At 37.2% G+C, this 72,089-nt stretch overlaps 2 protein-coding genes across 3 annotated transcripts; one reads left to right on the top strand and one right to left on the bottom strand.

The window, feature by feature from the left end:
• The first annotated feature begins 24,529 nt into the window (after window positions 1–24,529).
• LOC145066356 (Major facilitator superfamily protein) lies at window positions 24,530–29,967 on the top strand. Of its 2 annotated transcripts, none has more exons than XM_079013587.1 (4): window positions 24,530–24,728; window positions 28,077–28,294; window positions 28,380–28,924; window positions 28,990–29,967. In XM_079013587.1, exons 1-4 carry the CDS (start codon window positions 24,593–24,595, stop codon window positions 29,861–29,863), a joined length of 1,773 nt encoding a protein of 590 aa, XP_078869713.1. In that variant the 5' UTR covers window positions 24,530–24,592; the 3' UTR covers window positions 29,864–29,967. The 2 variants fall into 2 exon arrangements, with proteins under 2 accessions (XP_078869713.1, XP_078869714.1); XM_079013588.1 differs by lacking the exon at window positions 24,530–24,728 and adding an exon at window positions 27,287–27,743.
• Window positions 29,968–30,597: 630 nt separating this feature from the next.
• LOC145068871 (uncharacterized) lies at window positions 30,598–34,720 on the bottom strand. The gene is made up of 7 exons (XM_079015840.1): window positions 34,318–34,720; window positions 33,409–33,585; window positions 33,155–33,304; window positions 32,407–32,508; window positions 31,405–31,475; window positions 31,224–31,291; window positions 30,598–31,119 (listed from the first exon to the last, which is right to left on the bottom strand). The coding sequence occupies exons 1-7, from the start codon at window positions 34,552–34,554 to the stop codon at window positions 30,884–30,886; spliced, it is 1,041 nt and encodes a 346-aa protein (XP_078871966.1). The 5' UTR covers window positions 34,555–34,720; the 3' UTR covers window positions 30,598–30,883.
• Window positions 34,721–72,089: the final 37,369 nt, after the last annotated feature.

The following is a 72,089-nucleotide window of genomic DNA, read 5'->3' as shown; positions in this document are numbered from 1 at the left end:
AAGATCAAATAAGCTCCAGATCTAAAAAAAATTATTGATACAACCTAGCTCTGATACTAATTGTAAGTCCCCAAAAATGCATGTGTATCAATCAGATCCGTTTGATGGTGCGGAATCCCAATCAAACAGATGATGTCAGATAAAATAGAAGAGAAGGAGAAGAAGAAGATGATGAATCTTGTATGTATTGATATGAATGAAGATCCAGATACAAGATTCACACACACTAACACACACTCTCTTTTCTCTCTCTCTACAACACCTTCAAATGCACACATTTAAGCTCCTTTGTGTTCATCACTCTTTTCCTCACTCCCCTCACCCTTATATATATATATATATATATATATATATATATATATATATATATACACACACACACGGGAAACATGGGCCGTTATATGGGTTTACGGTCGGGCCGTAAACAGGGTTTACGGCCGTTAACCTGTTTACGGCTGTAAACACTCACCTGACCGTATACTCATAACATATTACAGAAAAACACCATTGCCCAGAAAAGCAAAGTATAAACCATATTTTCGACCCAACATTGTTTTGGGTCATATTCACCTTGCATGCACGTAAAGTTTGCAACTTTACCTGATAAAAATGCCCTAGGAGCTTGGATCTATAATATGGAACCTTGGCATGGCTTAAAAAGCATCTGTATGGATGAAGGATTGAATGGATTCGGCGAGTCGGATGAACAACTCGGCGAATCCGATGAAGATTGCCTTGGGCTCGGCGAGTCAGTCGATGACTCGGCGAGTCAGCTAGGGTTTTCTCAACCTTTAGACACGTATGAACGCGGCGAGTTGTAAGGGGAAAACTCGCCGAGTTGGCCATGGAGTTACGGCCACTGACACTAGGAACTCGACGAGTCACTCAAGTGACTCGGCGAGTTGATGAGTAAGGAAATCGGCGAGTGGCTGGATGTACTCGACGAGTTGAGGTCGGCATAGACCATTAACCTTGGCAGATGACTTTGACTTTGACCAAGGGTTGACCATTGGAATTCTGGGGCATTTTGGGAAATTGGAAATTTACAAGCATGGTCCCATCATTCATTTAGGTGGTGGACTTGTTCCGGCAATCCAAGAGCTTGGGTTTATCTTTGAGTCGACAGTACGAGGTGAGTTATCCTCACCATACCAATGGGTCTAAGGCACCAAGGTCGGCCCTTTATATATCTGTATCTGGATTATGGAATGATATGTTTATCGATTACATCCTGGTAGTTAGGATGGTGGTATGCTTATGCTTAACGGCCTGGTTAGGTCAGTGTCTTGGTTATAGGATGATGCTATGTTAGTGATCGGTTAGGTTTGTATCCCGGTTTTTGGGATGTTGCTATGATTAGTGACTGTTAGATCGGTTTGATTGTTTTGTGATATGAGCTAGCGTATGATATTTATATGCACATGTTTGTTTGATTGTCGGTTGGGTTGAGGCGGTCTTGCTTTGTGTTGTAGGCCAACATACCCGATGAGCGGTCCGGATAGGCTGTAGGCCCTGCGAGGCAGTCCAGTCATGCCGAAGGCTCTGGAGCGGTCCAGATAGGCTGTAGGACCTGCAAGGCAGTCCAGTCAGGCTGAAGGCTCAATATGCATGATGTTCTGTAATTGTTATATGGTGTGGTTATATTTGTATGGCGTTGGTATTTTGAGGAAACTCACTAAGCTTTCGGGCTTACAGTTTCTGTTTATTGTTTCAGGTACATCAGTGGATCACGGCAAGGCGAAGGCATGATCGTACAGTTCCTTATGATTTGTTTATGTTTCTCGGGAAACTATGATATTAGATATTTTGGAAACAACCTTTGTAATGATGAACGGTTTTAAATGGTTTGAAAAAGTTTTAAATTGGCATGAAATTTTTGTGTGCTACATGAGCTTTGCCCCTTTAGATAAGTCCTCTTTTTCTTCTTCTTCTTCATTAATCAGCTTTTCTTTTTCCTTTTGATACCGAAGCTTCATTACCCTTTGTATTATTTAATTTGGGCTTGTGTTCATACTCTCGTGATTCATCAGCAGGTTTCTTGGGCTCTTCTTCATATGACTTTTTAGCTTCTCCCTCTTGTTTCAGAAAATTGCCAGCTTCTGAAACACCCTCGATACAGTTGAGCATAGAGAATATTGGTTTGAGTTTGTCAACAAGATGTTGGCGAACCGAGACCATTAGCAACAAATCATGAGTCTCGACTAGATTTTTCAAGAATAGATTAACATCCGTGACACAGCTTTTGATTACAGCATTTTCAGATTTTAAGGTATCAAGCTGCTAGTTTGCATTCGCAAGATGGATAGAAAGAACCTTTGCTTTTTCAATCTTAACAGCAAGTTTATCCATGATCTTATTTTCCATAGCCAGATCATCTTGAAGCTTTTCAATCTTTGAAGTAATAGAGGCACTCAACTCTGCGTTATCCTTTTGGAGTTCTGCACGAACATTGGATAAAGTTTCTTTCTCAGTTTGGAGCGTGTTCCTGAGATTGGTAATCAACGTGTTTGCTGCTATTGTGTTGTTGCTAGAGGAACTCCGAAAGTCCTCCATGAACCGAGTGATATTTGCAAGTAGTTTTAATTTTCGAATTTTTTGGTTGTTTCACGAACAGTCTTTTTAGAGTTTTCAACAGCTTTGGTCGAAGCATCAAGACTCTTGGCATGTTCCTTGGTGAGAGTCTCAATTAAAGCTTTGACAGACTCATAGGAGTATTTGTTGCTTGACGATGTTTTGGAAGACTCAAGTAGAGTATCCAACTTTTCATTGAGGGCCTTGAACTGCCCTTTCGTCACTGGTGCATCATCATCACTTTCCTCGTGCACAGTAAATGGACTGTAGTGGACATCTTGAAGGTCATCCTGATCGTCACCAAATATCGTATATGGATCATCAGTCCTTAGGGGTGAGATCGGGGTAGAATCCTGACCAATATTAACACCAAAAGTACATGCCCACGTATCAGATACATTGATAGTCACTGGAGGTGAAGTCGTGGTAGTGGTTGTTGTAGCATTAGATTTGGTGTATAGGGGAGTGGTTTTAGCAACTGAAATCTGTGGTTCTGAAACACTAACAGATTCATTGGGACAAGGAGCGATTGTGATTACTGTGGAAATGGGCTCAGAAGTAGCAGTAGGAGATGTTAGAGGAGAAGGAACGTGAAATGTTTCATTTGGTGAAGGAACTGAAGTAGGAATCAAAGAAGATACCTTCACAGTGAACTGAGTGGGAGTGGGCTTCGAGACCATAGTGTCACACCCCAAAACCAAGAACGGCGGAAACGTTCTGGGGTGGAGGACGTCATGTAAAGTGTCACAACACAGTATAATAGTAAATAAGCAAACAACATCATCCATTGCATTAAATATATAATTTTAATACAAGTGTTCTAAACAGTTATAGACACCAAAAAGTAAATCAAAATAATAAGATGAGTCTTGGATGTGCTCCATCTTCTCAAAAGCTGGCCTCGGTACCTGTCTACTGTCGACCTGAGAATACAAGTTATTTTGAAAGAGTTTATCAGCATTAAGCTGGTGAGTTCATAAGTATTTTAGTGTCGGTGTTTGTATCAAAACGTTTGAAGGTGGTTTTAAACATGAGTTTGTAAACATTGGTGATAAAAGTATGTGAATGTTTGTAAGTGTTTGTAAAAGTTTGAATCTCTCAGAAAAACCTATATTTTCTATTAAAAGTAGCCTTCTACCAAGGCGTAACTGTTTTGTATGTTCGTTTATCGTAAAAGTGTGTAATTTTCCCAAGTGTAACAATCATTAACAAAATATAGTTTGTACATTAATGTTTAAGTGAAATGATCACTAAATGTATGTAAAGGGTAAATTATTGTAGTACTGTGGTGTTGTATTATAGGAACTACTGCTGTACTAACTACCTTAAACCGGATTTATATTAAGGTATCATGTGATTAATTGTACCATACTATCGACTAGGTAACAACGACAAATGTAGGTCGTAAAAAGGTATGACGTTTGGCACCCGCAGACCTGTAGGTCCGGCTGTAGCTAGCAGCAAGGTGTAGGATAGTCAATCCAATATAGATCTATACGCAAACTCACGCTCTCCCTCCAAGAGACTTTGGCTACAACTCGGGCCATGACATTTAAGGCATGCTCCGATACAGTGGATCACAATTTTGTCAACGTATTTATGTATATGTAGTGTATTGTTACTCGTTCTAGTATCATTGTATATGTTCTCTCCCTAGTATAGTTGTATATGTTCTTCCTCTAGTATAGTTGTATACATTCTTCTTCTAGTATAGTTGTATATGTTCTCATTGTAATGTAATGTATATGTTCTCATAGTAATGTAATGTATATGTTCTCATAGTAATAAGTATTGACTCATGAATGAACTGACTCATTGATCTAGCAATAGTATAAGAATGATCCTGTGCTACCCCGATGGTAACTTACTAATGATGTAACTAGTACGCATGAATATGGAAGCACTTTTATGTCTATATATGTACACATGATATATAATTAGTATTGAAACGACTTTCGGACGGCTACCCGATATCCCACCATACCACATCCAAATCGAGGAAAAGGAAACAGGGCGGACGGCCTTCTTAATCCTTTTAAACATTGCTTATATAACTATACATATACGGGCATGCAATTTATAATAAGTATAACAAAGTTTAAGTAAAAGTATTTGATAAGTAAAAGAGTTTGTAAAGCAGTTTGAAGTAAAACAGTTTGAACAGTAATAAAATCATTGGTTTTATAGTTATTAATCACATGTGATTGATGTAATAACTATAAGTATTCAACTTGTATTCCCCCCCCCCCCATTAAAGCATTTAAAATATTTAAAAATATTTCAAAGGTTAGTTAAGGGGTATGAACTCACTTGCGGTGAATGAATTGGATTGAAGTGTCGGGTACGGTGCTAGGTGACAAATGAAGACTTGAACACACGCACGAGCCTAGTTATCATATAATGAACATATATATAACTAATTAGCCAAATTATAACTAATAAAATAATTTGGGACACTCTAGAACATGAAAACACTTTGTTTCAAGTGTTAGAGATCACAAGGATTGCATCCAAGTGTTGGTAGGGCAAAGCTAGGGTGTTTAGGGTTCAAGGGTAAACTCCCTTGTAGTTTACGGTTTTGATGGCCATAACCCAAGGAGTTTACGGTAGTAAACTCTAGAGTTTACGGTTGTAAACTCTAGTCCTAATGACCAAGTGTTGTTTTGTGGTTTAACAAGTCCTTTGAAGCATTTCTACTAAGTGGTTTGGTCTTTGGAAGGAACTAGGGCAACAAAACACCTCCTTTGAGGAGTTTACGGCCTCATGGCATTTCCCTTTGGGTTTACTACCATAAACCCTCATGGGGAAGGTTATTGCCATGTTTTCAAGTCCTTAACACAAAAAGGTAATTATCTAAGCTAGTTTTTAAGCCTAAGGAAGGAAAATAACCCATTTTGACACACTTTAGGGTGTTTACGGTTTTAGGAGATCCCCAAACCGTAAACATCTATAAATGTTGGATTTTGGTGTTTTTCAAGGCTTAAACACATCAAGGGAAGGTTTAAACATATCAAGGAAGGCTTAAACATCAAACTAGGGCTTAGATAAGGACTTAGGCACACTTTGGTGCTCTTTATGGTGTTTACGGCCCAAGCATCTCCTTGGACCGTGAACACCTCTAGCCTTGTGTTCTTGGCATAATTTCTTGATGTTTGAATGTAATACTAGCTTAATAACACTAAAGGATGGAAGTACTTACTATAATGAATCTTGATTTGAGCTAAAAGGCCAAGAACACTTAGTGTGTGTTCTTGGTGTTTTGGAAAATCTAGACAAAATACATAAATGAATGGATGAATAGATGCACAAACACTAGATTAAGTGTTTTACTAACTTGAAATGGTTAGAGCACTTACAACTTTGAAGATTTGGAATTAAATCTAGGATGATACTTGAGAGAGTTTTTGGAGTTTACTCTTTTGTGAACTTGGGGAGTAAACACAAATGACTAACTTTTGGGGAGTAAACTCATACATAGGTATGAGTTCACGGTTTTTGGGTGATTTTTCAACCCAAACATAAAAGTTTGGTCGGGAATTTCTAAGACGCGAAGTCTTTGCGGTTTTTAAAATTCAAAACCCGAGACGGCACTTTCTTTCACCCGTTCGTTTAAAAATAATAATAAAATAATCAAACAAACTTTATATTTCTTAAAAATAAGAAATAATGACATTAATTTATGATACGAAGTGGTTGACTTTTAGGGTTTGACCGAATGGAAATTTTGGGTTGTCACACATAGGTAGCGAACTGAATCTTGTATCTTCATTATCATTCCAAGCCGGAATATCTTCCGAAATGGTTCGGGAATCTGAATCCTCCTGAGCGACTGGTGACGGGGATCTCGGCTTGCGAGCAACCCTCTCGGGTTTCTTCGTGGGAGTGGCAGTAGGTTCAGAAGGACCGGCCTTGCCTTTTGCTTACCACCCTTTTTAGGCTTGTTCGCTTCCACCAAAGCCTATCGTGTCTCAGGTGTGATAGGATGAGGTCCAGATGTAGGTTTCTTTCGATACTCATTAATAAGCTCATTGTCTGTAGGAACATAGTTAAGCATAGCCTCCCGAATATGTAACATCATGTTCCAGATTGTTTTGTGATTTAAGGCTCGTGGGCCTTAATCCAAGTATGAGAAGGTTTTGAGGCTTTGAAGGAGAAAGGTTTAGGAATTTTGGGTTATGGGTAAGGTAGGTTGTGTGATAAAAGAGTCTGGTTTGTGCTTTAGAGCCCAAATGTATTGTTAAAGGATCCGGTGCGGGCTTTTCATGAATTTTGGATCTAAGTTCGAGTGGGCTTCAGGAGGAATAAAGTTGATAGAAGTGTAGGGATTTTCTTTACCTTTTCGTGGATATAAGGATCGCCAGAAACGGATTTATAACGAAGAAGTTATGGCCTTTAGAAGTTTTAAGGTTTGTAGGCTTAGCCGAGTATGCTTGGCGTACACAAAGCGTACATTGGGCATACTGACCAAGGGTGGTCTTGAATGTTCTTAAGAGTACGATGGGCGTATTATATAAACGTTGGGCATACGCCAATCAGACCTAAACACTATTTTAGGGTCTGGGACCCTATTTAAGCTCCTTATATCATAACCTAACCCTAATATCTTCAGCCTCCATCCCTCTAAACCCTAGAAATCGACCCTAAGCCTCCATTTGAGTGATTCTTGAGAATTTTGGTGATTTGGTGAGTTTCTGGTGGATATTGTGGAAGAAGGAGTTCCTTTAGGAAGCATTGCTTGGCTTGGAGCTTGTGGATCCAAGCCCTAATCATGTTGATCTAACTCCAGAAAGAATAAAGTTTGAATCTTGGTGGCTTTCTCATGTGGATCTAGTGGGGTGATCACTTGTTGTGTTTGCCTTTTGAAGAAGAAGGAGCTTTGAAAGAGAATAACTTGAGCACCTAGCTTTTGGATCTATGTTCTTCTCTTGTTGGTGTATCTTCTAGAGGTATCAAGTTTTGAACTTGCTTATTGTTGTGCTAGTTTTTTGTTTTGGGTCCATTTTAGGGTTTTTGGTCCCAAAGCTTGAATCTTTATGAGTTGTTGAACTCCAAAGCATAATATATGTCCCTTTGAGTATATTTAGTGGTGTTATGTCATAAAAATCCAATTTTGGTTGTTGCAATCAAGCCATGCATGAGACAGGAGGTTTTTGAGATAAGGAAGTGAGAGTTTTGGGTGTTTGTGACCTTTCCAGCCAAGCAAAGGCTTAAAGTCACTGACTTTATGGAGTAAGTGCCATTAGGAAGTCCAGACTTAATTGTATAAGACCAAATGAGTAGAAAGAGTAAATCTGGGGAGTACGTTGAGCGTAATTCCTGTACGCCCCGCGTACTGCCCCAGTGTCCCCGATGGCCAATATGGATTCGTGAGTACGCTGAGTGTACCAAGAGGGGTACGCATCGCATAACCTCACTGTAGACTTTTGGGCTTAGTCTCATTTTGGGCCGTGAGTGTTGGACCTGGAGTTTGGACTTGTTTCAATAGAGTCTTGGAGCAGAGGATTATATATATATATATATATATATATATATGTGTGTGTGTGTGTGTGTGTGTGTGTGTGCTTTGGGCCCTTGAGTTGGGCCTGCCATTAGATGTGAGAGAGTTGGGCCTCAAGAGAGCCCATTTATTATTGGGTTTTGGTAGGCCCAATGGGTTTTAGGTCATTGATGGGCTGGTTAGTGGACTACCTTTATACCTAATGAGCGAGAGTTGAGAATTAGTTCCTAATTGGGATAATTGCGGGTTTGGCATAGAGTTAGAGGCTGATGCGTGGCAGCAACATTTATAGGGACTGTTCATCATCCGAGGTGAGTCTTCTCACTATACTTTACCTAGAGTGGTAATTATGTGTAACCAGAGGGTCTTATGTGCTTGCATGAGCTATGCAATTTATGTGTGAGATGTGTTGTGTGCTATATGATGTGATATTTAGACCGGACCGGAGGGTCCAACAAACGGTGCTATATTATGAACGGACCGGAGGGTCAACGAGCTATGAGACCGGAGGGTCCTCACTTAGATCGGACCGGAGGGTCCAACGAGTAGTGAGACCAGAGGGTTCTCACCCAGACCGGACCAGAGGGTCCAACAAGTCATGGGACTGGAGGGTCCTACTGAGACACATCAGACCGGAGGGTCCTACAGAGTTATAGCCTCAGGTGGCTAATATGTGTATGTGGTATTTTGGGGAACTCATTAAGCTTCGTGCTTACCATGTTATGTGTTATGTGTTTCAGGTTCTTATCAGGATCGCAGGAAGGCAGCGGCTCGATTGTACACACAAGAGAAAAGAGTCATGAATGAGGATCCTTGATTTTGACAATTACTTTTGAAAACTATTTTGAAATATGTTATGACATCGACACATGAGATTTTGAGAATTTTTATATATGATGTTGGTAATTTAAAATTAAAGAATTTTTTTGAAAATTTACGGTGTTACAGAATATATCCAATAAAGGTGAACTTCGTAAGATCAGACACGATGAAGTTTGAAGTGTGAAATATCGGACTAGCTGCTATTATAGACCCTTCTACCACCAAAACATTGATTCGAGTGATGGCCCTTTGGACGATGATAAACCAGAATCAAGCACAAGAAATCTCCAAGTGTTGTGTTGTGGAAAGAGTGCTCTGAACTAGTTGTGCCCAAAGGATGGAACCATAATCGAGGTTGATTCCATGGTATAAGTCGTAGATGATGGTACATAAAAGCTTACTTGCATGATCTAAGCTCGTGACTCGCACTGAGAAGCTTTTGAAGAGAATGGTGAAAAGCCCATTCCACATTGGAGGAAGGTTGGGCTTCTTGAACTTTGATAAAATTGCGAGATTTCCCACGTAACCCATCTGGTAAAACATCTCCAGAATTGCAGAGGAAGAGATTGAATCCGGATCAACCAGACCCCTACTTGAGAAAACCCTAGCAATCGGCTGAATCGGGACTTGGAGATTGAGGTTTTATGAGATTCAATCTCAAAAGTAATCAGAAACTCATGTTCTTGGTAACTTACAATGGAGAATCCCTTAGATAGATGAACCAAGGGGACATTCTCTGTCATGGTAAAAGATGGAGCTAAAGGAGAGTGACGAAGGCACTCAATCATCGGGTGGAGAATGACAACGTATTTGAATGATTTGAGATCCAAGATGAGATTTTTGTTGGCTTTGATGTTTAGTGGCCCCGGTGAAGCGGTTTGGTTAGCCACAGATGGAGTTTCAGAAGAAGCGTCCATGGATGCAGATGGAGAAGATGAACAGTATTTGAGAGAAAAAGGGTTTTCTTGCCGATGAGATTGAAAGCTTTGAAAGTGATAAACGAAAATCAAGCGTCGTTTCCTTTTTATACGTCATTACTGGTGAGAGAAATTCGGCGTTTGGCGCTTCTAAATCCCTGAAAAGGCGCCTGAAAAGACGTGATAGATAGACGTGTGTCAAGTGGCGTAACTGACGTCCGTGATGTCAGGGTTTGCAAAAATTCTCGCGCCTGATTTGAAAGCTTATCCCTTGGAAATTGTCATTTCAGTTTTGCACGTTTGTAATTCAGCCTTAGTCACCATAACCTTTTATCGAAATTGAAAGTAACCATTCAGAAGTTAGAACCTGATAAGTGGAAAATCATGAAGATTTTCGTGCAAGAGTGTTCCAAAGATAAAGAAATAAATCAAAATATATATATGTGGGAATCTGTGATGTAAAAATAGACATAAAAGCATATGGATCCCGGGCAACGATCTCTTCCTTCTAAGTTTAGAGAGACTCATAAGTGCTTTCATGGCTTCCCGTTGAATTACGATCATCTATTTGTTGAGAAATAGTTAAAGGCTTCTTTTCATTCAGCTTTAATGGGTGGCTTTGCTTCAACCAAACTACAAAACTCAACATAAGTCTGAATGTATAGAAGAAGTACTTGTCTGACCAGTGTAGCCATAATAACAAGTATGCTTTGGATTCCTTTAAGTGGCTAGACAAAATAAAAATCTCAAAAAATAAAATAAAAAACTCGATTTATTGGGAAGATATTTCTTAGATCGAGAGCATTCCATTAAGACCTCGCACAAATAAAAATAATGAGATTTCAAGGTACAAACCAAGAGGGTTGAATGTTGTCAATTCCATGGTGAAAAATCTAGAACGTATTAAATGTTCACCATCAATACATAAATAGGATTCGGATTTTGGGTTCACTCAAATCAAGGTGAAAACAATTTAAAGATCATTAACATAGAATTTGTGTAACCATAAACCCCAGTGGTAATTTCTGAGAGTCTCAGGGGTTACGAATGTGAAAGTGAAGGTGATCGTAATTCAATATGAGAAGAGTATGGTATCTCAATGGCTTGTGTGAATATTAGCCTGATTGGGAAGAAACACTCGGAGTGAAAGTTTCATTAAGGCTTCAACATAGAGTCTTAGAGGCTTTGGTCGACATGCATCATAATGCTTCTAGGGACACTTAGCTAGTACATATAATCGAAGTCATATACTTGCCCCATCATTCTGAATTGAGGGGACAAAATAGTACCTAAGATAAAGAGAAAACACAAATAAACAAAACAAAAAAATATTTTTGTAAGTCCCCAAAAATGCCTGTGCATCAATCAGATCCGTTTGATGGTGCGGAATCCCAATCAAACGGATGATGTCAGATCAAATAGAAGAGAAGGAGAAAAAGATGATGATGAATCTTGTATGTATTGATACGAATGAAGATCCGGATACAAGATTTACACACACTAACACACACACTCTCTTTTCTCTCTCTCTAGAACACCTTCAAATGCACACACTTAAGCTCCTCTGTGTTCATCACTCTTTTCCTCACCCCCCTCACCCCTATATATACACACGGGAAACATGGGCCGTTATATGGGTTTACGGTCGGGCCGTAAACATGGTTTATGGCCGTAAACCTGTTTACGGCTGTAAACACTCACCTGACCGTAAACACATAACATATTACATAAAAACACCATTGCCCAGAAAAGCAAAGTATAAACCATATTTTTGACCCAAAAATCTCCCCCTTGGTTTATAACTTTCTTTTCTTAATTGACCCAACAAGCTCCCCCTAAAAAGTAGCTGGCTTTTCTTGTTAATCTTCATTGGGAACTTGGCATCAGCATTAATCTTCAAATTCATCACAGCTTCAAGATGAACTTAATGAATCTTCAATGAATGACTTCATATTGAGCGGTTGGGCTTTTCTTTAGTGTCTGGATTTGAACGCACATCGGGTGAGGAGGCTTGACGTATTGATTCTTGAAAGATAGCACTTTCAGCTTGAGAATCTTCAGAGAGAACATCAGAGAGACCTGAACTTCTAGATCACTTCAGCAAGTACAAAGATAGCAGCAGACTAATTGAGGAGGCTTCAATGCAATCTGTCACATAATCTTCAAGTGCGGCTTCACCTTGCTTCTGGGGTTGAAATATTAAATGTCGAAAGGATAATCTTCATTTCTTGCTCCTTCGAATGCAAATTCTTCGATGCTCACAGATGAAGCCTTGGCTCAGAAATCTTCGACACAAACTTCATGAGTCTTATCTTCACCCATATAACGGCCCATGTCTTCAATTCTCTCGTAAACTTCAAAAACTATTAAAAACACAACTAGAAGTAAAACTTAAATTTAAAAAATGCCCTTTGACTATAAACCTCAAAAGTCAACCTTAAAAGTCAAATTTAAAAAGTCAAACTTGAAAAGTCAAACTGAAAAGCTAAATTTGAAAATTTAAAAGTCAAACGAGAAAGTCAAAGGTTAAATATTAAAATTCAATAATAAAAATCAAAATTTAAAAACTATATTTTTTTTGGTTGAAAATGGAGCTTAAAAATAAAAGAAATTGATTTTTGGGCGAAAAGTGTAAAATTTGTGAAACTTGGAAGTGACAAGGAGTGGTTAAGTTTAAAATTTGGGAGGGAAGGAACAAAGTCGTTGCTGGTGGAATTGGTAAAGCGTCGGGTTGATGAATCAAAGGTCGTGGGTTCGATTATCGGCTCCTCCAAAGCGCGTCTGATTTTTTTTAATTTGTGAAGACGAAGACTGTAGCTTGCTGAATGAGATGCGAGACCGACGCTCCTGAGCGAGGCGAGGTGCGATGTGCTGATGCGAAGCTTGGCTTGCTGCTGTTGAGAAGTGTATAAAGTTTAAACAATCAAACGGTTTAACAAAATCCCTTGTAGCTCAACTGGTTAAGGCGCGTGGTTTGAAGTGTTGGAGGTCTCGAGTTCGAACCTCAGCACCTCTAAATCCCCTATCTTTTTATAATAAAGAGTTGTTGATGCAAGGACGAGGCCGCAAACTCCGGACCGTGAACACATTTCCGGCCGTAAACTCCGACGACCGTGAACACGTTTACGGCCGTAAACTCAGGACCGTAAACCCTTCAAAGACCATAAACTCTCTTTCAAAGACCGTAAACTCTCCAGAAATCGCTGTTCTTAACGAAAAACGGCGTTTTTTCACCTTTTTTGCTCCAAAACTCGATCAAAAACTCGTTTTTAGGAAAAACGCGAAGAACAAACTCCCCTTATTTTTCAGAGATCTATCCAAAAACGCAAAAAAACTCTTCAAAATAAGATCAACTAAGCTCCAGGTCTGAAAAAAAAATTGATTGATACAACCTGGCTCTGATACCAATTGTAAGTCCCCAAAAATGCATGTGTATCAATCAAATCCGTTTGATGGTGCGGAATCCCAATCAAACGGATGATGTCATATCAAATAGAAGAGAAGGAGAAGAAGAAGATGATGAATCTTGTATGTATTGATATGAATGAAGATCTGGATACAAGATTAACACACACTAACACACACTCTCTTTTCTCTCTCTCTAGAACACCTTCAAATGCACACACTTAAGCTCCTCTGTGTTCATCACTCTTTTCCTCACTCCCCTCACCCCTATATATATATATATATATATATATATATATATACACACGGGAAACATGGGCCGTTATATGGGTTTATGGTCGGGCCATAAACAGGGTTTACGGTCTGGCCGTAAACAGGGTTTACGGCCATAAACTTGTTTACAGCTGTAAACACTCACCTGACCGTAAACTCATAACATATTACAGAAAAACACCATTGCCCAGAAAAGCAAAGTGTAAACCATATTTTTGACCCAACAATTTTTGGAGTTTTTGATTTTCTGAAAAGATAAAACATAAACAAGAAAGAAAATATTTTTATATTTTGAAATTTTTCTGAAAAATAAATAAAAACAGAACATAAAAGACCGAACATACATAATATACAAAGGATACATGATGTTTCGAATCCCAAATGAACAGTAGACTCTAAAGCGTTACGAGCGCTCAAACCCGTTCGGAGTGTGAACAGTTACATACGAGTACCTCTGAGGGGTCCGACCGGTTTGAAACTTACGAGATGCATTCCGATTATAGTATGGTTTTGGAACAGATTCTGTTTCTATCATTCCTAAGCCTAGTAGAATTCGATTGAGGATTGTTTCAGGTAAGTCTTTTGTGAAGATATCAGCATGTTGATCAGCGGATCTTACAAAATGTACTTCGAGGTTCCCATCTTCTACGTGATCCTTTATGAAATGATACATCAGTGCAATATGTTTAATCTTTAAATGTTGCACTAGGTTGTGAAAATTCTGAATAGCACTTTCTGAATCACCATAGAGTGGAATCATCTTCATGTTTATGCCATAGTCTCGAAGTTGGCTTTGTATCCAGACGACTTTCGAAGTGTATGATGCAGTTGCGATGTATTCATCTTCTGCAGTAGATAAGGATACACAATTTTGTTTCTTTGATTTCCAAGTTACTAGTTTTCCATCTAAAACACACATCCCCCAGAAGTGATTTTACGATCAAGAACGCATCCACCTAGATCAGCATCCGAAAATGCTTGCACAAAGAATCCGTAGTTTGAAGGATACCATATTCCGAGAGAAGATGATCTCTTGAGATATCTCAGAATTCCTTCACAGTTGTCATGTGTGGTTCACGAGGATTTTCCTGAAACCTAGCACAATAACATACATAAAACATTATGTCTGGTCGACTGGATGTTAGATACATCAAAGAACCAATCATTTGTCGATAGAGAGCATTATCCGCTGCAAGCTTATCTAAGGACGGTGTTAGCCTCGTTCCGAATGACATCGGTACCTTGACTCGTGAATCTCTTACCATTCCGAATTTCATAAGTAATGACTTGGTGTAGGCTTCCTGGTTAATGAAAATCCCCTGCAAACTCTGTCTAATATTTAAACCAAGGAAAAAATTAATAGGACCCATTGAGCTCATCTCAAATTTAGTCTCCATCAACTTTCGAAATTCAACGGTCAATCTAAGATTGGTTGATCTGAAAATGATATCATCAACATAGATTTGTACGATCATCAGATGGTCACCATCTTTCTTACGAAAGAAGGTTGGGTCGATCGAGCCTTGTTTCAACTTTGATTGTTTTAAGAATCGGGTAAGGGTTTCATACCATGCTCGAGGACCCTGTTTTAAACCGTACACAACCTTATCCAAAATGTAGTAATGGTTTGGAGATTTATCGTTTACGAAACCTGGTGTTGCTCTACGTAGACCGTTTCTTCTAACTCGCCATTCAGAAAAGCACAATTTACATCCATCTAATAGAGTTCAAAGTTCTTGTGAGCTGCATAGGCGAGGAAAATGCAAACAGATTCGAGCCTTGCAACTGGTGCAAATGTCTCTTTTTAGTCTATGCCTTTTTCCTAGCAGTATCCTTTCACAACCAACCTATCTTTGTTCTGGATAACATTTCCTTCCTTGTCAAGCTTGTTCCGAAACACCCATTTTAAACCGACCACAGAAGCATCCTTCGGAGTTGGAATCAATCTCCATACTTTGTTGTGTTCGAACTCATTAAGCTTTTCCTGCATAGCTTGCACCCAATTAGAGTGATCAAGAGTGACCTTTACAGTCTTGGACTCAATTTTGGAGATAAACAAATTAAACATGCAAAATTCCATTGTTGAAAATAATGTAGTTTGATTCGCTTTTTGTTGAGCTCTCGTGAGAACTCCTGTAGTTGGTGCTCCGATGACTTGAGTTTTGGGATGATCTTTGGTCCATTTTATTAATGGTCGGTAGTTTAGATCATAAATTGGGTCTAATTTGGCATTGACATCTTCAAATTTTGATTGAACGTCTTTGAAGTCATTATTTTCATTGTCATTCTCCCCCTGGATCAGAACATCAGTACTGAGTACTGAATTTAGGGTTTGAATTCTCCCCCTCAACAGATGTATTACATATGGAGGTTGAAGTGGAACCCTCCCCCTGGAATGTAGTAGAAGTAGGTTGTGTTTGGGGTGGAACTTCAGACGTCTTCGGAATATCAGTGTTAACTTTTGGATCCAAACGAACACCCTTACATGCATATACAAATTTCATATAACACTTTCAATTCATATACTAATTTCATATAACAAATTCATATACAAATTTCATATATAATTCACATAAAGACATTTAGTTCATATAAAAATTTCATACACAATCCATAAACAATTCATATAACACTTTCAATTCATATACATTTTTTATATACAAATTTCTAACATACATAATACATTATATATACCAATTAGATACAAACAATATACCTATACAAATTTCTAACAATTTCATATACAATTTTCTAACAATTTCATATGCGAACTTCATATAACAATTTCATATGTGTAACAAAGACACATAATACATATAAGTAACAGAATTCAACAAATAAGAAGAGATGTCGGAAAAACGCACTTGTAGCCGGAAAAAGTAGAAATGCGGTGTTGTAGGGGTGGTGGTCGTCGAAAAAATCAACGGTGGTTGTTGTGGTGATTTAAAACCAAAAAATTCAACAAATTAGAAGAGAAATTGAGGTCAAAAGAGAAAGAGAAAGAGAAAGGAGGAAGATGAGTGCATATCGTCACCGCAAATCGAAGTCGAAGAAGTTGTTGTCATTGGGTGTGAAAGAAATCTAGCGAAAGGGTTGAAACTATTCCGGCGAGTTGGTGGTGGAGGCCGGTCAGTGGTGACTGTCGCTGAAAATCGTCGTTGGTCGAAGGTGAGAATCGTGTTCGGTCGTCGGAGGCTTGAAGAGAGAAAGCAATGCAATGAGTAGCAGAATTGGGACAATGTTCGATCAAAAGAGGGACACCATTTGCAGCAACGCTAATAGTAGTGACCTAAGGCTATTAGCGACACATTGGAGGGAATTACCCGCGTCTTTTCTGGTGATTTTTGGCCATTGGTGTAAGTCCCTAATCTTCTTGTGTATCAATCAGATCCGTTTGATGGTGTGGAATCCCAATCAAACGGATGATGTCAGATCAAATAGAAGAGAAGAATAAGAATAATAATATGAATCTTCAATGTATTGAATAGATTGGAATGATGCTCCTTTACATGAGATTCACACACACATAAGCTCCTATGTTTTCTTCTGTTCATCAATCTCTACTCCTCACCCCTAACACCTATATATATATATATATATATATATATATACACAAAAGGAACATGGGCCAGAGAACATGGGCCGTAAATGGGTTTACGGTCGGGCCATAAACAGGGTTTATGGCCGTAAACATGTTTACGGCCGTAAACACCCACCTAGCCATAAACCTGACCATAAACTCATAAAATATTACAGAAAAATACAATTTCCTAGAAAAGCAAAGTATAAACCATAATATTGACCCAACAATCTCCCCCTTGGTTTATTACTTTCTTTTCTTAATTGACCCAACAAGCTCCCCCTTAAAAGTAGTTGGCTTTTCTTGTCAATCTTCATCGAGAGCTTGGCTTCAGCATTAATCTTCAAATTCTTCACAACTTCAAGATGAACTTGATGAATCTTCAATGAATGACTTCATCTTGAGCAGTTGGGCTTTTCTTCAAGTTTTGGCACTGAACGCACATTGGGTGAGGAGGCTTGACGTACTGATTCTTGAAAGATAGCGCTTTCAGCTTGAGAATCTTCAGAGAGAACAGATTTTCTAGATCACTTTAGCAGGTTCATGATAGCAACAAACTGATCGAGGAGTCTTCAATTCAATCTGTCAAATAATCTTCAATTCCAGCTTCACCTTGCTTCTGGGGTTGAAGGATTGAATGTCGAAAGAATAATATTCATTTCTTGCTCCTTCGAATGAGAATTCTTCGATGTTCACGGACGAAGCCTTGGCTCAGAAATCTTCGACACAAACTCCATGAGTTTCATCTTCACCTGAATTCACTTTTCAAGACAAAACAAAACTAAAAGAAAATTTAGCACACAATATTTTTGGGTTTTTCATTTTCTTGAACAGAATACTACACTTTTTTATTTTGAATTTTCTGATTTTTGTTTGTTTTTTTAATTCTCCCCCTAAATTTGTGCATAGAGGAAAATTATGAACAAATTTAACAAAAAGAAAAATATTTGGGATCAAAGTTGTGAGACAGTCTTGTTTATCAGTACATTCACCTTCATGAATAGATCTGGTCAATTGTCAATATTGTGGTCCACTTAAACACGAAGAATATTGAAAAACTTTTCTAAATAAACCATTTAGCTGACGACGACCACGGGTATTGTTGTCCACTTAAATTAAGCAGCGAGATCTACAGACAACCTCTAATTGGTTCGATTTTAGTTGCACTAGAACATGGTCCCCACTTCCTGATATACCCTGGTTATCAAGAACTTCCAAAGAACTCCTTACTTTAGGTGAGTAAACAATTATTAAGGAGGAAGTCAGATTTAGAAATGGGTGCATATGTTGTGTCCCAGCTCGGATATATTTCAGTCGCGCAGAGGGGAAAAAATATGGCTAACTAGGATAGAGAGATTGAGAAGTAGAATTTTGCATATGTTGTATCCCAGGTCGGATCTTCCGATCACGCAGAGGGGACAGCATATGACTAACAGATAGAGATAGTTTCATAGATAAGAAGGTGTGTAGAAATAGAGTTGCATATGTTGCAATCCAAGTCAAATCTTCCGATCACGCAGAGGAAGCAACATATGACTGACAGATAGAAAGCAAGAAAATAATTTCCTACAGACCTACTTTATCAGAACCCCCCAGTCGCCCTATCAGAACCAGAATTAAGGACATAAGTCCATACATCAAGGAAAAGTTGAACCACTGTTCTAGATGCATATTAATTTAGTGTATCCCGTGGGTTCCCGTGTTTATCTCACTGCCCAATCTACCCGAGCGTCGTATGGTCAGTCCAAAAAATCTTATCCAAATCCACACTATCAAATCCTTCGTGCCTACCAGCACATTGAACATAGAGTCTAGACAATTCAGATTCAATCCCTTACACATGTTTTAGACTGCCCGTTATCACATTCTTGATATCACTTCCCAATAATAACTACTAACGAAAAACTATTAAGAAAATGAAAAATTGTCTTTAAAATGAATCAGAGTAAGATAAACTCAGGAGTATAGAGAAGAAAACGCAAACTGCAATTCACCGATTGAATTTGCATCCAGAAGGTCTGAGAACAGCACGCATAATCTAAGAACAGATCCGAAAATTCTTCATGTCATTAAGCACTAACCCCATTTGTGATCTCTTCCTTTCCCGCAAAGGACACATACTCTCAAACAAAAGTCTTAATGTTGTACAGTTGAGAGATGTCCCCTATCATGTGCCTGGAACAGCCACTACCAACAAACCAAAGTCTGATGATATGCCTCCATAGCTGCTCTGACACAGAGCGGGATTAGTTGGTCTTTGGAACCCAGTCCATTTTGAAATTGGGTCGACCTTTGTCATCAATGCAGGGTACTCTCTCCCATGACATATCTTGATTATCACAAACAAAAGATGTAGAAATATTATAGTCATTAGTTGATTTGGGAGATTGAGCCTTCAGAACCCATTTGTAGTTGGGTTTAAACCATTTCTTTTTCGATCTGATGGGTGGCTCGGTGCTTTCTTTTGATCTTGATGTCAGCCGTTGAGATGACTTTGACTTAACCAGTCTTTGTTTCACTGGAGCATCTCTTGGATTGGGCTTGTTGGCTAATATTTCCTTCTTGCCCTTGGGATTCAGATTCTTGGCCTTGTGGGTTTGATTCTTAGCCTTCTGCGCATTCCAGTCAATTGTCTGAACGTGACCTTGAGGGGTTTCTATTGGAGTATCTCCCTCTTGGCGCGTTCTGCCAACCTTGTGCATAGTAGGGGACGTATGTGCGATTAGGACAATTTTTGGCAATATGTCCAGGTGTTCCACAGTGAAAACATGTCTTTTTCTTCACTGTGAAGTTGTTTCTTCCTGCCCCTGGTGGCGTATCCTTGCCTTGTCTCTTATTGTTCCCACAAGCAAAATTGTAACAAGCACTCTATTGCGCTGGAATTGGTGGCTTGTATTTCTCAATGGCATGTTTGTTAGAAGTAAAAGAATTCTAAGTAACAGATTCTGAGTTCAAGGAGTCATTAGTATGTTCAGTAGTGTTCTCCTTGTTCTCATCTTGTGCTACTTTACCTGCACATGAAGTAGAAACATTAGAATCTTCAACCTGAATACCTCTTGAAACAAATCCCGATGGTTTGCCATATTGAAGATGTGCCCCCCTGTCAATTTCTTCTTGTGTCATAGGGATGTATGTGTAGTATTCAAAGGTGGAGGAACACTATCATACCCTAGACCCTTGTTTTGATTATCTTTGAATTTTAATTGGGTTTTAAATAAGGACTCGACTGCCTGACTTGACGCAGTATAATTTTTGAAACTAACATCTGTTTTTCCACACTTAATTTTCAAAGTGTCAAGTTCTTCAGTTACAGCAGCAAGTTGTCTCTTAATATAGTCATAATTTTCACACTTGTTGTTATACTCTTCCTGAAGCTTCCTAAAGTCTTTGGTTTTTTCTTCTAATTCAGTCTTCAGGGGTTTCTGTCCTTTCCTGAGTTGATATCCTTCGTATTTTAGGTCTTCGACTTCCCTTTTTAGCAAATCATTATGTTCACGAAGAATTTTAATCGTATCTTCACAAGATGGAGTACATGAAACTTCATTGGCCGGGATGTTTGTGGAACTCATTGTTTTTCCACATTTCAAAGCATCAAGCTCTTCAATTACATTCGCAATACTAAGACGATTGAGATCTTTTGTCTTCTTGATGACAGCTATGTTCATATCCCATGATTTCGGAAGTGAATTTAGTAGCTTTTTGTTTATCTCAGATTTGGTCAAGAAGATCCCAACTATATTCATCTTAGTAGTGAGTGTGGTAAATCGCTACATCTGAGCCTCAATGGTTTCTCCGGGAATGTAGTTGAACATGTTGAAATTTTGTCTTAACGTATCCTGACGATTCTCTTTCATGTCTTCAATTCCCTTGTTGACCTTAAAAGCCATTAAAAGCACAACTCGAAACTAAAATAAAACTTAAAAGTCAAACCCTTTAACTACACACATCAAAAGTCAACCTTAAAAGTCAAACTCAAAAATCAAACTTGAAAAGTCAAACCGAAAAGCTAAATTTGAAATTTTAAAAGTTAAATGAGAAAGTCAAAGTTTAAAGTCAAAGGTAAAAATTAAAAGTCAAAGTCAAAATTTTAAGAAAAAAGTCAAAATTAAAAACTAAAATTTGTATTATTATTATTTTTTATTTTTTATTTTATTTTTTTATTTTTAAATTATTATTATTATTATTATTATTGGTTGAAAATTGAATTTAAAATTAAAAGAAATTTGAATTTTGGGCTAAAAGTGTAAAAAATGCGAAATTAGGAACGAAAGGGAGTGCTTTTGAATTAAAATTGGGAGGGAAGGAACAAAGGCGTTGTTGGAGGAGTTGGTAAAGTGCTTGGTTTATGAACCAGAGGTCACGGGTTCGATCCCAGGCACCCCAAATTCGTTTCCCCTTTCTTTTAGATGTGATGCAAGGTGAGGAAGCAGCTGCGAGGGCTCCTGCTGGCCGCGAACTTCGGACTCGCTGAACACGGCTCGAACACTCAGGACCGCAAGCTCAGACCGTACACGTGCGAGGACCATAAACCGAAGGGCCGTAATCTCGGACCGCAAGCTCTGAGGACCGCAAACTCGGGCAGTAAACTCCGGAAACCCTAGCTACTGGCCGCAAATGTCGCCACCCCCTCGCTGATTACGACCAAAAACAACGATTTTTCGACTTTGAAGCTCAAAAACCTTTTTTGTGAAAAACATGAAGAACAAACCCCCCTTATTTTTCAGAGATCTATCCAAAAACGCAAAAATCTTTCGAAAATAAGATCAAATAAGCTCCAAATCTGACAAAATTGACAAATACAATCGAAGCTCTGATACCAATTGTAAGTCCCTAATCTGCTTGTGTATCAATCAGATCCGTTTGATTGTGCGGAATTTCAATCAAACGGATGATGTCAGATCAAATAGAAGAGAAGAAGAAGAAGAATATGAATCTTCAGTGTATTGAATAGATTAGAATGATGCTCATTTACATGAGATTCGCACACACACACATAAGCTCCTATGTTCTCTTCTGTTCATCAATCTCTACTCCTCACCCCTAACACCTATATATATACAAGGGGAACATGGGTCGTAAATGGGTTTACGACCGTAAACCTGATTACGGTCGGGCCGTAAACAGGGTTTACGGCCGTAAACCTGACCGTAAACTCATAAAATATTACAGAAAAATACAATTTCCTAGAAAAACAAAGTATAAACCATAATATTGACCCAATAATTGGATCATGTAAGAATCTTAGGGCCAAGATTGCTTCTAATGTAGGTCACAAGGATCAACACCAATAGCGGCGACATGTCGTCGTTAAAGGTGTGGTCGTTATTGCCCTCCACAAGAGTGAACCCTATCTGTTGGATCATGTTCCAAACCAAGGGCCAAGATTGAAAGCTGCGAGTCTCCTACGGATCATCAGTCTATACATTTATCGAGGACATTGACTTTTAGCGGCGACAACAAACGTTTCGTCTGATGTCGTCGCTAAAAGAGTCATCCCTAATACTCTGTTTTCTTGTCGTGTATCTCAAAATAGGTTAAAAATGGATTTATAAGTAAGCTTTTTACCTATCGATGATGAATTTTGTTGTGATTGTTATTAAGGAGTATGAAAACGATTATTTGATCCATAAAAGATATAAACATTATTATATTAAGTGGTTGTTGTTAAAGGGCAAAATGACCTTTTAACCGAAGAAAAAAAATGAAAGATATAACACGGATCAAAAAAAAAAGGCAAAAGGGTTATTTTTGGATAAATAAAGATGATTGGAAATTTGTTTAGGTGCGGATTTTGATGGGATCTTCCCGAAAAACTAAAACTTGCTAATAGGAGGTGGAGTGTGGGGATAATCAAACGGCAGGGCTGTCTTCTTTTCAACAATTATAAAAGGTATGGCTTAAAAGATTTTATATGGAAAATAGGTTATTGATACCCTTTGTGCAGGGATAAAAGAAAAGGCACAAAGGTCATGTGGTTTTTAATACAAATAAAAGGAAAAATGTGTCAATTTAATTTGTTATTGTTTAGTGATTTATATATAAAGGGTTTCTAGTTTAATGGTACTAGTTTTTTTTTTTTAGGTCCAAGGTTCAAATGATGTAGTAGATATAGATGAAATTAGGCATTAGCTTTAGAAATAGATTAGATTTGTGATTAAAAAATTAAGAAAAATAAAAAATAAAAAACTAACTTTTCGTATAATGCAGCAACCATTATTTTAGTCACTAGTAGATTTTATAATATTAAAAATAATATTTAGTGGACTATCAGTGACTATCACCATATTATCGGTCATTAAATTTGTAGCATTATCAACATCTAGGGACAACTTAATATAGATTATATGATGACTATATATGATGCTATTTTGTTTACCAGATTTTAAGTGTCACCAAAAACTGGTCTTAAAAAGAACTTTTCTTGTAGAGTAAAAGACAACTTTGTAACAAGTGTGCTTTGTATTACTCAAATCCCCTCAAACTAACTAGGGTATCTCGTTATGTACGTGAGTGATACTTCACCTAAGTTTAACAGACTTCTCAAGTTCTCATCCTGTTCATTGATCATATGAGACCAAACCATAACCTCCCTAATTAACCCATTTATTATCCATATCGACCTTGACCTATTCTGATATGGTTGCCATGCTAGTGAATTCGATCTACACTCTCCAAATATACAAGTTGCCGTCTTGAAAATCTTCCACATGCACCACTTTCCACCGTCTTCTTAATTGAATGAATGAAGTAGTAGACCAAGCTCTCGTAGAGGAATTCTTTCAACACCGAGCCAAATATTCTGCTCCGATACAATTATAAAATGCAAGTTATGCTCTTACTTATTCATAAACATGCTGAATAGCTATGTAATATGCTCCATGCCAATTGCCAAATATAAACAATCCGTTCGTTTGAAATTGGGTCGTTGTTCTTCATAATATTTACTTTATAACATTATCTAACGTATCTATCTAAAAAAACATATAAACATTAAGTATACAAAATTTATACATGCATCAATTCATCAAACAAGTGTCAAAGATAAAAGCTAGCATTAACTTGATAGTATTTAGTACTTTTTGTCGGTCATTTAAGACCTCATAAGTTGCTCACCAAAAGAAAAGGTCGATTATTTCTAATGCAAATATGACAAACAGATAGAATTATTGCTGTATTTTTATCTTTTCAATTATTTATTAGTATATAAATCAAGGTTAACTAGTTATTATTCATACTCTTAGACGATATTAATTAATCGTATCATTTTTGTTTGAATTCTAATCAACCAACCACTTAACTAAGAGTAATCACGTAATTCTATTGTTACAAAAACATCTAAATACATACATATATACATAACTATAATGATTAGTTTAACATTTTTTCATACTTGAATTACCAACCCACTAAAAAGGGGAGATAAGGCAGAATCTGTGACTATATAAACAACACAAAAGCTTCCCATTAAAAACACATCTTCTTCATCAATATTCCAAACTTAAATTACACTTTGCAGGTGAGAGATTTATGGAGCATCTTGAGAAAGGTCAACAAGTAGAAATTGATGAAAAAAAATGGGTTTACGACTCCTCGTTTGATCATAGAGGACAAACACCTCTTCGTTCTTCGACTGGTGCTTGGAAAGCATCATTGTTCATTATCGGTAATTAATCAACCACCCTGATTTTGTTTGTTTTTCTTCAATTTCTAGCTAGTTGCTTTTAAAAAAAAATCTTACAGTACATTTTGGTTTTAAAACTTAATTATTGGTTTTTAAGAACTTTTATATTGATGACAAATGAGTCTTTTTGCAACATTCACTCGTATTTTGACGTTTTCTTGCTGTATATTTTAAGTTTGAACTGTTTAAGAGTATAATTAATCAACAGTTCTATTAAATATACGTAATGTTATTTATCATATTTATTTTGAAATGTATATTAGCTTCTTGTTCCCTAAAACACCAAATTGATGATCGAGGATCCATCCAAGTAACATGATTCATGTGACATCGGGAAAAAAGCATGCTTTATCTTTTTTAGTATAAAATATAATACTTTTCAAAGATTTCAGTTTAAATTTGTATATTAGTTCATTAATATTAACTAACATATAGTAATATTCGTTTGGGGTTTTTTAATTTTGATTTATTAAAATGTCGGTTATTACTCTTAATAAAATATATATATATATATATATATATATATATATATATATATATATATATATATATATATATATATACTAAAATATTGCATCATATTTTACTAAGGATAGTGTGTTGTATAGTACGTTATAATTATACACTGTTAGTCTAATGGTATCCAGTGTTGTACTCTCATATTAAGGTTCAGGGTTCAAGTTTATATATATATATATATATATATATATATATATATATATATATATATATATATATATATATATATAGAGAGAGAGAGAGAGAGAGAGAGAGAGAGAGAGTATAGAGAAAAAGAAATATGGTTTGGTGATGTTGAGCTCGGGTCATGCCACACCCTATGGACGGGGTATGTGTTTGTGTCCATCGTGCCAGGTGGACCCCCATACTACGACCGCACCTTATTGCTTTAAGAGCATTTTTAATGAGAGATTTTTTATAGCCAAGTATTATCATTACTTTTTTATTAACCATACAATGCTATACTGAGCATATAACGATTTTGTTTTATTGTTTTTGATCATTTATTATATATTGAATGCTTAATTTAATTATATGTCATTTTACCCATTTAGTTATATTTACTTTTAAATATTTTGTATGTACTCTATTAGAATGCTTTGATATCTTTCGATAATGAGCATTTGACCTTATATAAATAGAAATATAAAATCAGCTCTAGATCTAGCATAAACGTTAATGGGTATTAGCCTAATCATAGTCACTATATCTCCCTAGGGTTTGATTGTTACGAGGCAATTAAGCTAAAAAAAATAAATAATAATAATAATAAAAGAACAAAAATAAAAATATGGATGAAAACAGTGGCATCGACGGTGAAAGAGCTCTTACGATGGCGGCTATAGTGACTATTTGTCGGAAAAGAAGAGAGAAGAAGCGACGGCCAGAGGTGGGTCTGTTGTAGAAGAAGAGAGAGTTGTCGGCAGCGGTGACTATCATGGAGTCGGCGATAGAAGAGTCCAAAGAAAGGCAACGAGAAAGAAAGAAGGCTTGAATTGTGGTGGATGGAGTCAATTTCGATGAGAATCGGCGATTATATATATATATATATATATATATATATATATATATATATATATATATATATATATATAGAGAGAGAGAGAGAGAGAGAGAGAGAGAGAGAGAATTATAGATCAGAGACTTCCGGCAGAGAAGGTGTCATCGGAAGGAGGCAACAATGACATTAGAAGAGGCTAACTCGAAAAAGAATCCAGCGAAGAAGAGGCCAGTCAAGGAGAGGGTCCATCCAAGGAGGACAGAAGACCCGAAGGTAGGAACCATCCAAGGAGGAGACAAAAGGCTGGAAGGCAGGCAGGTGTCATCTAAGGAGGAGGCAAAAGCAGATGATGTAGTAGAACAAGCCTATGAAGGAGATCGATTTTGGTGTCGGCAGTTGTATTATTATTTAGGAGAAGAAAAAAGAAAATAAAAATTATTGAACGTAATAAGACACCTCCAACAACTATTAAAGAATGTCGTCGGATGTAAATGGTAATGGATGTGGTTGTTGTCAGCAGTAGCTTTGATATTATTTTATATTATAGGATGCTTTACTACCGTCCGAGAATGAGCATTTAACATAGGAATACAAAATGAGATATTTGTCTAACTTACCCTAATGGGTATTAACCTAATCTTAATCATTAACATTATCCCTTTACTAACTAATTATTTATATTAAATATTTAGTGACATTTAATTTATGAAATATAAATTTTATAACGAGTGTTCAACTTTTTTTTAATTTTTATAAATATAAAGTTATTACCTTTTTTTTCGTATTTTGTATATGTAAATAGACTTGATATAGTTTTGTTTATATTTTTGTATTAAAATATGATTTGTATTTAAAATGATTAATTAAACCAGGGTGTTATAAAACATGTCAAATAGATAATGATAAAATAGTAAAATAAACAACATAAAAAAATTATTAATAATAATAATAATAATAATTAGAAAAGATTAATCATTGGAAAGGTAGATGTTAAAATTATAAGGTGACAATAATTTTAGTCATAACTTAAGCATTTGAGATAGGGATTTTATATTAAAGGATAGATATAGAGTGGAGTTGTTTCTTTTCAAAAACTTTGTTAGTCACAAAAGAGGCACTAGGGTCTAGGGTCTAGGGTCATATGTAATTGGGTGTTGGGAGTGGATGAGAGTAACAGAGAAAATTTGGGAGTAAATTGTTTACTTGTTGGTCCCTCTTATAAATAAGGCATTTATAATGTTGGTGAAGAGACACATATGGTTGTGTTCGTATATATAGTATTGAGTCCTTTTCCGATAAATATCTGGAATGGAGTTATGGGAGACACACATCTGGTGGCAGAGTCGTGAATATCAGGTTTGTGGCGGGATGTTTTAACGTCTTTCCAGAGCTCCGGAGATGGGATTATCGGTGACGGGGTGATTGTTGAAGGTCTTATTGGCATGACCCAATGCTACACCCAAAAGCAAAGTTAAAAAGTAAAAGTTGTATTTTAATTGGCTATTTGGTTAATCTATCAACTATGCAAAAGACTTGATTCCTATGATCTCATGTATAATGAAAAAAAAAAGTTACATCTTTTAAAAAAATTTCATCTTTTAAAAAGATTTAATACAAATCCATATCTAATTGATTTTGACATTCGAGACGCTCTAATGATTCTGTTTCACTTACATTTTGATATCGTTTCAAGTTACGTATGCCGTGACGTCACTTGTGCCTAATAATGAGTTTGATACAGTTTTAGGGTTTTGGTTTGCAGGATATAATCATTAGTAGTAATATCGTTTACAATGTTTGTGTGATTGTAGCCATCGAGTTTGCAGAGAGGCTATGTTACTTTGGGATCGCGACAAGTTTGATTATATACCTCACTAAAGTCCTTCATCAAGATGTAAAAACATCGGCTAAGAGCGCTAATCAATGGGCCGGAGTAACGACTCTAATGCCACTTGTCGGAGGATTTCTAGCCGACAGTTACTTGGGACGTTTTCGAACAGTTCTTTTATCATCAATTATCTATCTAATGGTCAGTTGTAACCTAGTCTCCTTTAACTCCGCAAGTGTTATCAAACGACATTACTTTCAAGTTTTAACGTATTTCTTATTTACAGGGTTTGATTCTGTTGACAATGTCTAGTATGATTCCGAGTTTAAAACCTTGTGCAAACCACGAGCATTGTGTAGAACCTAGAAAGATCCATGTAGTTGTGTTCTTCATTGCAATATATTTGGTATCCGTGGGCACGGGTGGACACAAACCTTCGTTAGAAAGCTTCGGAGCTGATCAATTCGATGATGATCATCCAGAAGAACGCAAGAAAAAGATGTCATTCTTCAATTGGTGGAGTGTAGCCCTTTGCTCAGGGCTATTGCTCGGTGTAACACTCATTGTGTACATGCAAGACCATGTTGGTTGGGGTCAAGCAGATATCATTCTCACCATTGCTATGGCTTGTTCGGTGGTCATCTTCATCATTGGTAGGCCTTTCTATCGATACCGAAAGCCCGTGAACCCGTTGAAGCCTATGGTACAAGTATGTGTTGCAGCATTTTATAAAAGAAAATTACCTTACCCTTCTAGCCCTAACGATTTACATGAGGTCCAAAAATCAGAAAAATCCCAAGAGCGCCAACTTTGCCACACCAACACCTTCAAGTAAGCAATTTTCTTGCTTATAATTTAGATAAAATGGTACTGTAATAGTAACATTTCCTTTACAGGTTTCTTGATAAAGCCGCGATAATTGAAGAAGAAGATTTTGCTGACAAGAAACAAGATCCATGGCGACTATCGACAGTAACAAGAGTAGAAGAAATGAAGTTGCTTTTAAACATGATCCCTATTTGGCTAACATCGATACCTTTCGGTATCTGTGTGGCACAAGCAACAACGTTCTTTATCAAACAAGGCGTGTTACTAGACCGAAAAATCACCCATACTTTCATCCTCCCACCCGCTTCGATATTCGGCCTATCGGCTCTCGGAATTATCGTTTCCGTAACAATTTACGATAGAATCCTAGTCCCTTTGCTAAGGCGGGTAACGGGAACCGAAAGAGGAATCAACATCCTACAAAGAATCGGAATCGGAATGGTGTTTTCCGTCACAACAATGATCGTTTCCGCCGTTGTTGAACGAAAGCGTCTAGCGGTCGTGGGAGACAATCCGTTACACGGGTCGGCCGGAATGAGTGTGTTCTGGTTAGCACCACAGTTTTTAATCATCGGAATTGGGGATGCGTTCACTTTAGTTGGTCTTCAAGAATACTTTTATGATCAAGTTCCTGATTCCATGAGAAGCATCGGAATTGCGCTTTACCTAAGTGTGATTGGAGCTGGAAACTTTATGAGTAGTTTCTTGATCACAATTGTGGATCATGTGACTACAAAAGTGTCGGGAAAAAGTTGGTTTGGGAAGGATTTGAATGGTAGCCGTCTCGACTATTTTTATTGGTTGCTGGCGGCAATCGCTGCAGTGAATTTGTGTGTGTATGTGTTTGTAGCGCGCAGATACTCGTACAAGAACGTACAGCAAACGACCACGGTGGCTGTGGCCGATTGCTACCAAGGTCACGGCCACGTGGCAAGGGCTTGATATATATGTGTTATGTTATACAGTAAAATCATATTATATAGTTTGGTATGTTTTATTTGATACATTTAGTAGAAAATTTTGTTGTAATATATTCCATTTGTGCATGTTGCACGTGTCGCACTATTGTGTTCTGCAAAATACTTCAAAAATCTATCAAATAAATTAAAGTAAATCATATTTTAGCGTGGATGAATTTTATAATTTTGGTTTTAAAAGTTGTTTTTTTGTAATTTTAGTTTTTAATTGAGGTTTTTAATTTGTAAAATTTTTTATCTTTTGGCTCCGTTACATCAAATTTTTACAATTTTATTTCCGAAAATATAATCTTTCTAACTGAAACGAGGACAAAAATGAAACTTATTCTATAAAAAAATAATCTAATACTAATTGGTTCATGAAATTAATAACTTGATAACGTAAATTGAATCATTTTTAAATTTTCAATTATAATTAAACATTTTGCTTTTAACTATTTGAACATATATGTATATACACACATAATTTAGATTTTTTTGGACTTTTTGTTTGGAATCGAATTCCTTTCCCCCCACCCTGGAGAGAGGAAATCAATCAAGCATGGAATTTTAAAGATCACAAAAACACACAATAGAATAAAATCTCTGATTCCAATTCCATCATTATCTGCCAGAATGAACCAAACATTTCCTATTGTTTCAGATCAATTGTACTACATGATTTTCTGCATTTCAATTAGAACCCAGAAAAAACAAACATTAAACAGATAATATATCATCAAAATTTATACCACCAAAATTTTCAGGTTGCTGTCCTAAACCAAAACAAAAAATTGCACCGGAATCAGAACACATGCAATTCCGGATCTACGACATATACACGATAAAAATAACTCAAGACAGCAATGACAACATAGCCTGCCTGTGTAACCTACAAAGAGCATAGACTTTTCCTAAAAGATATTCATACTGATACTGATACTGATACTGATAATGATACTGGCATTGAAAATATGGAATTGAAATATATGTTAAAAGTTTTAACCTAGAACGGTCTATCTGAAAAAAGTTTTTTGAGTGTCTCGTATGTCATGAAAACGATTCCTACACCAGGGACAACTTTGTAATATTCAGGAAGTATTCCTCTATATAGACCACGAAAGCCTTCAGTGCGCATAATGTGACCAAATGTCCCAAGTAAGCCTGTATTGTAAACACGGGCCCGCCCACCCACTCCTTCCAATTGCTTTCTCCTTCTCACAAGATCCAACGGGAATGTTGCTGCAAATACAGGATGATAATTATAAAAATATATATTTAAAAAAAAACACAGAAAGTAATAAAAAGAAAAATGGAAGTAGAAATTATGGCTTTAAAAAATTCACCTGTAGACGAAGCAATGCCAGAGAGACTCCCACAAGCCAAACTCACCATCACAGTGGAATCATCCGGCCTGTTGTAGATAAGGGTGTTAAAACAAAAAAAACAAAAAAAAAAAAAAAAAAAAAAAAAAAAAAAGAAAGGGATTTTATATTTTTAGTTTATAGAGTATATAAAAATGTGTACCTTTGAGATTTCCAATTTGATCGCAACATTTCATAAACAGAAAAGCTTATTGCAATGCTTGGTCCAACACCCTGCATGAAAACATAAAAAATTATATTAGTAAGGGTAAAATAGTCATTTCATGCTTACTTAACAGCCAAACTAACAGCATCCAACTTAGGGATAAAAAAAATGTTACAAAAGCATCTTCAAGGGACCAAAAGGGTTAAGAATTGTTGCAAGGGACCCAAAGCATGATTTATAATGGTGTTATGGGTTGGAGATGGTCCATGGCTGTCTTGCTATATAATGGTTAAAAATATTTGAGAAAATGACAGCACCTTTGGGGAAATGAGGAAATGGAAGGAAAAATAAATGAGGGCAAATTTGTAAATAGTTATTACTTAATCAGAGAGCCTTTTTCTTTCTGCAGTAAGTACACAAAAGAGTAAATTACAGAAATTGTACCTTTGGTATGTTTATTTATTTAATGGAAAGAGTAATTTACAATTTTTTAAACCAAAAAGAATATTCCAAGTATATTCCTTTTTTCTAACTTGTATAGACTTTCAAAAATACACCTTAAACTTATTAGCTTTTACTATTGCGTCTTACTGTTTTCTTTTACAATAACTTTGTAACTTAACTTATCAAATAATTATAACCAAACAAATTATATATATATATATATATATATATATATATATGTGTGTGTGTGTGTGTGTGTGTGTCAATTGTGTGTTTGTAATATTAATGTCAATTTTCAAAAGTATCTACATCTGAAACATAAAGATTAAAATAATAGATGATTAATTACTATCAATTTAATATAATAACAAAATATTACAAGTAACAAGTATTATATTTAAAAACATAACTACTTAACTACACAGATTAAATTATCTAGAAATGTACACATGAAAGTTCAACACCAAAATGGTGTATAAAATGGGATTTGGTGTTGGGTTGGAGATGCTTTAATGAGGAAAAAAAGAAAAAAAAGAAGGGGGCCTTAAACATTACCAATAAGGTAGCTCCAAGTCCCTTATACAAGCCAACAAACCCCTCATCTCTGATAATTGTACGAAGCGCATGCCCAATTCCATGATAGTATACTGTGCTTCTCTGCAAACACAAAATAAACAAATGTAAGATCATATAGCCCCTACAAGAATAACTTGATTGGTATTCAATGAGAGTATAAATATATTAACAAAACTAGATAAAAACCAGTGTTCTAAAAATCAGATTAGGCAAGAGGGGAGAGACAACAGTGCTCCAATTATGACCAAATTGGAAAATTAAGCGGTTTAGCTCAATCAGATTAAACAAACGTGTTACTTACCTGCTGCAACAGAATCCATCTGGCAAGTTCCAAGTTCTGATTTTTGTCTTCTGAGTTCTGATCTCAGCTTGCAAGTTTCAATTCCATCTTCCAAGTGGAATTGGAGAATCAAAAGACTATTGTACAAAGTCAATCATATTTGATTGAGAGAAGAAGAGACTAAAAAAGAAGTTTATTTTGTACCAAGTACCAAACAGATTCCATACATTAAAAGTGGATCGTTTAATTTGTCCACTTAATTATACAATTAATCCCAGTTTGACCAATTAAACATTGGGCACTTGGTCAACCACCTAATGCTTTTTAGAACACTGATACATAAATAATAACATCAAAAGCTGAGAATACTGATATATTGAGAAACTTAACAAACATTTCTACAAAAACATAAAGAATAGTCATAAAAATTTTAGGTATTTTTTGCACCTGAGCTGCAAGACGTGTCCTGACAAGATCTAAAGGATAAGTGGCCATGGCAGCTGTTATTCCTGACATTCCACCACCCACAAAGTGTACACAAGCATCTGCAGTTGCACTTTCACTGTTATTTCTAATACTTGGAATTGACTTTAGCAACTGCAAGTGATAAGAGAAAGAAGTTGATGGTCATCACTCATTATAACAGCAGTATAACATGATATTAAACAAAATACTAATATATATGGATAAAAAAAACTCACTTTTTTGAACTGTTCATAGGCATAGAAGTTAACTGCAGTGTAAGGAAGGCGATGAGCAATAGTAACTAGATTTCCTTTCCAAAAGGCTCTAAAACCCTCTTCATTAGCAATACGTAAAGCCTCATTCCATATACAAGGCCTACTCAGCAGTGCCACCTCAGAATGCATACCTTGCACCTACATAAGTCGAACACAAAATTGACCACCAATTTAAAGATTACAGTAGTGTCCATTAATTATAATGCCCAAAGGCATATACCACAAAAAAGTATAAAGCTAATATCTTTATACTGTATCAACAAGCTAAACATACTCCCTCCAAACCAAAACTACATGTGATATGCAACCCTTCACATTGTTCCTATTAAACTTAAATTAATCTATAACTGTTTAAAAAAGCTCTGCAAGATCCCAAGAGAAGGTTGATGACACTACATTCAGTTAATTCAAAACATTCCTTTCATAATCCTCAAGTGTCACTGAATGTTAAAGGTGACGACTTTATCAAATTCAATGCAAGGCACCGCACATTTCACAACAAAATTAGGTCACACGCAATCTTGAATATTAGCCTGCTTTCAGAAAATTTAATCGAGACTTAGGAGGCAATGTTATACTTGTCATTAGGAGTTGAGATAATAGGTATGTAAACTTTTTCATTATGTAGGATGAATGTAACACCAAATTGTTAGAACAGGAAATTCGAAGACGGTTGCTTAGAAGACAGCTAGGCAGAAGAACGCACGGATGCCTACACTTATGATATTTTAGTAACCCTGGTCATAAACCCACAAGACTTTTGAATCTTAAACCCCAAAATCCGCAGTCCAATTTCCAAATTTTCATTTCATTTTAAGATACGAATTTCATAATTTAATAGGAATCGTAAGTATCAAGTGGTATGATGACCTGAAAGAGAATAGTGAGGCGTGCGAGTGGAGCTGTACATGTTTTGCTAAAAGCCCCAGCAATACCTCCGGCTAGAAGCTGTGGTACCGTGCCTATCTCCGCAGACTGTTGATGTTGGTGTTGGTGTTGACGTGGCGAAGGAGATGGCGCCACCGCCTGCTGCTTTTGCAAAAACTTCACCGCTGTACTGCCGTCCACGACTCCCCCATGACTAGACATCCCCACTTGAGCTTCCATCCACAGAAATTTGTGCGATGAAAACTGTAACACTCAGAATTGAAATAACCTGAACTTAGAAATAAAATTCGTAGATGATTCATACGATTCGCTCATGAGCGTCTAGACTCGAAGAGGGGAGAAACCCCTGCAAAACCCTAATGCTGCGTGCAAATGACTCTTCATTTTTTGTTAAACAAAGTCCAGTTACTGACCCTGACCCGGCCTGCAAACCCCCAAGCCCGCTAAAAAGTGTTTTAATTTGTTTGAAAAATGGATGTCCCAAATTAAATCATCCTCAATTTTTATATTTTTATTTATTTATTTATTTGTTATTTTTGTCACATTCTAATTTAATTTGTTAAATCTCATTTTATGGTTATTTTAAATTGATTTTTATTCCACATGTCATTTTATGAGTTTTTCTATCTTATTAAATTACACATAATATTTTAATATAATAATTGCAATAAATATAGTAATAAATTAATATTAATTTCACTAATAAACTTACCTTTTAATTTTAAAATTTCTAAAATTAAAGCTCATTATTTTCTTTTTTTATTTAAATTTAAAAGATAAAAAACATTTCTATTATAATAAATCATCATTTTTCTTATTTTTTTATAAATTCAAAGTTCTCAAATATTTTGACATTTATATTTAATTTTTTTTTAGTTAACTCATGTAATACATAAGTCTCGCAACTAGCTAAACCATTATAAACATTTTTGGGTTTTGGGTTTTGGTTGTTTGAGATATGATCTATTCTGAATAAGTATGTAAGGATCGTTATAAGAAATTTGGTTTTTAGAATATGTTATAAGAAAATTGATTTTTAGAATATAACTACTTATAATTTAACTAAATCACTATTTGATAATTAATTTTGATTTAGATTTTTAGAGCTATAATGATTATTTCAAATACGTACGACTATAAAACCCTTAATTTTGTGCAAAAATGATTCTAATGATTTAAATTGGTAGTGGGATATTCAGTCATTCAAAAAATAGATTTTTGACATAAATGTAACACCCTGTTTCAAATCGTTTCATAATTCGGGACCGTGACCTGAATATCAAGTATTATAAGGCTTTGGGTTTTGGGGAAAGAGAGATTTAGATCCATTTATATGTGGGTAATGTAGATTATGTGATCCAAGAATTTGGTTTGTGTTGGAGTCAAAGAGTGAAACTGGAAAACTGATGTTTCGGACTTCTTGCATTAATATTGTGGGGCTCTTCAATACCTTTCCGCAGATATAAAGATCGTCGAAAACGGAGTTGGAATGAAGAAGTTATGACCGTTTGAAGTTAGGAATGTTTTTGGCTCAGCCGCGTACGTTGAGCATATGTGGAAGTACGTTGGGCGTTAGAACACTCTAAATTTTCAATTAAATTTTTCATTTTTAAAACCACACAAAACACAGTTTCACATTTCTCAAACCTAAGTTTATAAGTTGTTCAAAATACAAGACAACAAAAATGTTTGACAATATCCTAAAATCCTCAAAACATATTTTCAAGCTAGTGTGTACAATCATGTCGGCGCCTTCCCGCGATCTTGATATGTACCTGAAATTTCACACAACACTATAAGCACAAAGCTTAGTGAGTTCCCCAAAATACGACACACAAATAATTAGCCTCTCATGGCTATATCTCGATAAGGACCCTCCAGTCATGTGTCTTAGTGAAGACCCTCCGGTCTCACAACTCGGGTTGGACCCTCCAGTTTGGTATCTCAGTGAGGACCCTTCGGTCTCACAACTCGGTTTGGACCCTCCGATCCTAACTCAATAAGGCACAAAATAATATACATCATAAATCACAAAGACAAAATGCATGATATCACATAACTCAATATAAGCACATAAGACCCTCTAGTCAATAACTCAAATAAGACCCTCCGGTCACACAGTAATACCACTCGAGTAAGTATAGTGAGAAGACTCACCTCATAAGTAAGCAAGTATGTCTCATACTCAACTGTAGGCCTAGAATCCGCCTACATATATCATAATCATTTCTAATTAACAATTTATAACAACAATTCCAAGGATGTTAAACTATTCCTTTACTAACTCTCGGAAAGGGTGAAACACCATTTTACCCCCTTCATGGTCTCCTGAGTCCATAACTTGACCAAACCCTAAAAGTCAACGGAAGTCAACCCTTAAGTCAACAGTCCATGTTGACCCAACTCGTCGAGTGCATCTATGCGGCTCGTCGAGTTCCTTCGTTTCTCTGAAATATCTCGGGAAAATCCAACTCAACTCACGGAGTTGTCTCACCAACTCGCCGACTTTGTAACACGTCCAGACTATCGGGGAAAACCCTAACCAACTAGTCGAGTAGGCTTATCAACTCGTTGAGTTCCTTCAGCTCAATCACTCATTCAGACACTTTTAAGCGAGACTAAGGCCCCAAACTCTAGATCTAGCCTTCTAAGTTTAAAATACCACGTAAAGTTGCAATCTTTACGTCCATGCATGACATCTAGGGCTAAGTTTGCCAACACAAAGCTCAACAAAGGGTTTAAGGCATGGAAGTTGGCTAAATCTTGATAAAGCTTGCATCTTTAAGCTCAAGGGGCCTAGTATTGTCCAGATCTGAAGTCTCATCTTTAAAACATGCTCAAAATCAATAATGACTCAAGGAAATGCTAAAATGGCCATAGACTCTCTAATGGAGAGATCTAACAATCAAGTGGTCAAGGTAATGGTTTTTAACCTCCAAATAGCCGTTAACACTTAATTAATGTCAGATCCAAGGACTCCTTCTCGTTCCAATCCTTTTGCTCATCAAGCTTCTTTAAATAATGCACCAAAACACACACTCTTACCTCTCTCTCTCTCTCTCTCACACACACAGACGATAATAGCTCGATTAGGGGTTCTCTTAGGGTGCTAAGGTGATAAGAGAGGCGGAATAGAGGGCTTAAGGTCCTTTAAATAGGGTGCAATCCTTAAAAATTAGGGTTTTCTCGCTCAGCTCCTACTCGTCGAGTTGGGTCCTCTAACTCGTCAAGTTGACTCTAAAACCCGCGCAACTATCTCAATTTCTACTCGACGAGTTGGGGCCTCCAACTCGTCGAGTTTCCCTATCAAAGTGAATATAAATTAATTTAATTTTATACTTGGGAGTCGGGATGTTACAATTCTCCCCCACTAGAATCAGACTTCGCCCTCGAATTCATTCTTCGGAAACAGCATTGGGTACTGCTCGTGCATCTCAGACTCCGGCTCTCAAGTCCACTCGGATCCCTTCTGATGTTGCCACTGAACCTGAACCAAGGGCACCTCTTTATTCCTCAAGACCTTCACCTTCTTATCTAAAATTGCCACCGGCTTCTCAATGTAGTTCAGGCGATCATCAACCTAAATATCCTCTAGAAGGACCACTGCCGTCTCGTCAGCTACACACTTCCTCAGCTAGGACACATGGAATTTTTTATGGATCTAGCTCAACTTTACAGGCAACTCTAACCGATAAGCCACATTACCTACTCGAGCAATCACTCTGAAAGGACCAATGTATCTAGGGCTCAGCTTGCCCCGCTTCCTAAATCGGATCACCCCTTTCCATGGGGATACCTTCAGGAGGACAAAAATCACCGACCTGGAATTCTAGCTCGGAACGTCTCCAGTTTGTGTAACTCTTCTGATGACTCTGGGTCGTTAGTAACCTCTGTCTGACCTGTTGGACTTGCTATGTCGTCTTGAGCACTATCTCAGTGCTCCTCATTACTATCTGCCCAACCTTTCCATAATAGATGGGCGTCTAGCACCTCCTCCCGTACAAAAGCTCAAATGGAGGCATCCCAATAATGGAGTGATGGTTGTTGTTGTATGAAAACTCAGCCAAGGGTAGGTAGGTGTCCCAACTCCCACCGAAATCCATAACACATGTGCGTAGCATGTCCTCGAGTGTTTGAATCGTCCGCTCGCTCTGCTCGTATGTTTGTGGGTGGTATGTGGGGCTGAAATGTAGTCGGGTGCCCAACTCCTCATGAAATTTATTCCAGAACGTGGAAGTAAAATGCACATCACGATCTGATACTATCGATGTTGGAACCCCATGTTGTGCCACCACCTATCAAACGTAGATCTCGGCCAATTTCTCTATAGAAGAGCTCTCACTTATAGCCAGGAAGTGAGCACTCTTCGTCAAACGATCTACAATCACCCATATCGTATCGACACCTCTCGCAGTCCTTAGTAACTTGGTAATAAAATCAATGGAGATCTGTACTAACTTCCACAGGGGAATCTCCAAAGGTTGCAACTGGCCATGGGGACGTTGGTGCTCTGCCTTGACCTGACGACAGGTCAAGCATCTCTCGACTACCAATGCCACATCTCTCTTCATACAGGGCCACCAATAATCCTTTTCCAAGTCCAAATACATCTTGGTGGCCCCATGATGGATTGAGAATCTCGACCTATGGGCCTTCTCCATCAAAATCTGTCAATCTCCACCCGAATATGGCACTGATAACCGCCCATGGAAGGTCATAAGCCCCCGACTATCAGTCTCAAACTCAGAAATTTGCCCAATCACCCACTTTCTCTTACGGTTCTCTGGTCTCATGGCAACCGCTTGGGTCTCTCGGATGGTATCTAAGACCAGAGTCATCACTATTATCCTCATACACACATCTCGGAGTGGAGCACTTGTTGCCCTACAACTCAGGGCATCGGCTACCACATTAGCCTTGCCAGGGTAACACACAATCTCACAGTCATAGTCTTTCACTACATTCAACAACCTCCTTTGTCTCATATCCAGGTTGGGCTGATCCATAAGGTATGTCAGGCTCTTATGGTCCGTGTATATGGTACATCGGACGCCATAAAGATAGTGGGCACCAAATATTAAGGGCGAATACCACCGCCCCCAACTCCAAATCATGGGTGGGATACCTCGTCTCGTGAGGCTTCAGCTACCTCGACACATATGCTATCACATGCCTCCATCTGCATCAACACGACACCCATCCTAGATATGGATGCATCGTAGTAGACTACAAAGTCCTCTACTCCCTCCGGAAGAGCTAAGACTGGAGCTTTGCATAATCTCTGGCAAAGAGTCTCAAATGATGTCTATTGATCAGGCCCCCAAGTAAATATAACACCCTTCCTGGTCAATTTGGTGAGAGGAACGGCAATCATGGAGAAATCTCTGATAACCTCTAATAGTAGCCTGCCAAGTCCAGAAAACTCCTGATCTCAAATGCGGATCTCGGCACCTCCCATCGCATAACTACCTCAATATTGGCTGGGTCAACCAAAATCTCAATTTGGTTAACAAGGTGGCCCAAAAACTAGACCTCTCGTAACCAGAAATCACACTTGGAGAATTTGGCATAAAGCCTCTCCATCTTCAACACCCTAAGAATCTCCCGCAGATGCTCCTCATGTTGTTCCCTAGACCTCGAGTACACCAAAATGTCATCGATAAACATGATCACCGACCATTTCTAACATGGGCCTACACACCCGGTTCATGAGGTCCATGAATGTTGTCGGTGCATTGGTGATCTCGAAAGGCATCACCACAAACCGGTAATGCCCATAACAAGTCCGAAAGGTTGTCTTCTGAATATCCTCCTCGCAGACTCTCATTTGATGATACCCAGTTCTCAAATCAATCTTGGAAAACCAAGACGACACCTGCAACTGATCAAACAAATCGTCGATCCTCGGTAGTGGATATCAGTTCTTGACCGTCAGCTTGTTCAACTCCCGGTAGTCGATGCACATCTGGTGTGAACCATCCTTTTTCTTGACAAAAATGATCGGTACCCCCCACGGTGAGCTGCTCGGCCTAATAAAACCCTTTCCCAACAGCTCCTGGAGCTTCGAGGATAACTTTTGCATCCCGGGCGGCGCAAGGTGTTAAGGTGCCTTGGCAATAGGCGTCACCCCCGGAATCAGGTCGATCCAGAACTCCACCTGTCTCTCAGGAGGTACACCCGTCAATTCCTCGGGGAAAATATTCGGGAACTCACATACTACGGGAACATCGGAAACAGAACTCGACCGCTCAGTGGTAACCCGTGTATCCATCACATATGTAAAAATGCCCATGCATCCATGTTGTAGACTCTGCCTTTCCTTAGCGGGACCTTGGGGCTAAAAGTAGGCTTAATGTTGAGCAAATTAGGAGAGATATTGAGAATTTAGCAACCAAAACCGCCTGCCTTCGATTTCTATTTATAGGGTTGAATTTCGCTATTCACATCGTGAACCAAGCTTGTTCACGTCGTGAACTTGGTCGTCATCAGGTGCGTAGTCACGACATCAGTCTGTTAGGCTCTGAAGGTGTCAATCACCGAGTTCACGTCGTGAGTTCTGACACAGGTTGAAGTTCGTGCCCCGAACTTCAGAAATTCATATCTTTCGCATACGAGCTCCGTTTTCGACGTTCTTTATATCCACACGTAGGTGAGATTATGCTCTACAACTTTCATTTAGACTCCGTCAGCTAACTTTGACTTCATTTTTAATACTACCTCCGTTCCAAATTGATAGTCTACTTTTGACTTTTGAAGTCTTTTTTCTTAAACTTTGACCTTAAATATTTTTGTGTTTGATAGATAATACTTGATGCAAAATATATGAATGGATTGTATTTTAAATTTTTTTTCATTGTTATAAGTTTTATCAAGTAATATATAACACAAATAAAAATATTTAAGGTCAAAGTTGAAGAAAAAATACTTCAAAAGTCAAAAGTGGACTATCAATTTGGGACGGGAGGGAGTATTATATTTTTAGTAGGCCGGGACAGGAAAAGTCCGTTATAAATTCATAACTTCTTCATCTGACGTTCGTTTTCGTCTGTCTTTTTACCGTTGCACTACTATTAACGAGATCTTCGATTCTCGTTTAGATTGTTTCGGCTAAAAATCACTCGATCTAAATATCGAGTTTTGGGCTACATACTGCTGAGCTGAAACTTAGAAAAATCATAACTTCCCCATAAGAAGTCAGATTTAGACGTTCCTTTTATGCACACTCTCGGTTTAATGTATTCTACAACTTTCATTTAGATCGCTAAGGCTAAAAATTGCTCTATCGTAAATTCACTATTTACGTCCTACAGCGTCGTGTCGAATCTGTCGCGAAACTTTGACAGGTCATAACTTCTTTGTTATAACTCGGATTTCAGTGTTCTTTATATGTGCGGAAACCTTGTGACATATACTACAACTTGGTTAAGATTATTTATTCTAAACACTCTTCTATCAAAAAGTCATTTTTTGACACTTATCGTCTCTAAATTAACTAGTCCGGATCTACGGGTGTTACAATTATCTCCCCTTAGGATGATTACGTCCTAGAATCATCAACGAAATAGGTCTGGTATAATGATTCGACATGTAATCTTTTCATCCTAGGTAATAATCGTAGTTTTATGTTTCTTCGAATGTGTATCTAACTCTTGGACTTCTTGGCCGCAGGCGATGCTCAATCTTGCACCTACTCCTCGTACTTTGTTGGACTTTCAATCGTAACCTTCGAGTTACAAAATAAATCCTTGTTGAGGACTCCTTCTTCTTCTTAGAATAAGTACTTTCCTTTGTTTATTGTAACATACCGATGGGTCATGTTCTAATGACCTCTCATCGTATGATGCAACGCTTAGACTAAAGTCTCTTAGAGTCAACTTCCAGAATAGAATATACCTTCCTTCATATTCTAATGTGATGTAATCACATTTTTAGGATGTAGCATTTCTAGCTACTAACTTCTTTAACAACGAGCGCAATACTATTGATCACTTTGATTTCAATTTTCTGGATTAAGTCGGATGCTACATCGAACTTGGTTCTCCGAACCCCGTAACAAACTCATCGTATTCAGACTCAATTTGATATGACCACTAGGGTCGGAATAACAACCATCTGCGTATCTATTACCGAAACAATGGTAATGACATACTTGAATAAAACGGAATCAATTACTAGCTTCTTGGTAACCTTGTGACTTTCCCTGATCCAAGTGTGAGTCTTATGCTTCCGGTGGTATAGGCCTCTACTACCGTTCACACCTACTCATACCCGTCCCAAGTATTGTCTCACAGTTCTCCAAGTCACCATACAAAAAATCACACAATCATTCAACACATCAAATAACAAAACCAGGGTTTATATTATTTCTTGAAAATATTAGACAAAGGTTCAAGTTCACCCTATACTATGCCTCAAATGGGCTACACCACACGTTACTATCTATAGGCTACTTCATATCTTGATTTTTTTTTGTTATGTAAATCCTTACTCTTGACCCCTTGCATTGTCATCTGCTTCGTCAAGGATCATTTGAAATGCCTTTGGCTTTGGTGGTACATTTGGCCTTGATAGTTCATTCTTTCTTGGGCAATTCTTCGAAATATGCCCTTATTCGTTACATTCATAACACACTTTCTTGTTGGATGCACACTCATTGGCGTAGTGCCAAGTCTTTCCACACTTGAAACATGTTACCTCCTCGCCACATATTCCAAAGTGTTTCTTCTTGCATTTATAGCACCATCTTGCTTCATATCCTCCTCTTCCACACTTATTCGAACTAGACTTCGAGAATTTTCTCTTCTCGTCGGACCTTGGGGATCCTTCAAACTTTCTTTTCTCGCCAACTTCAACTTTGTTGGCAGTTCTATCCTTGATCATTTCTTCGACAAACTTTGCAGCCCATATGGCTACCTCAAGGGTAGGTGCCTGGCGTACTGGCACAGTGTACTCCCATGGTAGTCCCTTTGCATACCTATCTATTTTCACTAGCTCATCTAGGACAATGTACAAAGCAAACTCCATCTTATCTGTGAAGGCATTGGTTTATTCATCAATGGACATGTTGTCCTTCTTTAACGTAAGGAATTGGTTCTCTAGTTCTAGCATTTTTTGGGCCGAGCAGAACTTTCATTTGAATTGCACCAAGAATTCTTCCCTAGTCAGTCGTAGTGGCTCATTAGGGCTTATGGTCTTCCCAAAGTGTTCCACCAGCGAACAACGTTACCTCTAAACTGACGTACTGCATATGTGGTTTGTAGCTTGCCCTTGCAACCACATGTTATGAAAGCCAACTCCATCTCCGATATCCAATCCATAACTCCAATTGGGTTTTCTTTCCCAGTGAAAGTCGATGGCTTGCAAGTTAGAAAATCTTTATACTTGCATCCATTTCTTTCGACCCCGTCGTCTTTGTTGTTCCTCCTAATCACTAGCGAATCAGCTTGACCAACGGTCTCACTGTAGTTTCCTCCTTCCAACTTGATGGGTTTGAGCCAAAAGATCATCTTATGTGCTCATGCAAACCCTAATGCTTGGATCTAGGTTTCTCTAATTGTACAAGCATTCATCCAAGACTTTTCAAACACTAGATCTAGTGTATATAATCGAAATTAACATAACAAAATAGATCTAGATGTTTACCGTGTTATTGATTGAAGATCTTGAAGCCTTGAGAGCTTTAGCACCTCAAGTGTTGTGCCTCTAATGAATCACAAACACCAATAACAATTGGAGGAAACAAGAGAGAAAGAAAGAGAGAGAGAGAAAGAGGAGAGAAGAGAATTTCGGCTCTAGGACTTCTAGGGTTCAAGTGTTAGCCGAAATCCCTAACCTTAGGGGTCTTTATATAGGTATGGAAATTAGGGTTTTAATGATTCTCCTTATCTGGTTACTTAGCCACCATGCAACCAAAGTATAATTCTAGAAGCCCTATCTTGGACGAATTCCTAAGGCCTTATCCTTAGAATTCGTCCACCCTATCTATTAGGGTTTCCTTGCCTAACTTTGCAACTATCGCATAATTATAGTTCATCCCCTTAAGTTTAATTAACTTCTTTTGATCACAAAACTAATTCTCAATTAATTATTGACTAATGTTAATTAAACAAATATGATTTCTCTTTTAATATATTATACTTATAATATATTAATAAATCATAATTACCTCTTCCTATATTATTCCTCCATTCAAGTTTCTTTGGTGAAGGCAACCCAAAAGGACCATGCACAACCGGGTCAAGTACATACCAAATGTAGTTATGGACTTAGACATTAATCCAACAGTCTCCCACTTGGATAAGTCTAATAACTATAAATGCAAATGTAACTTCTGGGTCCGATTAGCAATCGCAGTTATCAAAACTCTTGATCTTATCAATACCTTGTCCTTCAGATAAGGGATTGTATAATCCTTTGTTCTGGATATCGTGTGGACAATTACATGGAACATAGCCATACTTATTGTCCAGCAGTTTGTTTCTCGATCTCAGATTCATTTGACACAGAACTTAATTGAACACATCAATTCAGTCCTGACCGGGCCTGAAACATAAGTCAAATCAAATCATCGATGGGCCCAGATATCGCTTTTACCCTCTTAGGATAAAAGGAACAGATAAACTTTGACTTATATGCGTTTACTATCCACTAATCAAATCATACACAACAATGTGTTTTATAACATCAAGTTACTGATGCATTTACGCACTATCAATGCACAACCACTTAGCAAATAATAAACCATATATCTAGGTTTTAAGATCATATGATATTATCGTCTTGCGATCACTCGTGATGAATTCCATGAAGTGATTCCAGCAAGCGTGGGTTTATTCCAATGCTCAAATCAAGTTCATAAGCACTCATGAACGTTGTAGCAAACTTTTGCTATGTCTAACACACTTTGAACAATCTACACACCAATTCATGACAGTCTTCATTCATACCTACTTCCAACATATGAACGACTATGGACCGTTTGAATAATCTTATTATTTAGGAAGTCAAAACATGAAAAATGAAACAATAGGTAAACAATTAACAGAAAACGGTAACATTACTAATAAATAATACTCTTTTATTTAATCATCAAATGTTAATTACAATTTATCTATTACAAGTTTCTAAACTATCTAATCAAAACTAATATCGTCCTTCAGCCCGATGCTCCTAGCATGTTGCAAGTGCTTAACCCTACACAATCTCTTTGTAAGCGGATCTGCTGGGTTATCCTCCGACGATACCCTCTTCACTACGAGGAGTCCTTCTTCCACCAGATGTCGAATAAAGTGATATTTTATGTCGATATGTCGAGATCTACCATGATACCTTGGTTCCTTAGTCAAGGCAACAACTCCTTCATTATCACAGAAAATTTCCATAGGCTCCTGTATGGTCGGCACAACTCCAAGGTCTCCAATGAAGTTCTTCAACCATATTGCCTCCTTTGATGCTTCGCTCGCTGGAATATACTCTGATTCGCACGTTGAATCAGCTACGGTCTCCTGCTTGGAACTTTTCCAAGTCACTGCTCCTCCATTTAAGGTAAAGACCCAGCCCGACTGCGAATGGTAGTTGTCCCTATCGGTCTGAAAAATGGCGTCACTGTACCCTCGCACCTTTAAGTCATCACTCCCACCGAGGACTAGAAACCATTCCTTGGTCCTCCGTAGGTACTTAACAATATTCTTGACTACGGTCCAATGCGCTTTGCTAAGGTTCCCTTGATATCTGCTGACCATGCTTAAAGCGAAGGCCACATCAGGTCGAGTACAATTCATAGCATACATAATTGATCCAATTGTGGAAGCGTATGGTACTCGACTCATTTCTGCTATCTCGACTTCGGTACTCGGACTTTAAGTCTTACTCAATTTGGCATTACTTTGGATTGGTAACTCTCCCTTCTTTGAATTCTCCATACTAAAACGTTTTAGTACCTTGTCCAAGTAAGTGTTCTGACTAAGTCCTATTAGTCTCTTACTTCTGTTTCTCACTATCCTTATTCCCAAAATATAGGTAGCCTCTCCGAGGTCCTTCATAGCGAAGCACTTCCTGAGCCAGGACTTAACCTCCTGCAGTGTCGGGATGTCATTTCCTACAAGTAGTATGTCATCGACATACAATACGAGGAAGCTCACTATACTCCCAATGGATTTGACCTATACACATGATTCATCCTCGCTTTGCAGAAAACCAAACTCTTTGACTTTCTCATCGAAACAAAGATTCCATCTGCAAGATGTTTGTTTCATCCCATAAATGGACTTCTCAAGCTTACACACTCTATTGGGGTGCTTTACATCGACAAAACCCTCTGGCTGAGCCATGTAAACATCCTTAGCCAACTTCCCATTAAGGAAAGCGGTTTTGACATCCATCTGCCATATCTCATAGTCATGAAATGCAGCAATGGCTAGCATCTCCCTAATAGACTTTATCTTCGCAACTGGTGAGAAGGTCTCATCATAGTGCTCCCCCTCGAAAGTATGCTCCCCCTCAACACGAGTAGTCGAATTCAAGTGCTCTCCCTCCACTTGATCAGTTTGTAGAACTGGCAGACTTTCGTTATTAACTGGAGAATTTGATGTTGAGTTTAAATCTGCATCATCATGAGTAATTGTTGAATCATCAGTATGTTTTGATGCTTCAGGAACTCGATTATCATCAGCATGAAGTTCAACATCAACATCCCTGTTAGGAACACCAAATATTAAATCATAATTAAAATCTAAAAAATTTAAACTTTGAGATTCATCATTTGATTCATTAAGAATTAGCTTTTGTTCGAAAGATTTTTCAACACTTTTAACATGATAGTCATCGAAAGTAAGATTGAACGTTTCTTCAATTTTGCATGTTCGTTTATTCAACACCCTGTATGCAACCGAATTGTGTGAATCGCCCAAAAGTATTCCTTCATCAGCCTTAGAATGAAATTTCAAAAGATTATCCTTGAGATTCATAATGAAGCACCTGCACCCAAAAACATGAAAAAAATTCACATTAGGTTTACGGTTATTTATGATTTCATAAGGAGTGATATTGAAACGACGATGAATAAATGATCTGTTTTGAGTAAAACATGCAGTTGACACTGCTTCTGCCTAAAAATATTGAGGAAGATTCGCATATGTTAGCATTGTTCTTGCCACTTCGCAGAGTGAATGATTTCGTCTTTCGACAACACCATTTTGTTGAGGCGTGTATGGCGAAGAAAAATTATGCGAAATTCCTTTGTCTGTTAAAAATGAATCAAGAACATTGTTCTTAAATTCTGAGCCATTGTTACTCTTGATCTTTCAAACCTTTTTCTTTAAACCTGTTTCAATGTGTTTGATAAAGTCGATCATTGCTTCAGCAGTTTCAGATTTTAACCTGAGAAAATATACCCAAGTAAAGCGTGAGAAATCATCAACAATAACCAAGATGTACCGTTTCTTGTTGATTGTTTCAGTAGTCGATGGTCCACAAAGGTCAATATGAAGAAGTTCTAGTGGTTGAACAATCTTCGAATCAATGACAATTGGATGACCTTGTCTATGTTACTTTCCCTGCTCACAAGTTGCACATAAAGTATCATTATCAAACTTTAATATATGTAAACCACACACAAGATCATTTACCACCAATTTACTGAGATTTCGAAAGTTCAAATGAGAGAGTCTTCGATGCCAAAGTCAACTAACATCTGATGAAGCTTTCGAAAGTAAGAATACTGATGGAACACCAATAATGGGTTTTATGTCGAGAGTGAACATACCGCCTTTTCTTTTGGATTTGAGCAATAATTTTTCTGAGTCAATGTTCAAAATGACGCTGCCTTCTTCATTAAACACCACTTAATTACCAGTACCCACAACTAGTTGCGAAACACTAATCAAGTTAAGTTGAAGACCTTCTACATACACTAATCTATTCACTGTGAATTTGCCATTCGTTACTTTTCCATAACCTTTGACGTGACACTTGTTATTGTTGCCAAGATTCACCACTCTAGCATTATCAAGACTTCGATAATCACACAAGTTTTCTTTCTTTCCAGTCATGTGACGACAACAACCAATATCAATGTACCATTTGTCATCATATTGCTCGTCACACAAAACCTGCAATCAATGAAAGAATTTAGGTCCCCGAGGCTATTTGGGTCCTTGTTGATTAGATTGGAAAACATTGTGAAATGAAGATCCTAAGACCCAATTACGAACTTTTGATTTGAGATTATTAATTAAGTCCACTTCATTAGTTAAAGGCATAGAAATGTAATTATTCACAGGTTTAGAGTTTCCACTAACTTTCGCCTTTTGCTTCTCAGAACATTTCTCATTCACCTTTGCTTTCGAAATAGGCCTCCATTGTTTGCCGGTTTGTTGCGAATCTTTAGAAGAAGAACTTCCATTCGAAGATTCATTCAAATACTTTTCATAAGATTCCTTGATTTGTTGTTGAGAGAACTTCGTTGATTGAAATGATTTTACTTTTCTTTCAAGCCAATGATTAATGTTTTTCACATCTGAATGTCCTTTTACATGCGGAACTTTGAAAAATTGTTTCGCAGGAGGATTTGGAAATTTTGGTTGTTTTGGTGTGAAAGTCACTTTTCTTTTAGTGTTGATTTCATCAAACTTTTGAGTTGAAACTTTTTGTGAAGAAACATGATTTTGATAATTCTTCGAATTATTTGAAAATCGGCTTTGTTTTGAAAAATGATTTTGTGAAAATCTTGTGTGATGACTTGTATATGAAATTTTAGGTCATGAAATTTTATGACAGACCAAATGTCTGTCATTTTCATTTATGACATGGCTTTCAATGACAAACATTTGTCTGTCATGTATAGGTATTTATGAAAAACAATGTCCGTCAAGAAAAGTCTTTTTTCTAGTAGTGAAGGTATCCTTATTTGCTAGCAATCATTTTCTAGTGCTTTCTTCTTAAAGTACCCTATTGATAGCAAAACAATGACAATTTTTACCCTTTGCTAATATGATCCCCAGCTTCCAGAGCCACAACAGACATCCCTACTTCTAGTTTTAGAAATGGAACACCAACACCTTTATAAAAAAATCTAGTGATGTGGTTCTTAAAAACAGTTACAAAAATGGAAATAAAGGTAGTGGTACACATAAATGCAAAATATGAAGAAGAAATATTAATCTACATCCCTTTGTTTAGTATAACGACCTTCCTTTGTTTAGATGTAGAAAAAGCTTAGATTATTTAAAACATGTTTCACAATTATGTGTATCACTCTTTTGCACATGTCAATAAGAAATAACATAAATATATGAGTTGATATCAACCACAAACATCACATAAGGTCAAAGAAAGTAATTTTCATCTCCAAAAAGAAATAATTTCTAGAATTATAGTGAAATATGTTGCCTAAGATGACTGGATACAGAAAAACACTACATATTTTCACCATTTTATAGATTTAACAAATTCATTTTATAGTTTTAACAAAAGAAAGTCCCCCTTGTAATGGGATGCTATAATGCGTAAATAAATTAAACCACATTGCTATATCTTTGCATTTAGGCCTTGTAATAATCATAAAAACATAATAATAAATACATAAAATGGTTAAATTACATTTTAAAAGCACCAACAAACATAAGTAGAAGATATAATAATCGGAGATTGAAGGGAGGCCGACTGCCGAAAGTATGTATTCTGACAGCAATACTGACTCCGATTTCGATTGACAGTAGCGCCGACTTCGATTTCGGTTGACGGGGACAGTCAGTGGTAGAAAAGACATTGTAGACAAAAGGATGGAACTTATATGGTTGAAGAGGACACATGAAGGTTTCAAACGAACTGTCGTTCGGCTATGGTTTGGAATTGCAGAAGATAGCAGTAGAAGGCAGTGGAAGCGGTCGGTGAAATTTGATCGGAGAGCAAGGCAGTATGATAGGGGAGTTGATAGGTAAGATTGAAAATGGTAAAAAAAATTACGCCATACACTGTTCATAAGAACATTGTGCTTTTATTATATAATAATAATAATAATAATAATAATAATAATAATAACAACAACAACAAAACCTGTATGTTAGATAATAAATAAAATGTTTTCCAGAGAGTTTTCTAACTCTCCTTAGTCTAGTGGTAAATACTTGGTTTTGTGGGAAGGAGACCCATGTTCGAAACTTGCTCCCTTCCTATTTTCGCCCATTTGTTCGCAATACCTTTTAAATCAAAGAAAATAATCTTACATGTACGACAAAATCTTCATGTTTTCAATATATTTTGTTTTAGATCTTAATTAAATTAAATTCCTTTGGATATATGTCTCACACAATGTTCAACGACTTTCAAATGTGCAGTGTAAAAAAATGAGATATTATTTCATGGAGTCAACAAAACATGAGCTGATGTCCAGCGGTGAGGAATGGATGAACGTTCACCCCTAAATTTTTGAGAAGGTAAAGGTGTAGTGATGGTTTATCCCCATGAGATTTCGAGCCATCATCAGTTGGGTGGGCGAATAGACAGTTTCGGTTTGCGGTGACCTGACACGAGGTCTTTTATCACCCCCTGACTTTTGGTACTTTAATATGTCTAATAGGGTCTATCTTTTAGGATATAAATTTGGAATGGTAGACTCCTTAAGCTTCTCGCATTCTTCATCTTCGAAACTTCTTCAATCCTCTTCTTAGTGATTTTAATTTTCTTCTCTGATGGTTTCTTTGAAGGCACTGCAGTAGGTGTGGCTTATGAGTAGTTCTACCTATAGATGGGGAAGTTGTTTCAGATTTGAAATGAACGTATCCATAATATGTTTGGCTATAATTGCAGAGCATTGCTGAAAAATCAAGTAATGAATTCGGAAGTCATTTTAGAGGATTAAATGTTGACTAACTAACACGAATAAAATATCTATTGAGTTGTTTCGATACAAATACTTGGAGTCTTCGGTCATTAACATTCTGATAGTTTTGTACAATAACAAAGCCTAAACTCTGAGATGCGAACCTCACATTTTATAACCTTGACATATTCTTTGAAATCTTTCCAAAGAATACTTTTGTAGTTAATATGTTTCTCTATGCAAATGCCTAAAACTGATTCAAGCCAAATGAGGCTAAGTGTATCAATTCCTTTAGTGTTCCTAGATAAACAATGAACGATCATAAGAAAATGCAAGATGACAGGAAGCTTTGATTTCTTGAACTCTTTGGTAATATGAGGTGGTTCTTTATAACCCAATCGTCAATGACCTTGAACATATCTTTGAGTGGGGAGCTCAATTACAACACCTTAGGATCAGGAGGAAGCCCAATGGCTTCAAGGAAGGTTTTCTTCATGAGAAAGACAGCTTGGTCATTGATAAGATTTGTTTGAATACAATATTCGCCTTTGCTCAATATGGTAGATATATATGCTCCTTCAAGACATTGTGATGGAACTTTGTCGATTGACATAGTGAATGGGGGAAAAAAAGAGCATGATCGGAAGGAGGTCCAATGAGAATTAAGATTGATGGATCATAGAATCGAGTTTGAATATTGCATAAAGATTACAAACGTTGGGTTAAGTTTTGTTTTCTTCGGAATGACATATGAGGTTCCTTCACTTTATTGGTTTTAGCAAACAAAGTGTGTAGGCTTGAGAAGTCTATTTGTAGATTTAAGCAAGCATCATATAGAAGGAATTTTGACACACCCCAAAACCAAGAACAAAGGAAATGTTCTGGAGCGGAGGACGTCATGTACAATATCATAACAATGCAAAGTAGTAAATAAGCAACAACATCATCTATTGCATTAATAGTATAATTTCATACAAGTGTGTTCTTTAATAGTAATAAGACACCAAAAGAATAATAAAAATAAAGGACGAGTCTTGAAGATTCTCCGTCTTCTCAAAACCTGGTCATCGGTACATGTCTACTGGTGACCTGAGAATACAAGTTATTTTGAAAGCGTAGATCAGCATTTAAGTTGGTGAGTTCATAAATATTTAGTGTCAATGATTGTATAAGTTTGTTGGAAAATGTTTGTATTTGAACAATGTAAAGGTTTGTATATGTTTGAAAACTCTTAGAAAATCCTATATTTTCTACTAGTATAAAAAGTAGTCTTCTACCAAGACCCGACTGTTTTTTGTATGTTTGTCTCTTTGTAAAAGTGAAAGCTTTTCCCAAGTATGACTATCATTACCAAAATATAGTGTTATATTACCCTTTATGTGAGAAGATCACAATTTGAATATAATGGGAAAATGTATATGTGTACTGCAGTATTATTTGTATTAATCACTAAAGTAATAACTACCTTAAAACCAATGGTTTAATTAAGACAAAATGTGATATGATTGTTACCATACTAATCTGACTATAACACGACGATGAAAGACGTCGGAAGAAATGTCATTTGGCACCTGTAGACTTGCACATCCCACTGTAGCGAACAACAAAGGTGTAGGATAGTCAATCCAGTATAGATCTATATGCAAGCTCACGCTCTCCCTCTAGGAGATTCTGGTTACAAAACGTGACATAACTAAATGGTCGATGTGTCATGAAGTAGTATCTCACATTATGTTATCTATGAATCTTGTTATAGTAATAGTATTCTATGTATAGTATTCTTTGTCTAGTATTTACTGTTATAGTATGCTCTGTTATAGTATTCTCTGTCTAGTATTCTCTGTTATAGTATTCTCTGTTATAGTATTCTCTGTTATAGTATGCTATGTTATAGTATTCTCTGTCATAGTATTTGTATATGATAGTATTCTCCTAAACTATACCTATTATAGTTTACTAGTAAGTTATGTATATGAATAGATGAATGTATACCCTTGCTACCCAAAGGTAATGAACTGATTGAATAGAACTTTTATGTCTACATATGTATACATAATATATCTTATATTTATACGACCTTCAGACAACTGACCGATACCCTAAGTCCACATCCAAACAAGGAAAAGGAAATAAAGCGAACTAGCAGTCCTAAGTCGTTTAAACATTATGTATATAACTATACATATATATATATATATGTATGTATATATATATACATGCTTTTGATAGTATATATAAGTTGAAAAGAGGTTTTGTAATACATTTAAAGAGTTATTGAACAATAAATAAATAATGACTTTCAGTCAGTTTATAACACGATTTAAAAGTAGATTGTTTTGAAACACAGTTTGAAGTATATGAAATCCTTGTTTGAAACACAATTATAAATCACATGTGATTGATCTTATAACTAGCATGTTTTCTACTTGTATTCCCCCCTATAAAAGCATTTAAAATCATTTAAAAGATAAGTTTAAGGGGTATGAACACACCTGTCTTTGAATAAGTCGAATGTAAGATGGATACAGGAAATTGAGTGTCAATTGAAGACTTGAGCACAAACGAATCCTATTAACCATATAATGACATATATATATGTATACAATTAGTGTATGTAATAACTAATTATTGATTTGGAACCACCTTAGAGACTAGTAAACACTTATTATGAAGTGTTACAACAATATAAGATTGTATATGAGTGGTAGACTATACAAGGGAGTGTAGGGTCAAAATGCACAACAAATGTGTGTGTGTGTGGCCAGGAGGTATGTGCGGCCGCACACTCCGTATGGAATGTGCCAAAACGTGACTTTAAGCTATAAGGGACATCTAGGAAGGTTTCATTCTTCATGCCTTAGCCTTAAATGAAGTTTGTTGCCATTTTGGGACCTAAAAAGGGTGTGTGCGGCCACCATGGAGGTGTGCGGCCGCACTCACTTGAAGATCATATGAAATGATATTTTTCATGTATATTTTCAAGTGTTCTTAGCATATAACTAGTTGTGATAAGTGTATACACGTTATAGATGCTTGAAAGGGGTGATTATGGTCCAAAACTTAGTGTGTGTTCTTGGTGTTCTTGAAGATCTAACACCAAAATGTGTTTTTCATGGATCAAATCAATGGGAAAAGCTAGTTAAGGTCTTGCATCAACAAATCAAAGGGAAGTATTACTTACTTTTATGAAGATCAAGATGAAGATGTGGATGGTACTTGAGAGAATCTCGAGTTATCAAAATTGGCTAAGTGTTCTATTTATATGAAGGAGTGTGCTGAAATAGAACACTTAGCCAATTTTGATAACTCGAGATTCTCTCAAGTACCATCTACATCCACATCTTCATCTTGATCTTCATAAAAGTAAGTAATACCCCTACTTCTCGCATTATCAAAATCCGCATTTTTCAGACAATTTTCCTTCTCTCTCTAGATTTCTTTCTCTCTCTAGGGTTTCTAACCCCCCTAAGCCCTAGTTAAATCCCTTAGCTCCCGAGGGAAGCCCCGAGGCTCCCGGAGTCCCGAGAAAAAGTGTCTTTCGGTTTTGAAACGCTGCTCCAATTAAGTTCCGGTTTTCGATAAAATTCGCTGTAAGTGTGCTACGCTTACGCAATTTTTAATATAGCTTTCAAATAATTATAGGAATGTTATTAGGTCCTTAAAATAATTATTTGGGCTATTATTATGAGTTATATTGAGTGTTATTAACACTTGTATAATAATAATAATAATAATAGTCAGACTATTAATTTGTCGCGGTTATCATTAGACTAAACCCTAGTGGTATTGGTACTAGGTTTTATCGAAGGAAATTGTTTTGAGAGTATCGAAGCGCTGTTCGAGTGCCGAGTCACCACCTTTCAGGTGAGTGCATAGTCCCTTTCATCTTACACATAGATATGAAGTGTTTTATATAAACTACGTGCTATGTGTGCATATTATCTGAATACTTGCTGTCTATGGTGGATGAACGTTTTATACATGTTTTAAATAATTTAAACTGTATACATATTTTATACGAATGTGTTGGGTATGACATGGGTAGCTGAACGATGAGAGATATAAGATGATGAGAGTATACGTTGGCAGGTATAGACTTAGTGCCTATTGGACAAACACCGGTAGTTATGGACTTAGTACCTGTTAGATGTTGGTAGCTATGGATTTAGTACATGTTAGGAATTGGTAGCTATGGACTTAGTACCTATTAGTTGGACGCTGGTAGCTATGGATTTAGTACATGTTAGGAATTGGTAGCTATGGACTTAGTACCTATTAGATGAACACTGGTAGCTATGGATTTAGTACCCGATGAGTAGACTATAGCAGCTATGGAATTAGTGCTTTACGAACGAACATTGGCAGCTATGGACTTAGTGCCAGTCCTATAACCCTAGAAGTAAGGGACTTTGGAATAAACGAATGCAGGATAGATGACTCTTAGGTTAAATCCTTAAGAGTAAAGAAGATAATGGGGATGGGTAATTGGGTTGATTGTTTGATTGTTTAAACATAATAATTATATTATTGTGGGTTGAAAACCCTATGTACTGTGACATCCCCAAAATCTCGGCCAGAAAAGACCGATTTTCATTTATGCTTTTAAATATTTTCAGAGTAAATCCTTTTGATTTGAAAGAGTTGCGGAATTTGTTCCCAAAAACAAAACATGATAAAACATTGTTTACCGAAGCATTTCATAAAAGAAATGTATTTTCATTATAATCAAAACTCGGGGTGTCATGTTCCGATACAGACCAATAAGCATAAACGAATACATTACAAGTCATATAACAAATATAAACATATGCAGACTTGTAAACAAAACAACTTGATGGTTCATCCATCTCATGCCCTTCCGCCACTACCTGTAATACAATTTAAAACTGAGTGGGTCAGGCTTGGGAGCCTGGTGAGCATATAGGGTTTTCAACCCACAATAAATATCATATTTAATTTTCACCAACCAACAATAACCCAATTACCCATTCCCGTTATTCTCACTTTAATGTCCCTAAAACAACTAACATAAGGGACCTAGTCTAAGAATATTTCATCGGGGCGACAACACATGCTTCGGGGGTACCTCAGCAATATAAGTCAAATAAGGCAACCATGAGGGGGATGGAGTACATCGAATGAACACCCAAGTTCATTAACACCTACAGGTGGCGAACCTGCTAATGTTTCCACAAGACTGTCTAGAATAGCCAGTGGTCGTCATCTAAACTCCGCTAGATGACTCAATCAAACAACAACGAGGCCTCTTATCTGTTTATTACACACCAACTGTCTACCCATGTTCTACCCAACACATTAGTAGATAAAAATATACATTTGTATACATAGTTTAAAAACCTGTATAACATGCTTTAATCAACACATATATCACATAACAGATGAGGCACACACACACATAACACATATCTCATAGAGAAATAAGCAGATCTATAAGATAGAAGAGAGTGAATACACATTCACACATAACACAACCAAATATATGCACATAGCACGTATTTTTATATAAAATACTTCGTATTATTGTATTAGAAAGAAAATAACTACACACTCACTTGATCAGAAGATGATCCGACAGCACTACGGCTTGTAGAAGTAGTAATCCACAGCAGATCTGGAAGATCTTCACAAAAATCGAACTTCTCGCGGGCAGAGCTTCGAATCGGGAACCGCACTTCTCGGGATCTTCGGGGTCTCGGGAATTGCCTCGGGGCTAGAGTATGATACCGGGGCTTCGGGGTATTTCTGGAACGCAAAACGATGCAAAACGGGAGAGAGAAGAGAAGAAATTGGCAATTGGGTCGGCTGCCTTCGGTTCCTATTTATAGGAGGCTGGAGCCTCGGAGTACGCGGGGCGTACTGCGTTACGCGGGGCGTACTGCCCAAAACGTCATTGCTTACGTATCCGAAGTGCTCGAGTGCGAGTGTCGACATCCCTCGGAGTACGCGGGGCGTACCTCGGATCAGATCGGTGACTCCTTCGGATAATGCTTCCGAATTTTGATTTAAATTTAAATACAAAATGATTTATAAACTTCGGAAATTCATAACTTCTTCATACGAACTCCGTTTTCGACGTTCTTTATATCCACGGAAAGGTGAGACCATGCTCTACGACTTTCGTTTAGACTCCGTCGGCTAATTTTGACTTTATTTTTTTATTATTTATTTTTAATAGGCCGTGACAGAAACTTTCGTTATAAATTCATAACTTCTTCGTTTGACGTCCGTTCTTGCCTAACTTTTTATCGCTTCAACACCAACAATGAGATCTTCGATTCTCATTTAGATTGCTTCGGCTAAAAACCCCTCGATCTCAAATCGAGTAAAACAGGCTGCACACCGCTAAGCCGAAACTTCGATAAATCATAACTTCCTCATACGAAGTCAGATTTGGGCGTTCTATATATATTCGGAAACCTCGTTTCAACTACTACAACATTATTCAAAGATATTAAGTTCATTTTACACTTAAATTTTCACGCTTATTTTTATTCTTAATTAATCAAACCACATAATTAAGCAATTAAGCACAAAACACAAAATACTCAAATAATACAATCTTATTACTTCAAAATGGGTTACAAAGGTCAACCTAGAGTATTACATTGCTACAAATGGCAAGCCCGAAACACAGGCGTTACAATTCTCTCCACCTTAGAATGATTCCGTCCCCGGAATCACACATCAACAAACAAATGCGGATAGCGACTCAACATGTCACTCTCCGACTCCCAGGTGAGATTCGGCCCATTCGCGTGTTTCCATCAGACAAGCACTAACCCAACCATTTTGCGTCGCAACTTCTTAGTCTTTCGGTCAACAATTGCCTCTGGTTCTTCAATCAACCTTTTGTTCTCATCAATTCTTAATTCAGAAATTGGAATTATATCGGGAACTTCTCCCGTGAACTTCCTCAAATAACACACATGAAAGGTGTTGTGAATTCCATTCAGTTCTTCGGGTAATTCGAGCTTGTAAGCTTGATTCCCAATCCTCTGAAGGACTTTAAACGGTCCAATAAACCTTGGACTCAACTTTCCCCTTTTTCCAAATCTTATAAGTCCCTTCCACGGCGAGACTTTAAGCAAAACCGAATCTCCAACCTCAAAAGTCATCGGTCTTCGCTTCTTGTCAGCATAGCTCTTTTGACGATCTTGAGCTGCTAACATTCTTTCCCTAATTATTTTCAACTTTTCAGCAGTTTGATGAACCATCTCCGGTCCCATAAACTGCTTTTCCCCAGCCTCAAGCCAACAAGACGGCGTACGACACTTCTGTCCATACAAAGCTTGATAAGGTGCCATCTTAATGCTCGAGTGAAAACTATTATTATAGGAAAATTCTACCAACGGTAAATGTTCATCCCAATTACCTAGGAATTCCAAGGTACATGCTCTCAGCATATCTTCAAGTGTTTGTATTGTTCTTTCACTCTGACCATCAGTCTGCGGATGGTAAGCTGTGCTTAAACATAACTTGGTACCCATTTCCTCTTGTAGACTTTTCCAAAACCTTGAGGTGAAACGGCTATCACGATCCGATATAATCGTTAACGGAACACCGTGAAGCCTCACAATTTCCTTCACGTAAGAATTCGCAAGCTTTTCCATAGACCATTTCTCCCTGGCCGCTATGAAATGCGCACTCTTAGTGAATCGATCAACGACCACCCAAATCATGTCGTGACCATTCTTTGTTCTGGGCAGTTTAGTGACAAAATCCATAGCAATGTCTTCCCACTTACCCATAGGCACAAGCAATGGTTCTAAACTCCCGTAAGGTTTCTGATGTTGTGTCTTGACTCTCGCACAAGTCACACACTCGGCCACATACTTTGCAACATCAAGCTTCATCGTCGGCCACCAGTAGTAGGGTTTCAGGTCCCTATACATTTTAGTGCTACCTGGATGAATTGAGTACATGGTTTTGTGAGCTTCTTCCATCAGAAGATCCCTAATTCCTCCTGACTTAGGTATCCAAATACGATCTTGGAATACCTTCAGTCCATGACCGTTAGTACCAAACACCAACGTTTTACCCAAACGTTCCTCCTTTCGGTCATTTTTCTCAGAAGCTTCCTCTTGAGCTTTCTTTATACTTTCCAAAATAGTCGAGACAACTTCAATTCTCAACGCTCTTGTCCTTTTTCTTTCAAGATTGACTTTCCGACTGAGAGCATCAGCAACAACATTAGCTTTACCGGGGTGGTAAAGTATCTCGCAGTCGTAGTCTTTAAGTAATTCTAGCCAGCGTCGTTGCCTCATATTCAATTCTTTCTGATTAAAGAGATATTGGAGACTCTTATGATCAGTGAAAAGTTTGCACTTCGTGCCATAGAGGTAATGCCTCCATATTTTCAGAGCGAAAACTACCGCTGCCAACTCCAAATCATGAGTCGGGTAATTCTTTTCGTGCTCTTTCAGCTGTCGAGACGCATATGCTATCACCTTTTCTCTTTGGGTCAAAACACAACCCAATCCAACACCAGACGCATCGCTATAAACAACAAAGTCTTCAACTCCATCGGGTAGAGAAAGTATCGGTGCCTCGCATAGCTTCTTCTTTAACTTCTCGAATGCTTCTTTATGCTTCTCACTCCAAGCATAAGTAGCTCCTTTGTGGGTTAAAGCTGTCAATGGAGTAGCAATCGAAGAAAAACCTTGGATAAACCTTCGGTAATATCCGGCTAATCCTAAAAAGCTTCGAATCTCCGTGGGACTTTTCGGTTGTTCCCACTTCATCACAGCCTCAATCTTCGCTGGATCAACCATTATACCTTCTTGGTTGACCACGTGACCCAAGAATTGGACTTCACGAATCCAAAAATCGCATTTGGAGAACTTTGCATAAAGCTTCCCCTTCTTCAAAACTTCTAACACTTCTCGCAAGTGTCTGCCATGCTCCTCCTGGCTTTTCGAGTAAATCAGAATGTCGTCTATAAACACTATCACAGATTTATCAAGGAAAGGATTACAAACCCTATTCATCAAATCCATGAACGCTGCCGGAGCATTGGTTAGTCCAAACGACATAACCAAGAACTCGTAGTGTCCATATCTAGTTCTGAATGCAGTCTTCTCGATATCTTGCTCTCTTACTTTCAGCTGATGATATCCTGACCTAAGATCGATCTTCGAGAAATAGCTCGAACCTTGCAATTGATCAAACATGTCATCAATCCTCGGCAACGGATATCTATTCTTTATTGTTGCCTTGTTCAGCTCTCTGTAATCGATGCACATTCTCATACTTCCATCTTTCTTCTTCACAAATAACACCGGAGCTCCCCAGGGCGATGAACTAGGTCTAATGAAACCTTTGTCCAATAACTCCTGAAGTTGCATCATTAGCTCCTTCATCTCCGTCGGTGCTAATCGATAAGGTGCTTTTGCTATTGGTGTGGTTCCTGGTAACAAGTCTATTCTGAACTCCACTTGTCTATCAGGTGGTAATCCAGGAAGATCTTCGGGAAATACTTCCGGATAATCACACACCACTAGAATGCTCTGCATCACCTTCTTTTCTTTCTTAGCATCAACCACAAATGCTAAATATGATGTACATCCCTTGGTCAAACACTTTCTGGCTTTCATTAGAGAAATGATCCCATAATTCACTCTGCGTTTGTCCCCATACACCATAAACGAATCTTTCCCAGGCGGGTTTACTTTAACTATCTTCTTTTTGCACAAAATTTCGGCATCATTGGCGCTAAGCCAATCCATTCCCAACACGATGTCGAAACCATTTAGTTCGATAGACAATAATTCCTCGTGAAACTTATTCCCATTCAGATCAATTAAGATGCTTTTCATACGATGACTAACAGGTACAAACTTGCCACTAGCTACTTCGACTAATAAAGCATCATCTAGTCTATCAATAGGCAAAGCTAGCTTTCTACCAAACTCATGCGAAATAAAGGAGTAGTTGGCTCCAGAATCAAACAATATATGAGCAGGTAATTCGTTTACGAGAAAGGTACCTGAAGTGACATCAGCTTCATCTTTCGCAGCCTCAAGTGTCATCTGGAAGGCTCTTGCCTTCGGCTTTGGTGGAATGTTGGGCCTAGCTGCCACCTTCTTCTTCGGACAGTCTTTCAAAATATGCCCCTCTTCATTACACCCAAAACACATCCTTTTGTTGTTCGGACATTCATTGGCAAAATGTCCAACCTTTCCACACTTGTAGCAGGTCACATCCTCGCTACATTTCCCAAAGTGCCTTTTCTTACACTTATCACACCACTTTGCTTCGCCTCCTTTTCCTCAAAACTTTTTCGAATCAGATTTCGAAAATTTGCTCTTCTTACTGGAACCAGATGTTCCTTCAAACTTCCTTTTCTCACCAACCTCAACCTTGACGGTGGTTCTCCCCTTGATCATGTTCTCCACAGACTTAGCAGCCCAGATAGCTGCCTCTAGAGTAAGTGCCTTACGTATTGGCACCTCGTACTCCCATGGAAGTCCCTTCGCATACCGATCCACCTTTGTCAGCTCGTCTGGAACGATACGCAAGGCAAACTCCATCTTATCGGTGAAGTTATTGGTGTACTCATCAACTGACATGCTACCTTTCGTCAATGTCAAAAACTTATTCTCCAACTCCAACAGATTTTGAGCCGAACAAAACTTGCGCTTGGACTGCACCAAGAATTCTGCCCATGTCAATTGCAGAGGCTCATTAGGGCTTAAGGTCTTCCCTAGAGTGTTCCACCAACGAACGGCTCCACCTCGGAATTGACGCACGGCATAGATAGTTTGCAACTTACCTCTGCAGCCGCAAGTCATGAAGGCTAGCTCCATTTCGGAGATCCGATCCATAACCCCAATCGGATCCTCCTTTCCATTGAAGGTCGATGGTTTGCAAGTCAAAAAGTCCTTGTACTTGCATCCCATTCCATCATTCCTTCCTTCATGGTTATCTTGCCTAACTATCGGTGGGTTGGCTGGACCAACAGACCCACTGAAGTTTCCACCTTCTGAGTGCCCTTCATTTAATTCGGGCTCTTCCTCACGAATCGACAGTTCTTCACGATTTTGTTGAAGCAACCGTCTAGTTTCATCCATCTGACGATCCAACATCGTCTGAATCATCAATTGCACACCAGCCATGGTTATTGGCTCAGGTGCTGCTGCTACGACAGGTATTGGCTCAATCATTGGTGGTTGATTCCTGTTTTCGTCAGCATTTCCAACTCCACTTCTTGTTCTCACCATTTTGATCTACACACCAAATAAGGTGAAATTAGATCCTCAATCATGATAGATATTCAAATCATCCTTATCACTCCGAAACGTTTATATGCTAGTTCTAATATCGTAGACGTACGCTTAGAATCCTACACACATAAGGTTTCTAGATCCGGTCGGCAACAGACCATAGATCCGAACAAATAATATCATATATGGCAACATATAACATTTAGCACATAAAGCATTTTAGGCAACTTTCCTAAAATAAACTAGTGCTCGTGTCTAAAACACAACAGACACACATCTCAAAATTCCACTTAGCATTCTAAGTTTAAGTCTAGAAATCCTACAAATTCCTAGTTCGCTTAAACTAATGCTTTGATACCAACTGTGACATCCCCAAAATCTCGGCCAAAAAAGACCGATTTTCATTTATGCTTTTAAATATTTTCAGAGTAAATCCTTTTGATTTGAAAGAGTTGCGGAATTTGTTCCCAAAAACAAAACATGATAAAACATTGTTTACCAAAGCATTTCATAAAAGAAATGTATTTCTATTATAATCAAAACTCGGGGTGTCATGTTCCGATACAGACCAATAAGCAAAAACGAATACATTACAAGTCATATAACAAATATAAACATATGCAGACTTGTAAACAAAACAACTTGATGGTTCATCCATCTCATGCCCTTCCGCCACTACCTGTAATACAATTTAAAACTGAGTGGGTCAGGCTTGGGAGCCTGGTGAGCATATAGGGTTTTCAACCCACAATAAATATCATATTTAATTTTCACCAACCAACAATAACCCAATTACCCATTCCCGTTATTCTCACTTTAATGTCCCTAAAACAACTAACATAAGGGACCTAGTCTAAGAATATTTCATCGGGGCGACAACACATGCTTCGGGGGTACCTCAGCAATATAAGTCAAATAAGGCAACAATGAGGGGGATGGAGTACAGCGAATGAACACCCAAGTTCATTAACACCTACAGGTGGCGAACCTGCTAATGTTTCCACAAGACTGTCTAGAATAGCCAGTGGTCGTCATCTAAACTCCGCTAGATGACTCAATCAAACAACAACGAGGCCTCTCATCTGTTTATTACACACCAACTGTCTACCCATGTTCTACCCAACACATTAGTAGATAAAAATATACATTTGTATACATAGTTTAAAAACCTGTATAGCATGCTTTAATCAACACATATATCACATAACAGATGAGGCACACACACATAACACATATCTCATAGAGAAATAAGCAGATCTATAAGATAGAAGAGAGTGAATACACATTCACACATAACACAACCAAATATATGCACATAGCACGTATTTTTATATAAAATACTTCGTATTATTGTATTAGAAAGAAAATAACTACACACTCACTTGATCAGAAGATGATCCGACAGCACTACGGCTTGTAGAAGTAGTAATCCACAGCAGATCTGGAAGATCTTCACAAAAATCGAACTTCTCGCGGGCAGAGCTTCGAATCGGGAACCGCACTTCTCGGGATCTTCGGGGTCTCGGGAATTGCCTCGGGGCTAGAGTATGATACCGGGGCTTCGGGGTATTTCTGGCACGCAAAACGATGCAAAACGGGAGAGAGAAGAGAAGAAATTGGCAATTGGGTCGGCTGCCTTCGGTTCCTATTTATAAGAGGCTGGAGCCTCGGAGTACGCGGGGCGTATTGCGTTACGCGGGGCGTACTGCCCAAAACGTCATTGCTTACGTATCCGAAGTGCTCGAGTGCGAGTGTCGACATCCCTCGGAGTACGCGGGGCGTACCTCGGATCAGATCGGTGACTCCTTCGGATAATGCTTCCGAATTTTGATTTAAATTTAAATACAAAATGATTTATAAACTTTGGAAATTCATAACTTCTTCATACGAACTCCGTTTTCGACGTTCTTTATATCCACGGAAAGGTGAGACCATGCTCTACGACTTTCGTTTAGACTCCGTCGGCTAATTTTGACTTTATTTTTTATTATTTATTTTTAATAGGCCGTGACAGAAACTTTCGTTATAAATTCATAACTTCTTCGTTTGACGTCCGTTCTTGCCTAACTTTTTATCGCTTCGACACCAACAATGAGATCTTCGATTCTCATTTAGATTGCTTCGGCTAAAAACCCCTCGATCTCAAATCGAGTAAAACAGGCTGCACATCGCTAAGCCGAAACTTCGATAAATCATAACTGATGGGTTTTGGTCATAAGACATCCTATGTGCTCATACAAACCCTAATGCTTGGATCTAGGTTTCTCTATTGTACATGCTTTGAATCCAAGACTATAAACCCTAATTCTAGCATATGGAATCCAAATTCACATGTAATTAGGTTTAAGAACATACCTTGATTGTTATATAGCAATAACAATCCAATTCCTCCTTGAATTGACCTTGGAAGGCTTAGAGTCACAAGTGTCACTCCTCTAATGGCTTACAAACACCATAAGCAAGTGGAGAAGGTATAAAGAGAGAGGAGGGAGGTTAGAATTCGTCCTTAGGACCTCTTGGGAAGGGTTACACGAATTCATGACCTTGGGGTTGTTTATATAGGTGTAGAGATAGGGTTTCAGTCATTATCCTTATCTAGTTGATTATCCATTAAGCAACCAATAAGATAATCCTTGAATCCTTATCATACTCGAATTCTAAGGCTTTCCAACCTTAAATTCGTCCACCATACTTATAAGATAATCCTTACCTTATTTTGTAACTATCACATAATTACAAATCAGCCCCTCTAGTTTAATTAATTACACTTGATCACAAAATTAATTCTTAATTAATTATTGACCAATATTAATTAAACAAATATGATTTCTCCTTTAATATATTATTCTTATAACATATTAATAAATCATAATAACCTCTCTCTTTATTTATTTCTCCAATCAAGTTGCTTAGGTGAAGGCAACCCAAAAGGACCATGCACCATCGGGTCAAGTACATACCAAAATAGTTATGGACTTAGACACTAATCCAACAGTCTCCCACTTGGATAAGTCTAATAACTATTCTGCGTATGGCTTCGGATCCCGATCTGCAATCGTAGCTTTCCAAAGCCGCTGTCAACTCTGATCATATCAAATACGCGTGTCCTTAGATAAGGGATCATATATTCCTCCATTCTAGATATCATATGAGACATGATTTCAAATCATTCTCTTTGTACTACTTCTCGATTTCTGATTTATGACAACAGACTAATTGAACAAATCAAATTAGCCCTAGCCCGGCCGAGCATTTACGTTTGTCATCACTAAACCATCGAGGGGCCCAAAGATATCGCTTTTATCCTACTTTGGATAAAAGGAACGGATAAACTTTGATACAATGCTTGCTTGTACTGACGCACCAAATCACACACAACAATATGTTTTATAACACCAAGTTACTGGTGCGTTTACATATTATCAATGTGCAACCATTTGCAAGATACAACTCACACATCTCGGTCTCAAGAATATAAGATGTTATCGTCTCACCAATCACTCGTGATACAATCCATGGAGTGATCCAAGTGAGCGTGGGTTTAATCCAATGCTTAAATCACATTCATAAGCACTCATGAACGTTGCAGCAAACATTTGCTTATGTCTAATACTCTTTTAGACAATCCACACACCAATTCACGACAGTCTTCATTCATACCTACTTCCAACATATGAACGACTGTGGCCCGTTTGAATAATTCGATTATTCTTAATAAACTCAATTATTCTGGAAGTCAAAACATGCAAATGTGAAACACAAGAATAATACTAATCCCATATGGCCTCAAACCTTTGAGTATAAATAAAACTCCTTTTATTTATCACCATATCGATTATTCATTATTTGTCGTTTCGGGTAATCAACTTCTTACTTGAATTCTAACACTTGTCCCATGCTCCTAGCATGCACACAATGTTTACTAATGGTTCTTACTTTGTGAAATAGATCACATTGAACACATTTCCAATCCTTCTCATTTCACAACTCCAAATCCGTTTTTCATAAGTTAAAGAATATCAAATTCTTGCTACTTATAGAATATGCTAGATTCTAACATTCTATGCAACTTATCCTTTCGTAATGTCATTGCACCAAAGTCACAAAGACTATTGCCAGTGATATTACAAAGTCCTCTATCGGAAATTGTTACAAGATAATTCCATAGACGCGATGTCTCTCACTCAAAGTACTTTCTTTGAACATCCTTTTGCATAGAAGTTTCTAATCTAGTCATAGATTTCTCAATATTCAATTCCCAATATGGACACACTTCCATATGTTCCATATGACAACTCATTCTTAATAGAATCTTATCTATTCGTAATGATGTCGATACGGTCCATCCAATATGGAAACATTTCCATATTTTCCAATACTATACTTCCAACTACTCACAAGCGACCAATCTTCGTCGAACTTGGATTGTCCTTTGATAGTTGTTTAATTATTTTAGTCAAAACCAATTCTAGTCCCTTTTCCCTCTAAATGCGCTCGACATTTGGAAAATTTTAGAATGGTCAAACATTAAAGCATTTGCAATCGATCCTATACCCGAAGCGTATGGGACACGACGCATAATGTTTTATTTGCTATCTTCTCAAAATTCGAATTGTGAAGAGGGATGCCGTAATCATAATCGAAATTTTAAGAACACACTATGTACCTTTGACTAAATTTATTAACATTTCTCAACCTAATCCTTTAGATTTGAAATGAAGCATAATATTCTCTCCCTTAATTATAGCAAAACAACCTTTCAACTCTTACAACTTTGCAAAGTATGACTCTTGTTTTCTATAATTAATATTGCTAACCTTGCAATACTTTCCTTAATAATCATACAATCATAACTTTTATGCTCCCACTATCATGATGATTATTATAAAACATAACACTTATGCTCCCACTAGCTTCGACATGTATTCATAAACATCTCAACTTCCAGAAGGACAATACTTATTGAATTTCTTAAGTTCATGTTTCTAATACTTAGTGCTTTGATAATCCTTTATCAATGCTTCTTGAACTTATACACCTTTGCCTTCGATAGTTCATATGTGTGTCTAAACAATTAAGACTAATTGCCAAACCTCACAATTCAAATTATGGAAAGGGATGCCGTAACCATGATTGAATTTGAGAATGCAATTTTACAATCACTATCTTCTTAAAATCTCTCTTAGTGAAAGCATTTCTTCACAATCATTTTCATGAAGGAGGAAATCTTATGACACTTAGATTTGAGCGGTGTATGTGTTCCTATCCATGTGAATTTGTTAAAACCAAAGTTTATGACAAATTCAAACTCATATGGACCGAGCTTTCTTAATCTTGATTTCTTGCCTTATGGTAGCACAGCTGCCCACCATGTCTTCCAAGTAGTTAAGCGGCTCACCTTTTCTTATCAATGTACCTTTCATTGATTAAGGTGCTTTGCCTTTTATGCGTTCAAAATGATAACTCATAGAACTCACATGCATAATTAACTCGATTGGATTGGCACATAATCAAGATAATGTCAACACGACAGGTTGTAAACCTCAACTCGTGTGCTAGTGATGATCGATAAGGTTTATTTGATTTGTTCTTGAAACCTTTCAAGACCATTAAGACTCCCACTGACTCCTTGACATATAAGATTCTCTTGTCAAAACATTTATTGACAAACAAATATTCAAGAGTTAGTGTAGCTTTTATCAAAACTCTTCATAAATTGGTCCTAGTTGGTCTTTGTCTTATCTAAGACATCACAACTTACCACATTTAATGAAAGTTATAAACCTTCTTAATACTTTTCACTCAATGTCACAATCTTAACTTTAAGACTTGTTATTGGAACGAAGTATGATTGACTTATTGATTTAACCATTTCTTCAATTCTCGATTCCTCTTCTTAGACATACAATTGTACTAAGACTCACTTAGAAGATCAATTGAGATATGGTTCTTAATCATTAAGACCTATCATAAAGCATAAAAGCTACTCTCCCTTCTTCTTAGAATGGAAAAACTTTTATCTTTCTGCCTACTTGATTCTTCTTATTCTTTCTACTATTGATCTAAACCCTTTAAACAATTTAGAATTACACTTAATCTTGTAAGTATAATCATATTTACTAAGCCTTTAGTAAATCATGACGAATATCTTTGTTATTCTTATGGTGAACTTGATCAACACACTACTTTGTGTACTTGATCTCCTAGTCCTTCACTTGACACTTTATCAACGAATTGGTCTAATTTCCAAATATGAAATTTCTCATTCATCGTGCAACCAAGTTGCATGATTCCAAATTTCTGTCCAATTGAAACTTGGGCGATGAGAAAACTCTCCCTATTTGGCAAATTCTTGACTTTTCCATAAACACCATAAATAAGAATCATATCCATTTGTTGTAGAAATATGCAAACACCAATTTTCATAACGATTTCATTACAAGGAAATAAATAAATAAGTCAAACAAAATTTATTTTATTTATAAAAGCAGCGGAAAACATATGTCCTTACAATGCAAAATCCATTGAAAACTATGTATTTCAAAAGAAAATTTTCTAACAACTCTATCATAACTATCTAAGATCAAAATCTAATCTTCAAGCCCATGCGATCAAGATCCATTCCTTGTGATTAGATTCATCTTGCTCTTTCACCAAGCTTCCTTTCTTTTCACCGATCCTGTAAAACATTCAAATGCAATCTTATCACATTATGTATCAATGAATAGGAACTTAATGGAGTTAGATAGTGGATTTTACCTGAAGCACAGCCATACTCTTTGACTCTCCCATCTTCTGGACTCTTCAGGCTCTTTGGGCAGACTTGTATCCAACGCCCTCTCTTTTGGCAGCAAACACAGGTCGGTTCTCCTAGAACGTCCTCGGAAGCATGGTTGGTTGACTTTTCCAACAAATACACTCCATTGCTTCGCCAAATCATTTCTGATTCAGCAGCAAAGAGTATGTAAGTTAGGTCAATGAGGTTGTCGTCATGATTCATCATATAATACTTTCTTTTGAACTCATTATATGATTCAGGAAGTGACTGCAAAACCCAATTCACAGCCAACTCATCTGGGAATGACACACCCAACATTATCAACCTATCAATGTGTGATTTCATTCCTAGAACGTGGGCACACACGGGTTTACCATCTTCATGTTTCATTTCCAATAGGGCTTTAGTGATATTGAACCTTTCAATTCTTCGATCTTGTGGGTTGGGGAGAACTATAGGAGGAGGAGGAGGAAGTGAAGCATGATTTCTCGTTCCTCGATTAAATCGTGGAATACCATCTTCATGTGGAATGCTTGTTCCACGGGATTTGGGAAGACCATAGTTGTCGAACTTTGACATCTACAAAACGGGAGAAAACAAAAACAAATTCAAGTTAGTTGATTGATTGAGTCCTTAGTAAATCACCCAAATAAGATACTAAGGCTAGGACCCAACACAATATTCTCCAACTCGGGAGAGGGATGCTGTAACCCTAATTGCAGAATATTTGAAGGTAAGTGAATGACGATTCACTAATTTCCACCATGAAAAACGAAAAAGAAATTTAAGTTTTAAATCTATGAAAATTCCTAGATCCTTTGAGATTCATTGAACTTTCAATGGCATGTTTAAATCTCGATATGCCCCTCTTGTTTGTGACTGGGATGCCGAGGATCACAAAGCGGGTGTGAATAACCATGCAAACTTACATGGTGCCCTCACATGTTACAGTCGCCTATTCGATGTGCCGGTAAACCACACACGCTCCACCGAACTATGACAAACATTGAGTCACCCTTTGCTACCTTTGCTTAGACCCATTTAGTGTGCCGGTTAACCACACACGCTCCACTAACGTCTTCGCAAGGGCACAAAGTGTAATTTCATGGAATTGCATCAATTCACTTTTGCCTAAGTAACTAAGATTGGGAATTATGAAAACATTTAGTTACTTTTATAATTCATTATACTTATAATGGAAGGTTTCGTCCTATCCTACCCGTTCGGCTAACGACCTTCCACTAGTCAAGAGTGCGGTGGGTAAGAGTGGATACCCATTCAATCGCCATTTTATAAGCAATTTCCTTAAACACCCCTTATAGACCAGCATCGTGAATGAGGCCTACTAACGGTAAGACTGACTTTTAGTTATACATATATATAATGTTAGACTTTTAATGTTATATATAGTATAGGGTGTATTTTATAACTTTTAAAATACTATGTGGTTAACTTTAACAATTACACTTTTAATTCTATTAAATGGTTAACCTAAACTTTAATGGATTTATTAAATCTCTTTTAATTATACACCTTAATTAATTAATAAAACCATAAGGGTGTGATTTGAACTTTTTTAAAACTTCTTAGAGTTTTAGAATTTAACATTCCTAATTAAACTTTTAATCAACTTTTAAATTCCAAAACTTGAGGGCAAGTTTTGAAACATTTCAACACATTAGGGTTTAGAATTTAAATATACATCAAAATTAAACCATTTAATCAAAATTTAAATTCCAAAACTTGAGGGCAAGTTTTGAAACCTTTTTCAAAACATTAGTGTTTTAACTATTTAAATTTCAAAACTACAAAACTTTTGGGTTCAAATTTAAACTATAAAACCTAAAGGGCAAAATATGAAACTTTTCACAACAACAAGGATCAAATAATTCAAATTAACATTTAATCACATAATTATCCATATTTGATGATTTAATGATTTCTTGCAAAACAATTTATCAATTTACTCAAAATAATTAATCAATTATCTTATAAGGAAACAATTATCTTATTAATTGATAAATATCTTCAATTAGATCAAAATTATAGTCAAATATATCATATAATCGGATTAATAATGATCTAACATGATAAGGTAACTATCCATAAGCAAAAATAGCAAGAAATCCCGAAGTACCCTTCTTCTGACGAGTTGACTCGTCGAGTCAGCCTTGGACTCGTCGAGTCACCTTGGACTCGGCGAGTTCAGCCATGGACTCGGCGAGTCCAGCCTCCAGAATGCAAAAAATCGAATTTTTCAGTTACAACAAGCATCAATACAATAGAAACCAATCAAGTCTCTGATACCACTGATGGGTTTTGGTCATAAGACATCCTATGTGCTCATACAAACCCTAATGCTTGGATCTAGGTTTCTCTATTGTACATGCTTTGAATCCAAGACTATAAACCCTAATTCTAGCATATGGAATCCAAATTCACATGTAATTAGGTTTAAGAACATACCTTGATTGTTATATAGCAATAACAATCCAATTCCTCCTTGAATTGACCTTGGAAGGCTTAGAGTCACAAGTGTCACTCCTCTAATGGCTTACAAACACCATAAGCAAGTGGAGAAGGTATAAAGAGAGAGGAGGGAGGTTAGAATTCGTCCTTAGGACCTCTTGGGAAGGGTTACACGAATTCATGACCTTGGGGTTGTTTATATAGGTGTAGAGATAGGGTTTCAGTCATTATCCTTATCTAGTTGATTATCCATTAAGCAACCAATAAGATAATCCTTGAATCCTTATCATACTCGAATTCTAAGGCTTTCCAACCTTAAATTCGTCCACCATACTTATAAGATAATCCTTACCTTATTTTGTAACTATCACATAATTACAAATCAGCCCCTCTAGTTTAATTAATTACACTTGATCACAAAATTAATTCTTAATTAATTATTGAC

The sequence above is a fragment of the Lactuca serriola genome, chromosome 8 (genome assembly GCF_051521515.1).
Source record: "Lactuca serriola cultivar US96UC23 chromosome 8, Lser_US96UC23_V15, whole genome shotgun sequence".
Classification (NCBI taxonomy): domain Eukaryota; kingdom Viridiplantae; phylum Streptophyta; class Magnoliopsida; order Asterales; family Asteraceae; genus Lactuca; species Lactuca serriola.
The sequence above is the reverse complement of the archived record's forward strand: the minus strand, read 5'-3'. Positions and strand labels throughout refer to the sequence as shown.

What these genes read in the sequence shown, in the direction of transcription:
- LOC145066356 (XM_079013587.1), top strand. Translation starts at nt 24,593, where the DNA reads ATGGAGCATCTTGAGAAAGGTCAACAAGTAGAAATTGATGAAAAAAAA. An exon ending in AGCATCATTGTTCATTATCG is followed by an intron (nt 24,729 to 28,076) that starts GTAATTAATCAA and finishes GTGTGATTGTAG; the next exon opens with CCATCGAGTTTGCAGAGAGG. An exon ending in CATCAATTATCTATCTAATG is followed by an intron (nt 28,295 to 28,379) that starts GTCAGTTGTAAC and finishes TCTTATTTACAG; the next exon opens with GGTTTGATTCTGTTGACAAT.
- LOC145068871 (XM_079015840.1), bottom strand. Translation starts at nt 34,554, where the DNA reads ATGGAAGCTCAAGTGGGGATGTCTAGTCATGGGGGAGTCGTGGACGGC. An exon ending in GCCTCACTATTCTCTTTCAG is followed by an intron (nt 33,586 to 34,317) that starts GTCATCATACCA and finishes CGACTTATGTAG; the next exon opens with GTGCAAGGTATGCATTCTGA. An exon ending in TCAAATTGGAAATCTCAAAG is followed by an intron (nt 31,292 to 31,404) that starts GTACACATTTTT and finishes TATCTACAACAG; the next exon opens with GCCGGATGATTCCACTGTGA.